The sequence below is a fragment of the Malania oleifera genome, chromosome 1, assembly GCF_029873635.1.
Source record: "Malania oleifera isolate guangnan ecotype guangnan chromosome 1, ASM2987363v1, whole genome shotgun sequence".
In the NCBI taxonomy this organism is placed as follows: domain Eukaryota; kingdom Viridiplantae; phylum Streptophyta; class Magnoliopsida; order Santalales; family Ximeniaceae; genus Malania; species Malania oleifera.
In genome coordinates, this window is record NC_080417.1 from 32,722,745 (window position 1) to 32,794,833 (window position 72,089).

At 37.3% G+C, this 72,089-nt stretch overlaps 1 protein-coding gene and 1 non-coding gene across 2 annotated transcripts in view; one reads left to right on the forward strand and one right to left on the reverse strand.

The window, feature by feature from the left end:
- Positions 1-49,990: 49,990 nt before the first annotated feature.
- LOC131147425 (small nucleolar RNA R71) lies at positions 49,991-50,098 on the forward strand. The gene has a single exon (XR_009134805.1). It is a non-coding gene; the product is annotated as a small nucleolar RNA R71 (small nucleolar RNA).
- Positions 50,099-69,220: 19,122 nt separating this feature from the next.
- The window catches only part of LOC131163947 (uncharacterized), a 17,164-nt gene continuing 14,295 nt past the window's right edge, over positions 69,221-72,089 (reverse strand). The window contains exon 8 of the mRNA XM_058120811.1: positions 69,221-70,237. Within this exon, the coding sequence (XP_057976794.1) occupies positions 69,727-70,237 (511 nt within the window). The 3' untranslated portion in view covers positions 69,221-69,726. The remainder of the gene's footprint in view (positions 70,238-72,089) is intronic.

The following is a 72,089-nucleotide window of genomic DNA, read 5'->3' on the forward strand; positions in this document are numbered from 1 at the left end:
AGTGGCAAAAACTCTTCTGGTGTAAATTCTTGTTGAAGTATCCAAGATTGGGCAAATGCAGGAAATTCAAACTCTCCTTGAGTAATTTGAAGAATGGAAGCCAATGATTGAGGAGTGAGAATTATTTTCCTACCCTTGACTTCAGTTGATAAGCTATCCTCTCCTTGAACTAAATTAGCATAAAATATTTTGACCAAATTTGGAAAAATTCCTTTAGCCTGGTAAACAATGAAGTTCTTCCATCCTATGGTTTGAAACAACGACAAAATATCCGAAAATTCTGAGTTGAAGAATTGAACATCAAGGACCTTACCAAATATAGGATCTATGGACTGAATACGGGTTCGATAAACATGCTCTGCATGAGAGGAAACCAGCCATCGATCGATATTAGGATCATCTCTACCAGAAGATGAGCCACGATTTTCCATTTGCTTAGTTCGAGGCATTGTGAGGTTTTCTTGGAGCAGTAGATACCTTCTTTCAAACCCTAGAACACGTATGATTGAGTTTAGAAGCTTGGAATCGAAAGATTTAGAGCCGGAGATTGAAGGGGGCTTGGTGTTTCGAACTTCGGGTGAGTGATAGGTCTTGGTTCAGGAGCTTAGAGTTTAGAAGAAATAGGGTTTCGCGTGTTTAAAATATGAGGACTCCACTACTTCAGACGCCTGAAGAATAAGTACAGGCACTTGAAGAATTTTCTGGGCAAAAATTCAACAGGCAGTAGCTATTGGGTCGCCTGAGGTCTGCGCCAGAGGTATATGTAGGAGCCTGAGGTTATCTATTCAATCAACCGAAGTGCTTCAACTTTTGAATTTTCCTTATTTCTTTGTTTTGAACCTTGCTAACTTATTTCCCTTACTGTATAATGGTTCAAGTTTCTCTTTTTATCGATATATTCCTATCTTTTAGTAGCACTTAGGTTATAAGCTTTTAGAGTTTCCTTTTTGTTTCACTTAATCATCCATCCTTTATTGGTCCTTCTACTCTCTGTTTTATTTTTGGTACCCATATCTTCTTGGTTCCTTTTGATTTGTCAAGGGATGTTTCTTTTATTTTCCACACCTATTTAGTCTTCACACCCTTTCTCTTAAATGGGCATTCAAACTTGATATGCCCCTTTTTCTTACATTTATAGCAAATTGTATTTTTGTAGGCTTTGCTAGATGTGGTAGCATAGTCTTTGGATTCTTTTGAGAAATTTCCCATATACAGATTCTTTTTCCTTTTATTTTCAACTCCATTGAGCCCAATGCCTTCTTTGTTTAATGACATTCTTTGTGAACCAATCATCTTATCAAGGTTTTCCTTCCCTTTTGCGAAGTTGTAAATAATTTTATCCTTATCTTTGATTTGATTCTTGAGATCTTTTAACTCTATGTCTTTCTTGTTATCAATCTTCTTTAATGATTTCTCTAATTCTAGAGATAATTTTCTGATTCTATCCTCTTATTCAAAAATATACATATCTTTCTCATATACTGTAGAGGATAAGGATCGAAGGACTTCTATCATTCTTTCATTCTTACTTTCTAATTCTTTGATTTTCAAGTCTTTTTCCTTTTCATCAAGATTTTTGTATTCTAATTCTTTTTTCATAGATTGATTCTTAATTTCTATTTTCTTGATTCTAGAATCCTTTTCTCTTTTTGCAGCCTTAAGGGTTTCTATCTCTTTCATTATGCCTTCATTCATATATTTTTAATGAAGTATTTTGTTTAGTTACTTTAATCAACATCTTATGAACTTTGAATAAATCATTTTGAAGTTCTTCATATGATGGCATGCTTTCATCATCATATTCATCACAACAAGAATTATTTGAAGAATTAGATGAGGAACTTTCCTCATTGTCCCAAGCCATAAAGTGTGTATAAGCAACCTCTTGGTCATTTGATTCATTTTCTAAACTACTTGTACTCATCGTGTCCCAAGTAGTGGCTTTCATGGCCTTTTTCTTTTTCTTCTTAGCCTCTTTCTTTAGTAGTTGTGGACATTCTAGTTTTATATGTCCAACTTTATTGCAATTGTAGCACATAGGAGTTTTATTCTTTGATTTCTTGCTAACTTTTTCTTCTGATTCAGATTTTTTATTTCTTCTTTTGAATTTGTTTCTTCTTCTTAGTATTCTTGCTAACTTTTTAGATATGAAGGCTACTTAATCTTCATCCATTTCTTCTTCTCTACTTTGAAGGCTATTGAATCTTGGCTTTTGGCTTTCCCATTCTTTTCATTCATAGCCATTTCATATGTAAGTAGAGAACCTATAAGTTCATCTAAGGAAGTGGTTTTCATATTTTTTTCCTTCCGTTATAGTAGTGGCTTTTGGTTCCCATTTAAGTGGCAGTCCTCTAAGAATTTTTCTTATCATCTCATAAGTAGTGTAGGTTTTTCCTAGTGCATTTAGGGAATTGATTATATGAGTGAACCTAGTAAACATATTAGTTATAGATTCATCCGGATTTATTTTAAAAGTTTCATATTTACTTGTAAGCATATCGATCCTATAATCCCTCACATCTATGGTGCCTTCGTAAGTGACTTCAAGCTTGTCCCTTATTTTCTAAGTTGATTTACAAGCCATTACTCTATTAAACTCATTAGCATCTAAAGCACAACATAGAGCACTCATAGCACTAGAATTTACTTGCAGCATCTTATAGTCTAAGTCTTTCATATCAATTTTCTCCTTAGGGATTTGTTTTCCATCAACTATCTTAGTGGTAATTTGGTCATCTTCCATAACAACTTCCCACGCTTTCCAATCCATAGTTTGGAGATATATTTGCATTCTCTTTTTCCGGAAAGTATAGTTATGCCCACAAAAGATTGGAGGCCTAGTTGAAGATTGTCCCTCTCCAAAGGGAGCTACACCTGAGTTAGCCATTACGATCTTTTTATAGCTACTAATTAAGATTTTCTATAACCCCGCTCTAATACCAATCGAAATTAGGAATAGCTTCCCAAGAGCCCGTGAATTGGCTTTTAAAAATTTCTTTTTAAAGTCCTTAACTTCTTTTAATATTTAACCAATTCTTTGACTTGTTTATCTATTTTTTTGATCAAACAAGAACTTGGTTTCTTTTAAACAATCAACAAGACAACTAATAAAACATTCAATCTTCAACCATACAAATAACTAAACCAGTCAAACCAATCAACCACAATGCTTAAACCAACAATCAATTTGTTTGCCAAATATACGTTTACTGCAACACTATAAGATTCAAGATTTAGATCTCTTGGAATATAAACGCTATCTGCTTAATCTCAAGTTTTATACCATTCAATCACAATCAATATAATATTTGTAACTTTCAGCTTTTAATGCTTTCAGCCCTGTGGTGAATATAAGTTTGAACAAATCCCTGTATATATGAAATTTCTTCTTCAATATGATGTTCAATATAAAATTCAATTACTCTTTCCAAACTTCAGAATTCAAATAAACTCTTAAATTAATTTATCTTTGGGATGTTTAATCAAGTAACGTACTCCCATATGGTTTCGGAAAAATATGATTTAAACAACGTACTCCCTTTCGGTTTCCGCAACCCCAAATCAAAATTAAACCTCAAGTTTGTTTGCTTTCCAAATATCAGTAGGTTGTATGATTTTCAGATTTAAACTATCCATGCAATTAAAATATGTACTAAAAATAAAGAGTAAGGGAAAGAGAGAGTGAGACAGAGATTTTTACGAGGTACGGCTTATACCCAGCCTACATCCTCGCCTTTGGCAAACCACCAAAGGATTCACTAAACCTATTCCTTTAATGGGAGGAACAAACCTTTACAACACTCATTGGTTAAGGATAGAGCCCGCCTTCTCCAAATAATATTCCCTTGTCCGGTCACTCCTTACATAGGCTAGAGCCCGCCTCTCTAAGCAATATCCCCTTGCTTAGTCAATGATCCAAACAACCCTTGAAATAGTCAATCTACAAGATAAAGATCAAATAGATGTGTACAAAGAACTTGCTCCTCAAAGAACTGGTTAGTACAACAATTACAGCACAACTAATATACTTCAAATTCAAAATATCAAAAGAATGAAGTAAGAAGCTCAATATAAATATCACCTACTTCTCTTTGATGATGATCAAGAACTTAAATCAAATACTTCAGAAAATTTGTAAAAGCTTAGAGATTTCTCAAAAATTTCGCAGCAATTCAGAGCTTTAAAACAAATAGCAAGAAGCTTTCAGTGAAAGAGATCTTGAAGGAATTTTCAATGTTTGGTTGATTTGTTTCTCATAGACCATATATATATAGGCTTCAAAAACACTTTCATTCGTGCTCCCCAAGTTTACTTGGAGTGCCCCCAAAGTTTCCAAAAATATTAGGGCGCAAGTGAATTTTATTTGAAAAAAAAAGTTTAAAAAATCTGCTTGTTGTCGTACTTCGATTGCCTGAAGTGCAACCTCAGTAGCCTGAGGTACGTTCAGAAGCCTGAAGACACAGGATCAGGCACCTGAAGGTACACTGCCTGTTTGATTTTCTTCAGTAAAAATCTTCGATTGCTTGAGGATTTAACCTCAGTCTCCTGGGTAGTACAAAACAACTTTCCTTCTTTCTTTTTCAAAGACATTTGGTTTCTTTACTTTCTTACTTTTGAAAAACATTTTCTGGAGTATTAAAATAAAGTCTTTTAAGTCTATATTTATCCCCTAATGAGCTTCAATTCATTCACAATGACATTTTTAACTTTGAAGTGCTTACATGAAGATTTCTTAACAATATGAACAGTTCTTGTTCTTTGAAACTTCATGATCATCTTGGAGCTTTAGATTCATTTCATCTTCAGATGTCTTCGTGCTTCCCGGTTTGATCACTTCTTGACACACCATACACCTTTAAGCTTGATAGTGATCTTTTGAAGCTTTGTTGAGTTTGGCTTTTTCAGATTCCTGAAAACATCATTACTTGAACATATAATGTGATTAACATTTTCTTCATTTGTTATCATCAAAACAAGAGGTGAAAGCCTTGTTAGGCTAACAGACCTATTTGTATACTAGCCTTCATTGATGAGCCATGCCACTTCGTCGATGAGGTCAAGTAGGAAGTTCGTGGACGAATGCTCACTCCTCATCAACGAAATTTAGAACTATGACATATCCTCTCCGTATCTTCTCTTCGACGAGACATGTCCCCATCGACGAGCCCCTTATGTGTGCTCGTCGACGAATTCCCTGTGTTCATCGACGAGACCCTATATAATTTCCTTCCTAAATTCCTTCTTTCATTATTTAAATACCATAAGTCACTACATTCTCCCCTCTTTATAAAATTTCGTCCTCGAAATTTGCTATTCATATGATTCATCATCCCTTAAAGGCAAAACGGTCTACTTATTTTATTACTTGCCCTCACTTATGGCGGAGGAATACCGTGGTTATATTCCAAGTCCTTAGAAATTACATATATAAAATAATATTCTCCCAAAACTAGAAGACTACTTATTAACTGAACCACTACATGTACGTGCAAAAGAAACATTACCTACTATTACACTTTCCTAAATAATTGTGGATATCTCTGCCTTATCTATTCCTCGAGTTTTCAAGAAACTTCTTCTATTGCATGATTTCTCCACAAGACTTTCATTAGAGGAATCTTCTTATTACAAAATTCTTGTTCCTTCCTATCAAGAATTTGTACTAGCACCTCCTCATAAACTAGTGAATTACTGAGCTCTAATTCACCATAACTGATCACGTGAGAAGGTTCTGGAACGTATTTCCTCAACATGGAAACATGGAATACATCGTGAATCCTGGACAACACAAGTGGCAAAGCTAGCCTGTAGGCAACCGACCCCACTCTCTCTAGAATCTCGAACGGTCCAATGAACCTAGGTCTAAGTTTACCTTTCTTCCCAAATCGCATAACCCCTTTTAACGGAGCTATTTTCAAAAATACATGATTACCAACATCAAACTCCAATTTTTTGCTATGGATATCAGTGTAACTCTTCTGTCGGCTCTGGGATGCACTGATACTATTTCTGATAAGCCGGACCTTATCATACGCTTATTGTACCAACTCTGGCCCTACTACTCTCCATTCACCCATCTTATCTTAGTATAAAGGAGAACGACATCTCCTACCATAAAGCGCCTTAAACGGTGCCATGCCAATGCTGGCTTGATAACAGTTATTATATACAAATTCTACTAGCGGCATAAACTGAGTCCAACTACCCCTAAAATCTAGCACGCACACTCAAAGCATATCTTCTAATATCTAAATTGTCTTCTCAGTCTACCCGCCTGACTAAGGATGGAATGTTGTACTAAAAGATAACTGAGACCCTAGAACCTCCTGCAAGCTCCTCCAAAATTGTGACGTGAAATGTGGGTCTCTGTCTGACACTATAGACACTGGCACATCGTGAGAACGGACTATCCCCTGAATATATATATATATATATATATATATATATATCTCTGTCAGTCTGTCCATGGAGTAGCTAATCTTGATGGGAAAGAAATGGGTGGTCTTGGTCAAACGATCCACAATCACCTAAATTGCATTCTAGCCACGCAACACCGACGGCAGCCTTGAAATAAAATTCATAGACATATGATCTCATTTTCACTCTAGGATAAAATGTGGCTGCAACTGGCCTGCTGGTCTTTAGTGCTCAGCTTTTATCTACTGACACGTCAGACACTGGGCTACATATTCATCAATTTCTTTCTTCATGCCACTCCACCAATAAGACTCTTGTATATCTCTATACATCTTCGTATTGTCGAAATGAACTGTGTACAAAGATATGTGAGCCTCCTCTAAAATGGTCTTCTTGATGTCAGTATCGGCAGGAACACATAATCTGGAACGGAATTGCAACACTCTGTCATCTGCAATATAGAATTCCTCCCTCTAACCATTTCGCACTCTAACTAATACCTCTGCTAATTATGGATCGTCTTTTTGAGAAACTTTAATCCTTTCCTGTAGAGTAGGCTGCATCACTAAACTAGAAATACAAGCCTGAGAGCCACTCTCAACCAACTCTATACCGAATCTTTCCATATCTATCATAGTCAGATGCTGAATAACCATAGCTGCCAACGCTGGTCCCATAGACTTCTTGCTCAAAGCATTATTTACCACGTTCACCTTCCCTAGGTGGTAACTGATAGTGCAGTCAAAATCTTTAATAAGCTCCAACCACCTTCTGCGCCACATATTCAGTTCCTTCTAAGTGAAAAAGTACTTTAAACTCTTATGGTCAGAGAAGATTTCGTACTGTTCACCGTACAGGTAATGCCTCTTAATTTTAAATGCATGTACTACTACAACCAATTCAAGATCATGGGTAGGGTACTTCTTTTCATACTCTTTCAATTTCATGGAAGCATACGCTACCACTTTGTCATGCTACATTAGTACACAACCAAGTCCCTTTAAGGACACATCACTAAAGATAACATAACTATTACCCCCTGACAAGATGATTAATACTAGTGTCATGACAAGCCTTTGCTTCAATTCTTGAAAACTCTGCTCACAACTGTCGTCCCACTCAAACCTGACATTCTTCCTAGTCAGTCATGTTAGAGGTCCTGATAGTGCTGAGAATCCCTCAACGAAACGACAGTAATACCCAACTAACCCTAAGAAACTCCTAATCTCCTGGACATTCTTTGGTCCAGCCTAATTCACTACTGCCTCAATTTTACTAGGATCCACAGAAATTTCATCCCCTGATATGACGTGCTCTAAAAACGCAACTTTCTCGAACCAAAATTCACACTTACTAAACTTAGCGTACAACTTCTTTTATCGAAGCATCTGTAGAACCTACCTCAAATGCATCTCATGCTCCTCATAGCTCCTCGAATAAACCAGTACATCATAAATAAATAAAAACAACAACAAACTGGTCTAAATATTGGTGAAAAATTCTATTCTTTAAATCCATAAATACCGCAGGAGCATTCGTCAGACCAAACGGCATAACGAGGAATTCATAATGCCCATATCTGGGCCTAAAGGCTATCTTCAATACATCCTCTGCTTTCACTTTCACCTGATGATAGCCTGATTTGAGGTTAATCTTAGAATACACTCGTGTACCCTGGAGCTAGTCAAACAAATCATCTATACGGGGTAGAGGATACTTGCTCTTAATTGTCATTTTATTAATCTCCCTATAATCTATACAAATCCTTGTAGTCTCGTCCTTCTTCTTCACAAATAGAACTGGAGCTCCCCATGGGGATACACTGGGTCGTATAAAACCCTAATCAAGAAAATATTGCAACTGATTCTTCAATTCTGCCAACTCTACTGGTGCCATTCGGTAAGGTACTTTAGAAATCGGCATTGTACCTTGAAGCAAATCAATTAGAAAATCTACCTCATGATCAAGTGGCAAGCTTGGTAACTCATCTGGAAAAACATCCGTAAACTCATTTACTACTGGCGTACTAGTGAGTTTCGATTCATTCCCTAACCTTTCCTTCATAAAGGCCACGAATCCCTGACAACCACTTAGCAGCAGTCTCCTCGCCTGAATAGCTGAAACTGAATAAGGCGGGGATGGATTGCACTTGTGATCCTACAAACCTGAATTCTACTCTTCATGGAGGTCTGAATATCACTTCTCGTGCATGGCAATCTATACTGGCAAAATTAACTACTAGCCAATCCATACCAAATATTACATCAAACCTATGCATGTCCAGCACTATTAAATCAGCAGATAAAATTTTTTCCTGAATATCAACTGAACAACCCTGGAGCACTCTACTAAACCTCGCTACTGACCTGGTCAGTGTAGATACTAACAGTTCAGTGTCTTGGAGCACTCTACTACACCTCGCTACTGACCTGGTCAGTGTAGATACTAACAATTCAGTGTCTAACAACTGTGTTTCTACCCTACATAGTCTAGTGCACTCTAGAGATACAAACGAGTGTGTGACTTTTGAATCAAATAATACAATAGCTTTAAAGGAAAGCATGCTAACCATACTTGTCACCACGTCGCCGGCTGTCTCAGCATCACCTGGTGGCAAAGCAAAAACTCTAGTTGGAGCCATATTTCTTTGTTGGCCTCCACATGGCGCCTAATAGCCTCCTCGATATGGTTTGTGAGCAGGAGCAATATTTGGTGGTAAAGGGCAGTCTCGCACCAAATGTCCCTATCTACCGCAGCGATATCAGACAGCTCGTCCCACTCAACACTCTCCCCAGCGTCTCCTCTCATAAGCCTAACAGATAGGAGGATTCTGCACCATCTGCACCACACGACCTCTAGTTTCCTACCTCTGTCCTCTGCCATAGTTTCCTCTCCTCCACTAACCCTACCTATGACCCTACTGGTAGCCTGAAGATGCAAATATCTTCTTCTGTCCCTGTTCCTCTGCATCCATATGCTTACCAACCTCTACCAAGGCTACTCTTTCAAATTGTCTCACCTTCTTTATCTCATTAGGAACAATATACGGAGTGAAACAAGAGAGCTATATAAACCGCGCCGCGTACTGCTAGACTGAAAGCTGTCACTGCTTCAGACTTAGGAACTCTTCCACTTTAGCCTCCGTGACAGTAGCTGGAAAATATCTGTCAAAGAATAATTCTTTAAATTGGTCCCATGCCATCACTATCGGCATCATCCTCTGCTACTGCAAAAGTCTCACAGTAGTCCACCACTCTTGGCCTCCCCTGTCAGTTTATAGGTGGCGAAGAGGACCCTCTTCCTCCGTACACTGTAGCACCGCCAATACTTTCTCAATCTCATGCATCCAATTCTCAGCAGCTGCTAGATCAACTCCTCTTGAAAAATGTCGGTGGATTCATCTTGGTAAACTTCTCTATAGTGCACCCATGGCCTGTAGACGAACCTCCCTGCTCTTTGGAGCTTTTAACGATCTCAGCCATAACTTGTTGAGCCACGGTGCATTGTACTGTATCAGAATTAGTCCCGTCTGCAATTGAGGGCTCTGCTCCATCTCTGCCACTCGCATAGGCACTACCTCCTCCTGGATCCATCTTGAAAAATAATAAACGTAACTTGGGAACCCTGTACTTATAACTTACATGCCTAACATAGTTCCTTATCCTAACTTCTTCAACTCATTCCTAACTCTAGTCCTACATTTTAGGAACACAACCCGACAATAGTTTACTATGGTTTTCCTGAAATCGTCACCCAAGGAAAATCACAGAAACCACTACGGAAGTCCTGCCTCTAGACTCTAGAACAAAACCTTAAATCATTTCCTATACTCTGGTATCGTTTCCGCTGCACTCTAAAGTCTATAGAACCTAGCAACCTAGGCTTTGACACCAAACTGTAATGACCTAATTATTTTACCTTTCGTGATAATAAAAACCGATATAAGAAATCTAGTAGATCATAATCAACCTGATTCGGTGGGTACCAGGGATATATCAGAAACACAACACGGAAGCCTAAGTAGTAGAAAACATAAAATAATATACATAAGATATCACCATTCAACACAATACCAGAGTTACTACATCCATCGCATACATCCTAAAACAATCAAAACCAGTACTACGGTCGTCACCCAAAAATCCATCTGACCCTAGCAAAAGACTTACCCTTTAGATAGGGTAGGACTAACGAACTCTAGCGCTGCGGAGCTTTATCCGCTCTGTTATCTAGGGCTCCTGAAATGTTTATATAACTTGGGGTGAGATATCTCTCAGTAATGGAAAATAAACTAACACCAGTGTGTGGCAACATGAGTATTTCCATGTTATACATAAGACCATACATAAACGTATTCAGTGAAACTGTCTGTAACATATATGGGAAAACATATATAATCATAGCATGGCAGAACATACTAGATTTCCATAAGCATAATTCATCTTATATAAAAATAATACAAAAAAAAAAACCTGTAAGGTTAGCTGGCTGGTGTCATGTCTTACCCTCATATGACTAGGTTGTGTGGCCCGAAGGCGAGACCTGACAATAGCTGGCCAATCACTACCAAGTCAAAAGCAAAGTATGTAAGTACGATGGGTCCGCCAAACCTAGTCCGTACATAGGGGGCGCAAACACTACCATAAACCAAATCGACTATCCATCCTCACGCTGCCCCGTACGACAACGATAACACTAATATCATAATTACTATGATCACATAGCTACGGTACTGTGCTCGTGTAAGCCTAAACCAAGCCAACTAGATTCTGATAACATATAACATGTTTCAAATTGTGATACATTGCTTTTCTATAATAATAAATGTCAAATCAATATCATCATATCACATTTCATAGCATAATATGAAAATCTTTGGCCCTTACACTGGCATTTTGTCTTTTTATTAATCACGGCCCGTACGCCGTATCACATATCAAATAAAAGGCTCAGCCCGCACGACGTATCATATAAAAAGCTCGGCCCATACGCCAGCATATCATGTAAAAGGCTCGGCCCATACGCCGGCAGATCATGTAAGAACATCCTCGACCCGTACACCGGTATATCATATAGAACTCTCGGCTCATATGCCGGTATACCTTATAAAACTCTCGGCTTGTACGCCGGTTTATCATAGTAAAACTTTGTATCATTTAACATTTTCCTAGAAAATAGTAATTTATATTAAATTCTACTCATGCCACACAAAAATGGGTATTACACATATTTAAAACATATCATCATTTATTGTAGTATTTCCCAAACATAATGCTAATATATATTTATTTTCCTAAAATTAAATGCTATATAACTATACATATATTTTCATAAAACAACTAGTTTAGTTTATCCCCTTACTTCAATTCCTGAATAGCCCCTAAATATACCAGTCCTGCACCCGCAGGGTTCCCTGTTCAACACCTTGAAATCAACATCTCCCAAAACAGAAATTCAGTATTTCTCAATGTACAACATTTCCTATAACTATGGAAAGACCAAATTTCAAATAAAAAGTCTTACCTTGAATTTGGGATGAATTTCAAGGTAGCCCCACTGATGATCCACTCCAATAGTTTTGTAAAGAACTTCCCTAAGAATGTTGTGCTGGCTTCAGATCGTCGAACCGGCGAAAATACGGCCTGAAATCTTAGAGAGAAGGGAGGAGGGACGAATTGAGGAGAGAGAGAGAGAGAGAGAGAGAAATTTTCGTAGGATTTTTGGCCAAAAAATGAAGGTTAGGCCTATTTATACACTAACCTTAGTCGACGAGCCACGTCACTTCGTCGACGAGGTCAAGTAGGAAGTTCATCGACGAATGCTCACTACTTGTCGACAAAATTCAGAACTATGGCATATCCTCTCTATACCTTCTCATTGATGAGACATGTCCCTGTTGACGAGCCCCTTATGTGTGCTCGTCGATGAATTCCATGTGTTCATCGACGAGACCCTGTAAAACTTCCTTCTTAAATTCCTTCTTTCATTATTTAAATACCATAATTTCTCTGAGTCACTACATTCATTGTAAGCATCAACACATAACCCATACACAAAACCGTCAATGGTTTTTACCTACCACAGAAAACTGTTGACGGTTTGGCCCAAAATCCCTCTCCTATATATATCCTTTAACCCACTAAATTTTGACCTATCCAACCCACTAACTACTCAAGTTCCAGTCTCTCTACACAAAAACAAAAACCGTCAATGGTTTGCTGAAATTTTTCTGAAACTGCCATCGCAGGAAAATCACAGAAGACTGTCAATGGATTCTTGCTTCTAGGCTTCGAAACCAAAACCCAAGATTCTATCTTAACTTCCACTAATGACTTGATAAACTCCAAATCTACTCATTTTCTACCCTCCTCAAGATCCATTCCTGTACTCTGGTATTGCAATCCGCTGAAGTCTGCAGAACCTAGCAACCTAGGCTCTAATACCACATTGTAACAACCTAAAAATTCTTCTATATACTATTTATTTATTTATTTACTTTTTCCAAACATTAAACTCTGATACCAATAGTAATATCTTGGACCCGAAGTGATACCAGGCTTACCTATTCATCACACATATCTAACCATACAACGAAATCATACACATAATAACCCAAATACAATACCAGAGTTCTAAGAGAACCATGATTACATACACATCTCCTCAAAATGTTATACAGCCCATAGTAGACCAAAACATAACTATATACATGCATCTCACCAATACTTACTTCAAAACCAAACACTATCTAGACTCGCCTCGAAACCTCCTAAGCTCGATTTCTGGTATTTCCTGAAATGTTTAAATATCATTAGGGTGAGACACCTCTCAGTAAGAAGGAATAAATTATTATTAGTGTGTGTAGCAAATGAGTTCTTAGCATGAGTAAGATATATAACCATTAATTTAGCTGTAAAGAGACTACACTTACACTGTAACACTCACCTATAATTGAAAATGTTGACTTTTTAGTCACATCCCTGTTTTGATTATGACAAACCACAGTATCTCGTCTATGTGCTTTGAGTATTTGAGCAGCTTTATGTTTCAGTTAGCACAAATGATGATGCAATTTGGAAGCCACAAAGAGAACCTAAATGAGCATACCCCAGCGTATTCCATGAAACTGCAAAAGAGTAGTGCATGAAGAATGATTTTTGTTTTGAGTTGTATTTTTATATTTATCTTTCGAGTCTATAATAGTAATGCAAGGTCTATAATAATTAATGCATCTGCATGCATGGTAGGACTGTAAGCTTTGTAATGTCGTAGACAGACTGTAGGATAACCAAAATACCCTAGACAAGACTTCGATCGACCTACGCCAAGTTTTTAGGCTTAATAAAAAAGCCTAGACCTTTGGTAGACCCTAAGTCCCTGCACTTAACTCTTACTAAAAAAAAAACAGGACCCATTTCTTAAGCAATGAAAGAGCCTCAGGCGACTAAATCTGTGCGTTGAAAATGCCTCGATCGACCGAACATGTGACAATTCAAAAGTGTTTGCCTGGTTTCAAGCGACCGAACCTAAAAGAAATCAACATTCTCGATCGACTGAACTTTTATTACTGACTTTTCCAACAACCCAAACGCCCAAACTTCACTGTCATTTTGACCTCGGGCGACCAAACTCTAAAGTTCGACATCTCAAACTATTGACCAGGCGACCGAATCTTGAGCAGTTTGGAAATCGCCTTGGTTCAGCCACCCGACCATGACCTCGAGCATCCGAACTTGAAAAACGTCTTTTTTATCTATGTTTGTTCAGGCAACCAAACCTGAGGTCCGGGAGACCGAAACTCTCGGGTTGATCTAATTTTACCGCGAATAATTAAAGGTAAAATAGGGTTATTTTTATTAAACTTATTTAAAATAATTTTAATAATTCCCCTTAGGTACCCAATGGTCAAAATATTTGGCATGTCTATATATATGGCCTTATTTGCAAGATTAAGCTAGTATTGGCAATTTGATTAGCTGAAAAATCCACTAAATTTTTGAGAGCCTATTTTACCCATCCAAGCCCAAAATACTCTTCCATTGAGCATTCCTTTGAAAAACAATCTTGCGTGAGAGTATCCTACATCTTCCTACATAGCTCACCATTGCTAAAACTATCATTTTTGTGATTAGGTGATTGATTTTTTTGATTGAGAGTTTAGCTAAGGTTTTTCCCCCGGTTTAATTAATAATCATTGTGTGGGGAAAACTTTGTAGCTTGTGAGTCTTGCCACTTGTGTTGCAAGACTTGTAAGCTTGTATTGTGATTGTGCGAAAATATTTTTCACAAGCTTATTTTTCAAATATCTTTTGTGCTAGAATTTTGAGAAAATCATTTTAGATATATTTTGATTACATTTGTTGGAAATCTTTGGAACTCCACTTTTAATTGATATATATTGATAAAGTGTTTCAAAGTTTTATTGAGAATACACTCTTGCTCTTGATTGAATATTGATATTAGATTGAGTGTTATTGCACGTGTATTGCACTGAGCTTATTGTTCCAATCTTCTTGAGGTGCATTGATTAATCCATGTGCGCATTGGTTAAAATCTTCTTGTGTTTAGAAGCATTAGAATTGTACACAAATATTTGATACTCACTGTTGTATTCCAGGCGTGGCCTGAGGGAGTGTTGATATAGCCCGTAAGGATCAGTTGGTAGGGTCTTCTTTGCCCCATAATGTAGAGACCTGAATAATTATTGCAATTTAATAATAGGAGGTGGAGAGGAAAGAAGGAGTTAAAGAAGAAAATTAAACAGGGTCTCATCGATAAACACAGGGGATTCGTCGACGAGAACACATAAGAGGCTTGTCAATGGAGACGTGCCTCATCGACGAGAAGATACCGAGAAGATGTTTCGCAGTTCTGAATTTCGTCGACGAGGAGTGAGCATTCGTTGACAAATTTCCTTCTTGACCTCATCGACAAAGACCAGTGTATAAATAGGCCTAAACTTCATATTTTGACCGAAACTCGCGCACAATTCCTCTCTCTCTCTCTCTCTCTCTCTCTCTCTCTCTCTCTCTCTCTCTCTCTCTCTCTCTCTCTCTCTCTCTCTCTCTCTCCTATTCAACCCATCTACCTTCTCTCCAAGTTTTCGAGCCGAATTCTTGCCTGCTCGATGATCCGAGGCCACCACGATACTCCTAGGAAAGTTATCTACAAATCTACTGGAGTGGATCGTCGGTGGGGCTACCTTAGAATTCATCCCAAATTCAAGGTAAGGTTTTTTACTCAATATTTGTCTTGCCTATAGTTATAGAAAATGTAGTACACAGGGAAATACTAAAGTTTAGTTCTGAGGGATGTTGATTTCAGGGTGTTGAACGGGGAACCCTACGGGTGTAAGACTAGAATTTTATAGGGGCTTTTTAGAAGTCAAGTAAGGGAATAAACTAAAGAAATAATTTTCCATGAAAATTATTATTAAAGTACTAGCCGATTTATGTTTAGAAAGCATGTATTATATATGATTATTTTTAAGAAAATACATATTTGGGAAAATACTGCTGTTACACTGGAATGTATGTTTTTAGTATAAAATGCCAAAAAATATGATTTCATAGTATAATGTATGGCTTTATTCAACATTGTGTGGCATGAATTTTATTTTACGCAAATTGTAATATGTTAAGGCAATTTTGCAAATAAAGTATGTTTCAGTGATTTTTAAAAATTACAGAATAATGCAGTACATTATGATTTTAGAATACATGATAAATAATATATTTATTCAGATCAATATGTATGAAATGTTCGGCGCAAGGCTGTGATTGATAGCCGGTGCAAGGTCGTGTATTTATGAATGATTTCGACACAAGTCCACAAATATGAAAGTAATCGGCGCAAGGCCAGATTTATTTATGTTATTACAGAAAATGCTATTAGTCTATTTACGTTAAATGGTATATTATCATGTATTATATGTTATCAGAACCCGGATGATAGTTCAGTTCAGTTTCAGGAGCATGGTACCGTAGCTATACAGTTCAGTTTATTACAGTTCAAACTTGTGCTAACCGCCCCTCCAAGTAGAGGGGATGGGAGATGGATAGTTGATGTGGCTTTTAGTGTAGAGTTGTAAACATCCACCTGGTAGTCCGAATCAGGGTGTGATGTGTCTTTCGTACTTACAGACATTTTTACTCGGTAGTGGTTGACCAGCCATTATCGGGTCTCGCCTTCGGGCTGCACAACCTTTCATGGGGGGGGGGTAATACATGACATCCGCCAACTATACATCCTGGGTAAATATAAGTATTATTAGTTATATCAGATAGTCCATGAACAATATGATTTATGATAATTATGGAATTATATGTTTACTCAGCTCTGTAATGATCAATGTTTGCTAGTATATGAAATGTATTGTATATCTACTATAAATATTTATGTTGTCACATAACTGTATTTAGTTTATTTTCCCTTACTGAGAGGTGTCACACCCCAACTTAAATAATTTTCAGGAAACTCAGAAAGACTAGCGAATCGAGACCACCGTTGAGTTAGTTGTGCTATCCCGCTAGGAGGGTAAGTTTTGAACTAGGATCAAGAGATTTTGTTATGGGATCCTCAATATATTTTTGGATGTTTTGAGGATTGTATATAAACATAGTATTATTGTGAATTGTAGTTAACTCTGGTATTATGCACTATATGGTTTGGTGAATGTAATTTATTTTACCGTTGCTTAGGTTTCCACTACGTATGACAACTATGTCCTCATTACCCACAGGTTCGGATTAACTATATTATATGTGATTTATTATGTAGAAGTTAAGCAGGTCATTACAGTTTGGTATCAAAGCCTAGGATGCTAGGTTCTGTAGACTCTAGAATGCAGCAGTAATAATACCAGAGTATAGGATAAGGGAATTTGAGATCTAGTTTTGTAGTCTAGATGCAGGACATTTGTGATGGTTTGTGTGATTTTCCTAGGGTGACGATTTCAGGAAAGCCATGGTAAACTATCGTCAGGTTAGGTATCTAGGTTGCAGGATTGAACCTTGAATCCAGATCAGGGGTGAAGGATTAGTTTAAGATGTAATATATTGACATGTTATGATGATAGGGTCCTAAGTCCTGGAGGTTGTAGCACCCATGCTAGTGGGAATGAGGGTGCTGGGCCCTCAAGCACTACAGGTGGTGATTCAGATGTAGTACTACGCAGTGTGGCACGACAAGTTATGGCCGAGATTGCCAGGAGCTCTAGAGAACAGGGTGGTCCATTGGCAGGCCACGACAGCTCGATTGAGAAGTTCATTAAGATGAATCCTCTGGCTTTCTCAGGAGGAACCGACCTGAAGTCGCTAAAAATTGGGTGCAGGAGGTGAGAAAGTGTTTGCAGTGGTACAGTGTACTGAGGAGCAGAGGGTTCTATTCGCTACATATAAACTAACTGGAGAGGCCGAGAGATGGTGGACGACAGTGAAACTCCTAGAGTAGTAGAGGACAGTACCTATGGAGATGACATGGGAGCGATTAAGGAGATATTAAATTTGACAGATATTTTCCAGCCTCATCTAGGGAAGTTAGGATTGAAGAGTTCCTGAATCTAAAACAGAGACAGATAACAGTGCAGCAGTACGCGGCGAGGTTTATTTAACTATCTTGTTTCGTCGCGTACATTATTTCGGATGAGATGAAAAAGGTACAACAGTTTAACAGAGGTATGAGAAGAGAAATATATAGGCAGGTGTTGATACTGAAGTTGCAGGATTTTACTGAGTTGGTAGATAAGGCCACTATAGTAGAAATTGGAGAGCAGTTGGAGGCTAAGGAGCAGAGACAGAGGAAGAGATCCACGTCGTCTGGTTCCCAATAGGGTTCTAGTCATGGTTCGTGGAAGGTAGGTGGCTACTATAGAGATCAGAGGTAGGATATAGGGAATCGTGGTTTTCAGGTTATGCAACCACTTCTAGCTTGCCCGACTTGTGGGAAAAGACACCTGGGTAAGTGTCACGTCAGGCAAGGTGTTTGCTACCAGTATGGGGAGCCAGGGCATGTGATGAGAGATTGTCAGGCTCATATTGGTGCTGCTCTCACCCCTAGACCTGCTCAAGGAGGCTATCATGCGCCACGTGGAGGCCAACAGAGGAATATGGTTCCAACTAGGGTTTTTGCTTTGGCGTCGGGTGATGCTAAGACAACCAAAGATGTGGTGATAGGTATGGTTAGTATGTTTTCATTTAAAGTCATTGCATTATTTGATTCAAGTGCCACACACTTGTTTGTGTGTATAGGGTGTATTAAATTATGTGGGGCAGACACACAATTATTAGACATTTAACTGATAGTGACTACACCGATCGGGTTAGCAGTGAGGTGTAGTAGGGTGCTTCATGGATATCCAGTTGATATTCAAGGGAGAATTTTATCTACTGATTTGATAGTGTTGGACATGCGTGGGTTTGATATCATATTCAGCATGGATTGGCTAGCAGCTAACTTTGCCAGTATAGATTTCCATTTGAGAGAAGTGATATTCAGACCCCCAGGAAGACCAGAATTCAAATTTATAGGATTACGAGTGCAATCTCTACCTCAAATGGTTTCATCTGTTCTGGCGATGAGACTGCTCCTAAGTGGTTGTTAGGGATTTGTGGCCTTTGTGAAGGAAAGATCAGGGAATGAATTGAAGCTCGTTAATACGTCAGTAGTGAAAGAATTTACATATGTGTTCCTAGATGAATTACTAGGTTTGCCACCTGATCGTGAGGTAGATTTTTCTATTGATCTACTTCTAGGTATAGCGTCAATCTCTAAAGCACCTTACCGAATGGCGCTAGCAAAGTTGGCAGAATTAAAGAATTTTGTAAGATTTGTTTAATAAGGGTTTTATACGACCTAATGTATCTCCGTGGGGAGCTCTAGTATTATTTGTGAAGAAGAAATACTGGTCCATGAGGATGTGTATAGATTATAGGGAGATTAACAAAGTGACAATCAAGAACAAGTATCCTCTACCCCGTATAGATGATCTATTTGACCAGCTCCAAGGTACACGAGTGTATTCTAAGATTGATCTCAGATCAGGCTACCATCAAGTAAAGGTAAGGGCAGAAGATATATTGAAGACGGCCTTTAGGACCAGGTATAGGCATTACGAGTTTCTTGTTATGCTTTTTGGTCTAACGAATGCTCCTAAAATATTTATGGATTTAATGAATAGGATCTTCCATCCATATTTGGACCAGTTTGTTGTTGTTTTTATTGATGATGTATTGATATACTTGAGGAGCTCTGAGGAGCATGAGATACATTTGAGGCAAGTTTTACAGACGCTAAAGGAAAAGAAGTTGTATGACAAGTTCAGTAAATGTGAGTTCTAGCTCAAGAAAGTTGTTTTTTTGAGGCGCGTTATCTCAGGGGACGAAATTTCTATGGATCCTAGTAAAATTGATGCGGTAGTGAATTAGGTTAGACGGAGGTACGTCCAGGAGATCAGGAGTTTCTTGAGGTTAGCTAGTTATTACCGTCATTTTGTCGAGGGACTCTTAGCGTTATCAGAGCCTCTAACACGGCTGACTAGGAAGAACGTCAAATTTGAATGGGACGACAACTGTGAGCAAAGTTTTCAAGAATTGAAGCAAAGGCTAGTTACAACATCAATACTGGTCATCCCGTCAAGGGGTGAAGGTTATGTTATCTATAGTGATGAGTCCTTGAAGGGACTTGGCTGTGTATTGATGCAGCATGACAAGGTAGTAGCGTATGCTTCTAGGCAGCTGAAAGAGTATGAGAATAACTACTCTACCCATGACCTTGATTTGGCTACAGTGGAACATGCATTGAAGATTTGGAGGCATTACCTATATAGCGAACGATGTGAAATTTTCTTTGACCATACGAGTTCAAAGTACTTCTTCACTTATAAGGAATTGAATATGAGATAGAAAAGTGGTTAGAGCTAATTAAAGATTTCGATTGCACTATCAGTTATCACCCAGGAAAAGCAAACTTGGTAGTTAATGCACTGAGTAGGAAGTCTGTGGGATCAGTGTTGGCAGCTATGGAGATTCAATACCCAATTTTAATGGATCTGGAGAGACTCGGCATAGAATTGATCAAGAGTGATCCTTAGGCATATATTTCCAATTTAGTGGTGCAGCCTACTCTACACGAAAGGATTAAAGCTGCATAGAAAGAAGATCCAGAATTAGCAGAGGTGATGGTTAGAGTACAGACTGGTCAGGGAGAGGAATTCTGCTTTACAAATGATGGAGCCTTGCGGTTCTGTTCCAGATTGTGTGTTCCTGCTGATGCTAATATCAGGAAGACCATCATAGAAGAGGCTCACAGATCTTTGTACACAATTCATCCCGATAGCACGAAAATGATATGCCCCGAACCCGCTAAATGGGGCCCAGGTGCCACGTGTTCCAATCACCTGTATCTGATACCATAATTAACATGCACACAGCGGAATATAAATAAATAACCTCAAATAAATACCAGAGTTCTATATAACAACCCAAAAACAAACACTACAACATCCAGATATCCGTATCCACAACCATCGTTTAAAACATAACCTAGTACAAATATATACCAGTACCTCACAATACCCCAAAAAGAAACCACCAAAAACAATCCCAACCTAGGCCTTCAAACCCGATCTCCAGAAGAATTTGAAAAATTGTTAATCCACTAGGGTGAGGCACTTCTTAGTAAGGGTGGAATAAATTATAGCAGTGTGTGACAAATGAGTTTTAATATTTATATATCAAAATAAATTGCTTCTCATATAACATCAATAACAACTGAGAAAAAGTGTCATTAATAAAATCACTGACATTTGATATCATACACACATCCAATATGCGCAAGTATATAATTTTTATGCAGGGAAGTCCCCGAGGATAGGGAAGATTACCCGCTAATACAAGTAGCTTCCCTCTGCTCTAGTACCTAAAAGATACCTACTAGAGCACTCACCTTACTCAGTAAGCCCTCAGGTGGAGAATTACCTCGCTTTCAGTATATACATCTTTATTATTTTAAAGGCAAAGGTTTCCGAGGATCGGGATGTCTACCCACCCATACAAGTAGCATCCATTTGCACTGATACCTAGAAACTATCTATCAGAGCACTCGCCTTTCTCAGCAAGCCCCTAACGGTATGTTTACCTCGTCGCATGCATACACATGCATTCACAATATGCTATATCATTATTATTATGCTATAATTAAATTCACATACGCACAACACATCCACATAGCAATCATGCAACTTAAACTTCATCTTCCAATGTCCTCAGTACGTGGCCCACACAGAGCAATTGCATACATGTCAGTACGTGGCCCACACAGGCACCTACATACTTCTTATCTACACATGACCCACACAGGCACCACTATCTACACAGGGTACATAACATGGCCCACACAGGCGCCACTATCCACACAAGATACATAACATGGCCCACACAAATGCCATTATCCACACAGGATATAACGTGGCCTATACAGGCACCACTCAAGCTTCTGCGACATGTGGCTTACACAGGAACCACTATTCACCAGTATATAATTCCCATGACCTACCTGTCGTACATCAATAGAACAAGTTCCTCGACCTACCAACGTCCTACCCTATATAAAAGACAATATGATGAGCTCCTCGACCTGCCAACATCATATCATGATTTATATCTAGGCAACATAACAACCTCCTCATGCCAACATTATATTGAGATGCATACGAATAACCACACTAGTTAGTTCACACAGACGCATCAACACATTACCACACAGGTATCCAACAGATCAATACATTCCCACACAGTAATCCAACAGATCAATACATTTCCACACATGAGTCAAACACAACAATTCATTCATCATGTCATAATCATTCCAAACTCCTCACATGCAAACCCAAATACCACAGTAATTCATATTCAATTTATTAGGAAAAATTGTTCTAATGTCATATGAATTTAATATCATATGCAATTATCCCAAATATAAACCTTAAACAAAATCATCATTTTCTAGTATCCACATGGTTCTAAAAATTATATAGATAAATAATAAATTTCACATGCTCGTAAATGACTCGTTCACCTTAATAAACTACTGATATAATTTTATTCCCTCTTACCTAATTTCCTGAACCACGCTTGCTGGGTTCCCAAAATTATACCCACGGTGCTCACCCGAACCCTGATTCAATCAAATCAACCCCAATAAAATATTATTTTAACCTTTCCTAATTTACAATAATTAAATAAAAATTATTTTCTAAATAACTCATTTATCCTAGTTTTGGGGCTATTTCTACAATGACCCCACTAGAAATCTGCTCCACTAGACTTGTAGAGAATCATCCCTAGAATCTCGTGGTGGTGTCTAATCGCCCATTTGGCTTAAAATTTAAGAAAAAATGAGGTAAGCAAAAAAATTTGTCTTACCCCAAGAGATATGCCTACATTACTCCTACGACAAATCCACTTCGGTAGATATGTCAGTGGCGAAGAATGGAGTCTAGTGGTGTTTTTGGATTTTCAATTAAGCGAGGATCCGCCGCGAGATTGTAGAGAGAGGAGGAGTGGAGAGCATGAGCTGAGAGAGTTTTTTTTTTTCTTTCCCTTTCCTTCCTGTTCTGTGTGAATCCCCCTTTTTTTCTGGTCTTTGTTTGCTCTAGAAAGCTTAGCCACTAAGTTTTTTTTTTCCCCCCTTTATCCTTTACTTACTACTTTTATATATACTTTTACATATACTTATATATATACCCACAATCCTCAAATTTCTTAATTTAATTAATTTTATTAATATAATAAATTTTTTTTTAATTTTTTTTTTGTCATTATAGAAAATGTATTGGGATCTGCCAGAGTTTTCTTGGTGGAGCGGTACGAAGAAAGAAATCATTGAATATGTAGCACAGTGTATGACATGCCAGCAGGTAAAAGCTGAGCACCAGAGGTCGGCAAATCAGCTGCAGCCGCTATTTATCTCAGAGTGGAAGTGGGATCATTTATCCATGGATTTTGTCTCAGGGCTGCCATCAGCATTGCATGGTTAGAATGCAATTTGGGTGATTGTAGATCGTTTGACTAACACCGCCCATTTCCTTCCTACCAAGATCAGCTATTCCCTTAACTGTTTGGTAGAGATTTATATTCAGGAAATAGTTCGTTCTCACGGAGTGCCAGTATCTATAGTGTCAGATCGAGACCTGCGTTTTACGTCATGTTTTTAGAGAAGTTTGTAGGAAGCTTTAGGGTCTCAATTATCTTTTAGCATGACATTTCATCCCCAGTCAGATGGACAGACTAAGAGGACGATATAGATATTAGAAGATATGCTTCGAGCATGTGTGCTAGACTTTGGGGGTAGTTGGACTCAGTTCATGTCGCTGGTAGAGTTTGCGTATAATAAAAGTTATAAGACTAGCATTGGCATGGCACCGTTTGAGGCGCTCTATGGTAGGAGATGTCATTCTCCTTTATTTTGGGATGAAATGGGTGAGCGGCGAGATGTGGGGCCAGAGTTAGTGTAGCAATCGTATGATAGGGTTCAGCTCATCAGATATTGAATCAGTACAATTCAGAGCCGACAGAAGAGTTATGTTGATAATCACTGCAAGAAATTGGAATTTGATATTGGTGACCATGTATTTTTGAAAATAGCTCCGTTAAAAGGGGTTATGAGATTTGGAAGGAAAGGTAAACTTAGTCCTAGGTTCATCGGTCCATTTGAGATTCTAAAGAAAGTAGAGTTGGTTGCCTACAGGTTAGCTTTACCACCTATGTTGTCTAGGATACACGATGTATTCCATGTTTCCATATTGAGGAAATACGTCCCAAAAAATTCCCATGTAATCAGTTATGGTGAACTAGAACTTGGTGAATCACTAGTTTGTGAGGAGGTACCAAGACAGATTCTGGATAGAAGAGAATAGGAATTGTGTAATAAGAAGATTCCTCTGGTAAAGGTTTTGTGGAGAAATCACGCAATAGAGGAGGCTTCTTGAGAGCTCGAGGAACAGATAAGACGGAAATACTCGCAATTATTCCAAGAAGTTTAATTATAACCGGGTAAAGTATAGATAGTTATGCAATGTTTCTTTTGCAAGTACTTGTAGTAACTTAGTTAGTAAGTAATATTTTAGTTTTGGGGGAAATTTTATTTTATATATGTAATCCTCGAAAACTTGGAATGTAACCACAGTATTCCTCTGTCATAAGTGAGGGTAAGTAATAAAATAAGTAAACCATTTATCTTTAAGAGATGATGAATAGTAAATTTTGAGGACAAAATTTTATAAGGAGGGGAGAATGTAGAAACCCAAATAATTATTATAAATTAATAATAGAAGGAGGAGAGGAAAGAAGGAATTAAAGAAGAAAATTAAACAGGGTCTCGTCGATGAACACAGAGGATTCATTAAAGAGAACACACAAGGGACTCGTTGACGGGGAGGTGTCTCATCAACGAGAAGATACCGAGAGGTTGTTTTGCAGTTCTGAATTTCATCGACGAATTTCCTTCTTGACCTCGTTGACGAAGTGACCTAGCTTGTTGATGAAAGCCAGTGTATAAATAAACCTAAACTTCATTTTTTGTCCAAAACTTGCGCACAATTCCTCTCTCTCCTCTCTCTATCTCTCTCTCTCTCTCTCTCTCTCTCTTCTCTCCCTCTCTCTCTCTCTCTCTCTCTCTTGTTTGACCTATCTACCTTCTCTCTAAGTTTTCAGGCTGGATTCTTGTCGGTTCGACCATCCGAGGCCACCATGACACTCCTAGGAAAGTTTTCTACAAATCTGCTGGAGTGGATTGTCGGTGGGGTTACCTTGGAATTCATCCCAAATTCAAGATAAGACTTTTTACTCAATATTTTTCTTTCCTGCAGTTATAGAAAATGTAGTACACGGAGAAATACTGAAGTTTAGTTCTGAGGGATATTGATTTCAGGGTGTTGAACGGGAAACCCTACGGGTGTAAAACCAAAATTTTATAGGAGCTTTTTAGAAGTCAGGTAAGGGAATAAACTAGAGCAGTAATTTTTCATGAAAATTATTATTAAAGTACTAGCCGATTTATGTTCAAAAAGCATATATTATATCTGAGTATTTTTAATAAAATGTATATTTGGGAAAATATTGTTGTTACACTAGAATGTATGTTTTTAGTATAAAATGCCAGAAAATATGAATTCAGAATAGAATGTATGGCTTTATTCAACATTATGTGGCATGAATATTATTTTACACAAATTGTAATATGTTAAGGCAATTTTGCAAATAAAGTATGTTTCAGTGATTTTTAGAAATTACACAATAATGCAGTACATTATGATTTTAGAATACATGATAAATAATATATTTATTCAGAACAACATGTATGAAATGTTTGGCACAAGATCATGATTGATAGCCGGTGCAAGCCGTGATTGATGGCCGGTGCAAAGCCGTGTATTTATGAATGATTTCGGTACAAGGCAATATATATGAAAGTAATCGGCACAAGACCGCATTTATTTATGTTATTACAGAAAATGCTATCAATCTATTTATGTTAAATGGTATATTATCATGTATTATATGTTATCAGAACTCGGATGATAGTTCAGTTCGGTTTCAAGAGCACAGTACCATAGCTATACAGTTCAGATTATTACAGTTCAGACTTGTGCTAACCGCCCCTGCAAGTAGAGGGGGTGGGAGATGGATAGTTGATGTGGCTTTTAGTGTAGAGTTGTAGATGTCCACCTGGAAGTCCAGACCAGGGTGTGGTGGGCCTATCGTATTTTACAGACATTTTTGACTCGGTAGTGGTCGGCCAGCCATTGTCGAGTCTCGCCTTCAAGCTGCACAACCCGTCATGGGGGGTAATACATGACATCCGCTAGCTATACATCCTGGGTAAATATTAGTATTATTCGTTATATCCGACATTCCATGAACAGTATGATTTATGAGAATTATGGAATTATATGTTTACTTAGCTATGTAATGATCAATGTTTTCTAGTATGTGAAATGTATTGTATATCTACCATAGCATTAAATATCTATGTTACCACAACATAGTATTTAGTTTATTTTCCCTTACTGAGAGGTGTCTCACCCCAGTGTAAATAATTTTTAGAAAACACAAAAAGACCGGCGAATCAAGGCCGCTGATGAGTTAGTTGTGCAACCCCGCTAGGAGGGTAAGTTTTGAACTAAGATCACGAGACTTTGTTGTGGGATCCTAGATATATTTTTGGATGTTTAAGGGATTGTATATAAACATAGTATTATTGTGGATTGTAGTTAACTCTGGTATTATGCACTATATTGTTTGGTGAATGTAATTTATTTTACTGCTGCTTAGGTTTCCATTATGTATGACAGGTGTGTCCCTATTATCCACAGGTTTGGGTTGACCATATTATATATGATTTATTATATAGAAGTTAAGCAGGTCGTTACATGAAAGGAGAGTGTGTAAAGGTTGAGGTCAGCCCTAGTAATTTGACCTAGTTGTAACTGGTGCCGCTTTACCTGTTAAGTGAGCATTAATGGAATCCTTGGGTTTGTGAGTTGAGGTGGTGACGTAGGCAGTATTGGCTGAACCCCGATAACATTTTTTGTGCCTGCTTTTAATTTTCACAATTTAAATTTCCGCACTTGAATATTTGTGATTTATTATTGTGAATGATTGGATTTATAATTGCATAAATAGACCCTAGGTTGCGTAATACTGCTGATTTGGATAAACTTAGGAGGAGAAATTTTTAAATACCCAATTCACCCTCCTCCCCCCCCCCCCACCCCTTCTCTTGATAATACACCAATTCCGACAGAAAATATATTTATCTTCTACGCAAATATACTTTAACTTAATAAATAAATGTATTTTCATAAATCTATATAAATATATTCATAGTATAATTTCTTTTCTTTCTTTCCGTGATGGTATTGACGTACTATCATGAATTAACCTCACATGATTAGGTTGTGCAGCCCGAGGGCTGGAATTAACCATGGTTAACCTACCACATTAAGTCAAACATAACATATCTATGCACGATTGCCCACCCAAACTGGTCTGCCCATCCTACTCGCCGCAACACTTCTTTGGTTGGTACACAGTGGGTATCCTATTCACCGCAACACTTCGGGGCTAATCAGCCTCTGACCCAACACTTTCTGAATAGTGTGGTTGCATTTTTGGCTAAAAACCAACCTGATCCGCCCATCTTACTCGCCGCAACACTTCTTGGGTTAGCACACACGGGGTTACACTGTCTGATCTGGATAGCTAGCTACGGTACCGTGTTCTGAATTTGAATCATACTAGTCAATCGGGTTCTGATAACATATAGTACTATTCATAACTAATAAATCTATGTCTTGATCACATTTTTATAATTATGTATAAAATCTGCCTTATCATATTTCTGTACTCGGCATAAAGCCGACTGAACTACTATATCATACTGATCTCAGCATATAGTCGGCTAAATTGTTATAATATATATATATATATATATATATATATATATGCCTGAAACGATTATATCATATATCTGTCTGAAACTGTTATATCATATATCTATCTAAAACTGTTATTTCATATATCTGTCTCAAACTGTTATATCATATATCTGTCTAAAACTATTATTTTCTAGATCCGTCTGAACATATCTTATAGTAATTCTGTATAAAATCATACTTGTTCTGTATCATCATAAAATATTTTACATGTTGATTTATACTGTAAAATAACCCTACTCATCCCACACAAATTTTGAATAGTAATTCATAATATAATAACTACGTGGGAAAATTTTCCTGATTCTCCAAAATATGCATATAATAATTCATATTTACTATTTCCATATACCTGAATATTTAGTAAAATCATATTCATCATTTCAATAATCATATCCTTCAATTTAATCAGGTAAATTTCCTCAAAATAGCTGACATAATTTATTCCCCTTACTTGATTCCTAAAAAAAAATCCTGCAGGGATCCTAAACCATGCTTGCGACATATGCACAAAACCCTGTATCCATAATTTCTAATTTAATCAACTCATTCCCCAGGATAAAAATCATTTTAACATTCCCTAGGCCCACACATTCCAAATAACTGATTAAACTTTTGAAAACATCATCCTTACCCTAGTGTTGGAGTGATGTCTGGAATCCTCAACCAACTAATACGGCCCGATTAAACTGCAGAGAACCTCACCAAGTTCCCAAAACGATGTTGCTCGTTCAATTCGAGTTGAAATCGACCCAAAAATTGAGGAGAGAGAAAAAGAAGGTCGTAGCCCGAGAGAGAGAGAGAGAGAGAGAGAGAAAGATAGGATCTAAGTTTTACCATTAAAATGAGTTTAAGGGCTATTTATAGGTGGTTGTACCCAGACAAAAACATCGACGATTTCCCTAAAACCGTGGACGTATTGGTTTTTAACCAAACCCCCTTTTCACCGTTTTACCCTTACCTAGCCACAATAACTCAAAATTGTCATCGATTTTCTGAGCTCCATCGAAACCGTCGATGGTTTGGCCTGTGCCAAACTAAATTTCTTATTTTATTTATTATTTTTATTATTACTATTTTCGAGTTCTCTACAATTAGACACAGATTTGCAATCTGGTCGTTGCTAGATTCAGAGTCTGAACTGCTGGTGTTGTGAGTGTCCCAACTAACCTTTAATGCCTTCTTCTTCTTTTTGACCATTTTCTTTAGCTGAGGACAATCTGGTTTGATGTGTCCAACTTCTTTGCAGTTATAGCACATAGGAGGATCATCCTTTTGCTTCCTTCTGCTTGACTCTCCCTTTGTTGTTTTTGAGTTCTCGAATTTTTTAGTATATTTCCTGTTCTTTTTCAGGAACTTTCCGAACGTCTTAGTTAGAAAAGCCATATTATCTTCTAATTCTGAGTAGCTTTCTTCACTAGAATTGCTGGATGATGCTTTAAGAGTTGTTACTTTCTTAGTTTTATTATGCTCACTTAGTCTTTCATTTATTGTCAACTCGTATGTGATGAGTAACTTGATTAACTCGTCTACAGTAATTGCTTTCAGGTTCCGTCCTTTTGCTATGGCTGTAGCCTTTGCCTCCCAGACTAGTGGTAATCCCCTAAGAATTTTCCTAATCCTTTCATAAGTGGGGTAAGTTTTATTAAGAGCATGCAATGAATTCGTGATGTGAGTGAACTTGGTGTACATGGATTGGATTATTTCACTAGAAGAGATTTTAAAGGCTTCATATTCACTAGTTACCATGTATTTTCTACTATCTTTTACATCTTTAGTCCCTTCATATGTGACTTCTAATTTATCCCATATTTCTTTAGCAGCTGTACATGCCATGACCCTATTAAATTCATTTACATCTAAAGCACAATATAACAGATTCATTACAATAGCATTTATTTGAAGAGCTTTCATGTTCTCATCTATGTATTCATCCATAGTCTTAGGTATATTTTTTTTTCTCCACAATTTTCATAGGAATATGATTTCTGTAGAAACAACTTTTCATACTTTCCAATCAGCATTTTAAAGAAAGATTCTCATTCTTTGTTTTCAGTATGTGTAGTTAACACCACAAAACATGGGTGGTCATGTGGATGAGTATCCCTCACCGAATGGGGTTACATAGATGTGTGTCATTGTGATCTTTTACAAAAAAAAAAATGTTTAAGTCTAGTATAACCTTGCTCTGATACCATATGTTAATTTAGGTGTAATCCCAAGAAGGGGGTGAATTGGGTATTTTGAAATATAGGCCACTCAAGTTCTAATTTTGAAAACTTACAACCATACACGTACAACCTAGATGACAAGAAATTCAATATTTCTCAACTTATCAATTTAATGTGTGACTTAATTAAGCAAACTGAATTACCCTATTACTTAACATACACAACAAATAGATGAATAAGTGTAGGCAGAAATTAAAAGAGTTAAGAGAAAGAGAAATGCAAACACCGTATTTTTATGAGGTTCAGCCTACCTCGGCCTACGTCCTTGCCTTGAGCATTATTCCACTAAACCCGCTCCTTTAACTGGGATAAAGCTTCTCGTTAAAGTTTGCTACTTACAAGAGGCGTAGCTTCCTCCTTTCCCCGGTTCACAACCCAAACAGTCAATATAATAAAATGATTACAATTCTCTGCAAACCCAAACGCGCCTCAATAAGCTAATGAGTACAATAAATTTCTAAAACACACTCAAAAAATATAATATGAAGCTTAATGAGTGTATAAGATGTTTTCAATAATGTTTTTGCAATAATAAATATATGACCTTCATGTGAAATGAATATATGATAGGCTTGCTCCAAATATATGATTTTTGTATATTAAAATATATATGATAACCTTGCTCCAAAGATCAAAACTTTATTAAAAAAATTCTCCACAACAATATATCAAAATTATGTATTTTGGAGATTTTAGGATTTTGCTCTCAAATAATTTTTGCAATGAAAAAATACGATGAAATTTATGAGTAAATTATAAACGTGAATGCTTTCAAAGATTTGAGCTTTAGCAACAACTTTTTTCCAAATAAACTTTTCAAGTAATAGATAGATAAAGAACAAGAGTTTTTCTTCTCAATGAAATATTAGATATAAAAATATGAGAGATGAAAAACTTTTGATAAAAAGATTGAATATGCAAAAGAAAACTATTTTTGTATCAAACCTCAATACCCAAGGATTGCTTGCAAGATGTGTATATGAATGCCCTTTCAAAATTGATGTGAGTGCATTGGAATCTAGGCAAAAGTTTTAACAATCAATTCAAAGCTCTCAAGAAGTATGCAAAAAGTGATGACCTTGGGTTTAGAGTTTGTATTTATAAGTGTTCTCGCCATCTGGAGGATTTCTGGCCATTGGATCGTTCAAAATAAAGAATTTACGTCTATGTCCGTGCAGGAGCGTTGTTCTGCATGACGTACTTGTTGACGAGTGGATACATTCATCGAAGAGTGTCCAACACTCGTTTGTTGACCAGAACATGGGTTCGTCGCTGAGTGGACTATCTAAGATTTTTGAGCTCTCGATATTTTCTCGTTGACAAGAGCAAAGCATTCGTCGTTGAGTGGCCTTCGGTCATTCATCGACGAGACCAGGAGAATCATCAATGAGCTGCCTGTTGTTCGGCCTGATCCAACCTAGGTTAATGCATGTGAATATGTCATGAAAAACATGCATCCTAAAGTCAATCTATATGTCACTTTGAGCTTCCAACTATATCATATGAGTTATGTAACTACAAGCAATACTAAATACCCATTACAATTGAAAACTTGAAGCTTCTTCATCCTTTTACTCTTCTTACTCCATGGAGTGTACCAGGTTGTATACGCTTAAGTTCCTTATGGCTTCCATGACATCCTTACCTTCCGTGCATACTAGGTAATGATCCTATTCACAATCTCAAAGCACATGTAAGATATCAAGTGATTTGTCACTATCAAAACATGATTGAACTCATAGAGTCAACAAATTGAGTCATTTTTAAAAAAAATTTACTCCTTTTTCCTAAAATTAAGATCACCCCTTCCCACAAGGCAATTATTGAAAAATAAATTCCTCGTATTTATTGCATCAATATACACAAATACAGATACAGGGAAATACATTGTATAGGGGAATAAAATACAAAAGGGAATATTCCAAAATATCCAAATTGCATTGAATAATTTATTTCCAAAATTGAAAAAACCTGCATCAATTGGAAGATTAGGGAATTAATTGGAATAAAGCCCTAAATCTATAAATGAGGGACATACACACACAAGAAAGGAAGAAGGACGATTGCCTAAGAGAGGAGGCATGACCACACAAAGGGAGAGGCATGGCCTCCCAAGGAGAGAAAGAGAGAGGAGTGGAGGTGCCTGCGCAATCAACTTGATGCGGATGATTGAATGGTGATTTCTTTTCAATGAAGCTTAAATTTTAACAGGTTGTTCATAACTCATTCTTTTAAATTCTGATTGGTTGGATTATTATTAGGAGCTTTGCAACTTTAATTTCATGCCTTGGACAATAGCCTCATTGCGATAGCGGCTTTAGGATGGGAGGTGCATGCGTAATCAACTTGATGCGGATGATCGGATGGTAATTTCTTGTCTGATGGAGCTAAATTTTAACAGTAGCCTCATTGCAGCAGCGGCTTCAGGTTGGGAGGTGCATGCGCAATCAACTCAATGCGGACGATCAAATGGTGATTTCTCATCCAATGGAGATGAAATTTTGACAGATTGTTTATGACTCATTCTTATTCATTCTTACCTGTTGAATTACTATTTAGAGATTCGCAACTTTGTTTTTGTGGCTTGGACAGCTCTTCCACTCCCTCTCCTTCTTCAAAGGTAGAATTTTGTTGGTATATCTTAAGGTGTTGTGTTTTTGTAGTATGTTTGTGTATCATTATGTGTATTATCATTATGTTTATGTTTATATTATGTTTTTATTTGTTATGTTTGTTTTGATATTATTATTATGTTTATGTTTACTGTTATGTTATCATGTTTATATTATAATTGTATTATTAGGTGGATATTATTATTATGTTTTGTGTATTATTATATTATTATTATGTGTATATTATTGTTATGCTTATATTTAGCATTTTAGTTCATATTATATGGTATTTTTAGTATTATAGTTTATATTATTATGGGCATTGTGGCATTTTTAGTGTTTTAGCTAGTATATATGGTATTATTTATTAGAGTATTTTTAGTATTTTAGTATATATGGTATTATGGCATTTTATTATGTTTAAATTTAGTATTACTTATTATGATATTTTTAGTATCTTAGTTCATATTATTATTATTATTATTATTATTATTATTATTATTATTATTATTATTATTATTATTATGGTATTTATAGTATTTTAGTATATATTTATTATTATTATGTTTATATTTAGTATTACTCATTATGGTATTTTTAGTATTTCAGTTCATATTATATATTTATATTTATTATTATTATTATTATTATTATTATTATTATTATTATTATTATTATTATTATTATTATTATTATTATGAGTATTATGGTATTTTTAGTATTTTAGTGAATATGGTATTTTTATGATGTTTATATTTAGTATTAGTTATTATAGTATTTTTAGTATTTTAGTATATATGATATTACTTATAATGATTATTGTGGAATATATTTATTATTATTATTATTATTATTATTATTATTATTATGTTTATATTTAGTTTTACTTATTATGCTATTTTTAGTATTTTAGTATATATGGTATTACTTATTGTTGTATTTTTAGCATTTTAGCACATATGGTACAACTTGTTATGGTATTTTTAGTATTTTAGTATATATGGTATTACTTATTATGGTATATATTTATTATTATTATTATTATTATTATTATTATGAGTATTGTGGTATTTTTAGTATTTTTGTTCATATCATATGTTTATTAGTATTATAAGTTTTGTGGTTTTTTATATTTTAGTTTATATTATATGTTTAATATTATGTATTGTGATATTTTAATATTTTAGTCTATTATTATGTTTATCTTTAAAATAAAATATAAAAAAAAACATTTGAAAAGTCCCAAAAGTTTGTTTAAAAAATGTTAACGATGGCTTGAAAAACTCTACTAAGATTTTGAAAAACCCAGGAATAAAAAAAAAAAAAAAAAAAAACATTGCTGATTTTCTTTATTTTTGTGTGGGTGTCTCCCTATGATTGTAAAAAGGACAATGAGTATTTGAGACCTCACCTATATTAGCTCTGAGGGGGGTTTTTTAACGAGATCCCCTCTTTTTGGGGTCTTATTAGATATTCCTTAATCACATTCGGTTTTTTTTTATTACATACTTTTAATTTTGTACATTTATTCCTTTATTTGTTTTTCTATTTTAAAAGGGGTAAATTAAAAGACTATTAAAATTCAATTTTGGGATAATTATTAGTTAATTAGGTACTGTTTGTAGAATAGTTGCATAGGGGGCTCAAATACCTTCCCCTAGTATAACCGAACTCCCGATCCCGACCCTGGTATACGCAGACCGATACTATTCTTAATTGAGTAGTAATCAGGTGTTCTAATCGTAATATGTTAGTGGCGACTCTAAACTTCAATCTTTCCAAAAAAAAAACTCACTTATTTTTATTTCTCATCGCTTCTCCGGGGCACCCTCGCTCCCAAGACATCGTGGTAGGTTTTGTGATGTTCAATAAAGATATAGGTTTTATTTGGGCTAAAATTTTCTTTTAAATAGTTGTTAGTTGTATTTGCTTGTATTTTTTGTTTAATCATTTACTTTTGATATTGTTGAGTTTTAATCTAATGAGCTATGGAGAGATCAATGTAACAACATTGTAAGATTAGCTATATAAACTTTTTTGATAATAAATTAATAAACAGTTGATTTGATACATGTTTCTCTTATCCAAATCAAATTTATTTATTCTGCTTCATATTCGAGTGATGGATTGGGCACCAATGGAATTTGTGGGGGATCCATTTTAGGAAAATTAGAGACGATGAACTAAAAAAAGTGGGGCAAGGCATAGATAGCTAATAATGCAATAGCCTGTGTTGAGCAAACAACATGATTGAGCATGCATGTCCCCTCAAGTGATGCCCAATTGAGTACTTTTAGCATATGTGTTGACCTTATGGTTCATATCTCGTTTTGATCATGACAAATACATTGGTATTTAATATTTGTCGAGTTTGTGTGCAGGATCAATTAGCAAAATCATATGGTGGCACATGATGACTCAAAGGAAAAATGAAGACACAAAGTGTTTTTATTGTTGCAATTTATATTCAATTCATTGGGTTTGTAATAATTATTTATCGGTCTGTAATAATTGATGCATGTCATGAATAGTAGGAACTACAAGCTCAAGACCATAGATGGACTTTAGGGATCACACTTCGGTTGACCGACGCTGAATTTTTAGGTCTAGGTAAAAAGACTTTTGAAAGACCCTAGGACCTTACACAGACACTTAAGAAAATCCCCACTATCAACTATGCAATCAGGGGTAACTTATGATTTAAAATATGACTTAGGTCTAAATTGTGTAAGGGGTTCGGCCGACTGAACCTTGGCGTTGAAAACGCCTCGGTCAACCAAACGTTTGACTAGTCAAATAGTTGACCTAACTTTGGGCAACAGAACTCAAATAACTTGAGTGTCCACGGTCGACCAAACTCATACCCTTACATTTTTCAACAACTCGGGTGCCTGAACTTCATGTTCAAAATACCCACAAGTGAATGTGCAAGTTAGGCAGACCAAACTTGAGACTAGGCGACCGAACCTCAGATAGATTGCAAAATCGCTTTGGTCAGTAGACCGAACCCTTTATTAGGTACCCGAACTTCAAAAATCATTTTTTTCTCATATGTCTATTTAGGTGAACGAACCTATGGCTCGATCAACCAAAACTCTTGGGTTGGCCAAAATTTTATCGCGGTTAATTGGGGTTGAATAGGGTTGATTTTCTTAAACTCATTTAAAACAAATTTAATAATTCCCTATGTATCCCCAATGGTTATAAAATTGGCCAAGTCTATAAATACAAGTTCATTTGGTCATATTAGGAAGTGATTAACTTTTATTAGTTGAAAAATCCTCTAAAATTTTCCAAAGCCTATTTTTCATACAAAGTCTATACTCACTCATACAATCATTCCTTTGCTAAATCAATCTTTGAGAGAGCTCCTTGAGTGACTATACATTCTTCTATCTTGCTAGAAACTCTCATTGTATTTGTTATTGTTTTATTTTCACATTGAGAATTAAGCAAAGATTTTTCCCCCGATTTTATTTAATAAATTTGTGTGGTAAAAATCTTATAGCTAGTGAGTCTTGGCATTTTTATTGCAAGACTCATTGAGCTTGTATTTTTGAGTGTGCAAAAATCTTTTTCACAAACTCATTTTTGAATATCTCTTTGTGCTTGAATATTAAGAAAATATTTTTAGAGATATTTAGAATAATCTTGGTAGAAATCTTTAAAACCCTAAACTGTGATTGAGATTTACATCTATACATAGTTTCAAAGATTACCTTGTTGATACACTCTTGTGTTTGATTGGATATAGTTGTTACTTTGAATGTTGATTGCACACATATAGCACTGAGCTTTTTGTTCTTACATTATTGGTGTGCATTGATTATAATGTGCTGAATTTTTGTACAAATCTGCTTGTGTTAGAAGCACTTTTCATTGTACAAAAAAGTTAATCTGATTGTATTCCAACCCATAAGGATTGATAGGGCCTTCTCTGTCCCGTAAGGTGAGGTTGTAAAGGTTGACGTCAGCCATGGAAATTTGACTTGGTCGTAACCAATGCCGCTCTACCCGTTAAGTGAGCAATAGTGGTAATCCTCGAGCTTGCGAGCTGAGGCAGGGGTGTAGGCAGTATTGGCCTAACCCCGATAACATATCATGTGACGACCTGCTTAATTTTCACTTTTTTTTATAATATAAATACCATATTACAAAACTCAGTAGATCATAATCCACCTGGACCCTTGGGTCTGAGGGATATATCATAAACACATCACGGAAGCCTATGCAACAGGAAACATAAAATAACATACATACATACATAATCCTCCATCACAATACCATAAATACCAGAGTCACTATATCCACTGGATTTCAATATACACATCCCAAAAACAAGATCCAGGGACATTTTTCACAAAATCCAATCGTCCCTACTAAAACTTACCCTTCAAAGAGGGCAAATCGACAGCACTAGATCAGCAAGGCTTTCCCGCTCTCCTATCAGGGGCTCCTAAAAAGTTTATAAAATTCGAAATGAGACACCTCTCAGTAAGGGAAATAAACTAATACCAGTGCGTGGCAACATAAGTATTCCGTGTTATACATATACCATACAGAACATATTTAGTAAACTGTTATGTCAAATCTGGGAAAACATATATATCATCAAAACATGGCAGAATATATTGCATTTTCATAAACATATATCATCTCATATAATAATAATACAAAATCATTCCTGGTAGGTTAGCTGGTTGTTGTCATATATTACCCCCACATGACTGGGTTGTGTGGCCCGAAGGCGGGACCTGACAATGGTTGGCCGACCACTGCCAAGTCAAAAGTACAGTCTATAAGTCTGATGGGTCTACCAAACCTGGTCTATACACTAGGGGGGCTCACACACTTCTTAAAAACCACATCAACCATCCAATCTCACACCACTCTGTATAGCGGCGTTAACATAAATATCATGATCCTGATGACTATGGACACATAGCAACGGTACCGTGCAAGTCCTAGCCTAGACCAAGCCAACTAGATTCTAATATCATATAACATATACTGAAACTGTGATACATGGATATTTCATATCATTATTTATCAAGCCAATCATATCATTTTGCATTTATACGTATATCATGAAAATCATCGGCCCGTACGCCGGCAAATCATATCATAGCACAGCCCATACACTGGCAAATCACATCCATAGTTCAGCCCATATGCCGGCAAATCATATACATAACTTAGCCCGTATGTTGGCAAATCACATCCATAGCTCAGTCCGTACACCAGAAAATCATATACATAACTCGACCCATACGCTGGCAAATCAAACACATAGCTCGGCCCGTACGCCGACAAATATATCAAAATCTCAGCCCGTACCCCGGTTTTCCATTATAAAAATCTGTATCATTAACACATTCTCAAAAAATAATATTTTATAACAATTTCTACTCATGCCACACTAAACAGGTTTTTCGCATATTTAACATACCATCATTTTTAACATTATTTTCCCAAATAGAAATCCTGTATAAATATATTTATTTTTCTGAAATCAAATGCTATAATATTATAAAAACTTTTCATAAAATACTAGCTTAGTTTATCCCCTTACCTGATTCTTGAAAAGTCCCTAAATCAAACACTCCTGCACCCGTAGGGTTCCCCGTTCAATACCCTGAAAACAACACTCCCTAGAACTAAAGTTCAGTATTTTTATGCGTACTACGCTTTCTACAATTGTCAAAAAGCCAAATATTGAGTAGAAATCCTTACCCTGGATTTGGGATGGTTTCCACCTCAGCCCCACCAACGACCTGCTCCGGCAGATTTGTAGAGAACTTTCCCAGGAGCGTCGTGGCGGCTTCAGATCCTCGAACCGGCAGAAATTCAGCCCAAAATTTTAGAGAGAAGGAGGAGGAACCAATGGGTAAGAGAGAAAGAGAAGTTATGCATAGGAAAATGATTGAAAAATCACGTTTAACCCTATTTATCCTGTGGGATTCGTCGATGAGCCACGTCACCTCTTTGACGACTCCTGTAGAAAGTTTGTCGACGAACCTCAACCCTCATCAACAAATTTCAGGCTTCCAAAAATTCTCTCTTGGTATCTTCTCGTCAATGAATCCTATCCTCGTCGACGAGCTCCTTTTATACCCTCGTCGACGAGTCCCTTATGTTAGTCGATGAGGAGCTGAAAAATTTCTCGAGATTATCCCATCCAAAATGCAATGTCGTTGACGAACGCGAAGCGTTTGTCAACGAAGTCGACTGCTTCCTTCTGTTCCTGTTTCCATTTCCCTTTCTTCTTATTATTTAAATACCATTATTTTTCGGGTCGTTACATTCTCCCCTCCTTATAAAATTTCGTCCTTGAAATTTACTATTCACGCAACTTATCATCCCTTAACAAGAAAAGGGTCTACTTATTTTATTACTTACCCTCACTTATGGCGGAGGAATACCATAGTTACATTCCGAGTCCTGGTAGATTACATATACAAAATAAAAATTCTCCTAAAACTAAAATGCTACACTAATTAAACCATTACATATACCTGCAAAAGAAATATTACCTAACTACTTAAGCTTCTTGAAATAGTTGTGGGTACGTCTATTTCATCTGCTCCTCAGACTCCCAAGAAGCCTCTTCTATCGCATGATTCCTCCACAAAACTTTTACCTGAAAAATTTCCTTGTTACGTAACTCCTATACTTTCCTATCCAGAATATGTATTGGTACCTCCTCATACACCAATGAATCAGTGAGTTGTAATTCACCATAACTGATGATATGAGAAGGATCTAGGACGTATTTCCTCAACATAATAACATGGAATACGTCGTGGATCCTGGACAACACAGGTGGAAAAGCTAGCCTGTAGGCTACCAGTCCCAATTTATCTAAAATCTCAAATGGACCGATAAACCTAGGACTAAGTTTACCCTTACTTCTAAACCTCATAACCCCTTTCAACGGAGCTATCTTCAAAAATACATGATCACCCAAATCAAATTCCACATTCATGCGGCGATTATCAGCATAACTTTTCTGTCGGCTCTAAGCTGCATTGATCCTATCTCTGATAGACCGAACGTTATCACACCCTTGCTACACAGGCTCTGGTCCCACTACTCACCACTCACCCACTTCATCCCAAAATAAAAGAGAAAGACATCTCCTACCGTATAGAGCCTCAAATTATGTTATGCCAATGCTGGTATGATAACTATTATTATACGCAAATTCTATTAATGGCATGAACTAAGTCCAACTACCCCAAAATCCAATACACACGCTAGGAGTATATCCTCTAATGTCTGTATCATCCTCTTAGTCTGCCTATCTGATTGAGGATGGAATGTCGTGCTAAACGATAACTGAGGAGTTTCCTGTAAGCTCTTCCAAAAACATGACGTGAAACGCAAATCTCAATCTGACATAATAGATACTGGCACCCCATGAGGACGAACTATCTCCTAAATGTAGATCTCCGCTAAACGGTTAAGGGAGTTGCTAATCTTGATAGGTAAAAAGTGGGCGGTCTTAGTCAAATGGTCCACTATCACCCAAATCGCATATTGGCCATACGATGTTGACGGATGCCCTGAAACGAAGTCCATGGAAATATGATCCCACTTCCACTCTAGGACAAATAATGGCTGCAACTGACCCACTGGCCTCTGATGTTCAGCTTTTACTTGTTGGCACATCAAACACTGGGCTACATACTCGGCGATTTCTCTCTTCATACCACTCCACCAGTATGACTCTCGCAGATCCCTATACATCTTCGTACTACTGGGATGAACTGTATACAAAAATTTGTGAGCCTCTTCTAAAATAGTCTTCCTGATCTCAATATCGGCAAGAACGCATAATCTAGAACGGAACCGCAAAGCTCCGTCGTCTGCAATACTGAATTCCTCCCCCTGACCATTCTGCACTTTATCCATCACCTTTGCTAATTATGGGTCTTCCTTCTGAGTGGCTTTAATTCGTTCTTGCAGAGTAGGTTGTACTACTAGGCTAGAAATACACACTGGAGGATCACTCTCCACCAACTCTATGCCGAATCTCTTTAGATCCATCATGATCGGATACTGGATCTCCATAGTCGCCATTACTGATTCCCTGGATTTCCTGCTCAATGCATCATCTACCACGTTTGCATTCCCTGGGTGATAACTAATGGTACGATCAAAATCTTTAATTAGCTCCAACCACCTTCTTTGCTTCATATTCAGATCCTTTGAGTGAAAAAGTACTTCAAACTTTTATGGTCAGAGAAAATCTCACACCGCTCGCTGTATAGATAATGCCTCCAAATCTTCAAGGCAACCAATTCAAGATCATGTGTAGGGTAGTTCTTTTTATATTCTTTCAACTTCCTGGACACATACGCCACCACCCTACCATGCTGCATCAATACACAGTCAAGTCCTTTCAAAGATGCATCACTGTAATTGACATAACTCTCACCCCCTGACGGGATGACCAATACTAGTGATGTGACTAATCTTTGCTTCAATTCTTGAAAACTCTGCTCGCAGCTGTCATCCCTTTCAAATCTGACATTCTTCCTCGTTAGTCGTGTCAAAGGCCCTGAAAAAACTTAAGAATCCCTCAACGAAACGGCGGTAATACCCAGCTAGCCCCAAAAAACTCCTGATCTCCTAGACATTCCTCGGTCTAGCCCAATTCACTATGGCCTCAACCTTACTAGGATCCACAGAAATACCATCTCTAGACATAGCATGCCCCAAGAACACGACCCTCTCAAACCAGAATTCACATTTACTGAACTTGGCATACAACTTCTTTTCCCGAAGAGTCTGCAGAACCTACCTCAAGTGCATCTCATGCTCCTCATAGCTCCTCGAATAGACTAGTGCATCATCAATAAAAACAACAACAAACTGGTCTAAGAATTGGTGGAAGACTCTGTTCATCAAGTCCATAAATACCGCAAGAGCATTCCTCAAACCAAACGGCATAACAAGAAATTCGTAATGCCCGTACCTGGTCCTGATGGCCGTCTTCGAGACATCTTCTACACTCACTTTCACTTGATGATAGCAGGATCTGAGTTCAATCTTCGAATACACCCGTGTACCCTGAAGCTGGTCAAACAAATCATTGATGCGGGGTAGAGGATACTTGTTCTTGATTGTCACTTTATTAAACTCCTTATAGTCTATACACATCCTCATAGACTCGTCTTTCTTCTTTACAAATAAAACTGGAGCTCCCCACGAAGATACGCTAGGTCATTTGAAGCCCTTATCAAGTAGATCTTGCAACTGATTCTTCAATTTTGCCAACTCCGCTGGCACCATTCGGTAAGGTACTTTAGAAATCAGTGTCGTACCTAGAAGTAGATCAATAGGGAAATCTACCTCATGATCGGGTGGCAAGCCTGGTAACTCATCTGGGAAAATATCTGTAAACTCCTTTACTATAGGCGTGCTAGCAAGTTTCAATTCATTCTCTGACATCTCCTTCACAACTGCCACAAACTCCTGACAACCACTCATCATTAGTCTCCTGACCTGAATAGCTGAAACTAGATGAGGTGGGGATTGTACCCACGACCCTATGAACTTGAATTTCGCTTTCCTCAGAGGTCTCAATATCACTTATCATGCTCAGCAATCTATGCTGGCAAAATTTGCTGCTAGCCAATCCATGCCGAAGATCACATCGAATCCAAGCATATCTAACACTATCAGATCAGCAGATAGAATTTTCCCTTGAATATCAACTAAACAACCTCGGAGTACTTTACTACATCTCACTATATATCCAGTCGGTGTAAACACTAACAATTCAACGTCTAATGGTTGTGTTTCAACCCCACATAATTTAACACACTCCGAAGACATGAACGATTGCGTAGCTCTTGAATCAAATAATGCAATAACTTTAAAAGAAAGCATAATAACCATACTTGTCACCATGTCACCTGTCATCTCAGCCTCACTCGATGTCAAAGTAAACACCCTGGCTGGAGCCGTATTTCTTTGCTGGCCCCCACGTGGTGCCTGATAACCTCCTTGGTATGGTCTAGGAGCTGGAACTACATCTGGTGGGGTAGAAGAGTCTCACACCACATGCCCCTATCTACCGCACCGATAGCACACTACACCACCAACTCGACACTCTCCCCAATGCCTCCTACCACAAGTCTAACAAACTGGAGGACCCTGCCCTTCCTGCACCTCGCGTCCTCCCGTCTCCTACCTCCGCCCTCTGCCATGATTACCTCTCCTCCACTGGTTCTATCTAGGACCCTACTAATAACCCGTAGATGTAGATCTCTTCCTCTGACTCTGCTCCTTTGAGTCCAAACGCTCACCAATCTCTGACAAGGCTGCCCTGTCGACTAACTCAGCAAAGTCCTGGATCCGCAGCACCACCACTGACTCATTCTGAGTTGTGCTTCCAAGTGCAGAAGTGTCAAGTTGTATCAAGGATGAGTCCATGATCGTATTCCACAGGGACCACTGAGTATCAAAGTATTTATGCAAGTTTAGTGAAATCCTGTTGCTAAAAAATGGGATTTGAAAATCTTTTTGGTCTTTTACGATTTTGAAAACAGTAAACAAAGTGAGAGAATCTTGAGTAAACTATCAAAATGAAACTAAAATTTTATCAATTTTCCAAAAATGTAAATCTAATAATGCAACCGAAACTAAACAATTTTACCAAACACTCGGGTTACGGGTTCAACATCTGTTTGCTTCCACCGTTTACTAATTTCCTAGGCCTTACTCCTCTTCTTGTTAATCCAATCAAGGCATTAATAAGATGAAATTTTATCACTAAATATTGACTAAATTGGCCACATCCAAACGGAAGAAAATAAAAACTCTCATTAAGCATCAACCGAATTTTATGTAAAAATTAGTTTATTAAAATCTTAGATTAAATCAAGGTTTTGATGTGCCTATCGTCAACAACAAAACAAGAAATAAGAGCTAGCGATTTATCAACGATACCTTAAATTTTTGGATTCAACCAAATAAAAGTTTATCAATAATTTCTTAGGAGAACTAAAAAACCATGGAAAACAAATGACATTGACCCACAACGCGAGTTATCGAACTTAGCCACTCATGCTATATGAGGAGGAGTGTTGCGATCAAACATCCCACATAATAAAAGGAACAACGGTAAATGTACAGAGTGGACTAGTCTGGAAAGGATCTAGCCTATCTATGAGGTGTCGGGTCCTTCACCCTAGCATCTTCACACCTACTCGCCACATCCAACTGAGACCACCCTAGATCAACTTATTCACAAACTTGTTGTGAACACATCTGAGGCATTAACTGGTTGAAGAATCTTCGTACGTAGAGAACATGTGTTGTGTCCTTGACTTTTTGTGATATTTCTGTGGAGCAGACATTAGCATTTCATTTCACTCGCATTTTTATTTCTTATCGTTTCTTCTGCTCATTCTTTATTTTTCTGCCTTTTCTTGAACAATTAAGACAATCATTACACTTCGTTTGTTATCTTCATACCATCAACGGGAATTGAGTTCGAATAGTGGTCCATGAACTAAGTCTGTCTCTAGGGGTGGCTCAGCCTTCACATCTTGAGTAGGCTACAAGACCTAGGTTTCTATCTCCCCACTAGAAGTCACCTCTAGGTTAGCAAATCAAAAACAAAGACTAGTGTACAAGGAATCATCCAGAAAAAAGAGAATTGAGTTCTATGAACTCTGATTTGATATTAACGCTCAAAAGGACGATACATAGCTCAAGGATATCTCACAAGGTGTCATAGTCGCCACGGGTGTTCTCTCAATGCTCACAGGAAACCCTAAGTGCAATGAATCACGTGAGTTTGTATTCAACCTCGTGAGATGTTATGTAAATACAGAAAATTATATAACCAAATTAACACGAATGTACTACCAATCAATTATTCATGGAGTCATAAAATCATATAAAGAGAAACTACGCATAAATGAGTCAAGTGTGTAGTTCTTAGGTTATATGCAGGTATGTGAAGGGTACGAGTCAATGTTAAAAATGGGATAATGCAGTGTAAATCTTCAGTGCTCCTCTTTCTTTCTCTCTTTCTTTTTGATTTTTGATTTTTTTTTTGTTTTTGTTTTTTTTGTTTTAATATAACACTATTTTCCCAAGGCAAACCACATATGTTTAAAGCACGCAAACCACAAGGTAAATTCTCTTCCACCCCCCAACTAGAATGTAGCATTGTCCCCAATGATGCAGGAGAATTGAAAGAATTTACCCGAGAGAGTATTTAAACGTAAAGCAAAACAACTCTAAAAATATAAATGAGAAAAAGAAGAAGTACCTGAACCGCTTTGAAAAGAATATAATGTTAGAGAATAAGAAATAAAAACTACAGAACAAAGGAAAACGATGAGAAAAATAAAAATATAAATGAGAAAAAAAAAAACACAAAAAGGGAAAAGAAAAGAAAAGAAAATGAACTATACTAAGTGGGATCAAGCAAATGAAGAGTAGATTCCTCAAGTACAAAGTTAGAAATAAAATTCTTGAGCCTTTGACCATTAACCTTAAAAACATTACCATTTTGAGGATTCAGAATCTCTATAGCACCATGAGGAAAAACAGTCTTCACCACAAAAGGTCCACTCCACCCGAGACCTTAACTTACCAGGAAACAAGTGTAGGCAAAAGTTGTACAATAGCACCTGTTGGCCGGGCTCAAAAGTCTTACGCTGAATGTGTTTATCATGAAAGTTCTTCATTCTCTCCTTGGACAATTTAGAATTATTGTACGCATCCATCCTCAGCTCGTCCAATTTAGATAACTGCAATTTTCTCACGCAACCAGCATCATCAATGTTAAAATTGCATTGTTTAATTGCCCAATACGCCTTATGTTCCAACTCTACAGGCAAATGGCAAGCCTTAGCATACACTAATCTATATGGAGACATGCCTAAAATGGTTTTAAAAGCTATTCTATAGGCCCACAAGCTATCAGACAATCTCAAAGACCAATCCTTCTTATTTGGGTTAATAGTTTTCTCCAGGATGTGTTTAATTTCCCTATTTGCTAATTCAGCTTGCCCGTTGGTTTGAGGATGGTAGGTAGTAGAGATTTTGTGATGGATACCATACTTCTTCAATAAGGCTGAAACATGTTTGTTGCAAAAGTGCGTGCCTTGATCACTGATTATGGCTTTAGGCATGCCAAACCTTGCAAAAATGTTTTCTTTCAAAAATTTTATAACCACTTGATGGTCATTAGTTCTGCAAGGGACTTCCTCAACCCACTTGGAAACATAATCAATGGCAAGCAAAATGTATAAATAGCCAAAAGAAGAAGGAAATGGTCCCATGAAATCTATACCCCAACAATCAAAAATTTCAATCACTAGTATAGGTTGCAAAGGCATCATGTTTCTCCTAGTTATTCCCCCTAATTTTTGACAAGGCTCACAAGCTTTACAGAAACTCAAAGCATCCTTAAACATAATTGGCCAATAAAACCCACTTTGAAGAACTTTAGCCACTGTTTTTTGGGCGGAAATATGCCTACCACAAGCTTCCGTGTGGCAAAAATTTAAAACACTAGAAATTTCATTGTTAGGCACACACTTCCTAATAATCTGATCTGAACAATATTTAAAGAGATAAGGATCATCGTAAAAGAAATTCCTAACTTCAGCCTTCAACCTTCTTATGTCTCGAGCATTCCAACAACGTGGAGTTTTCCCTGTAACCAAGAAATTTACAATATCAGCATACCATGGTAAATATTCAACGACAAATAATTGTTCATCAGGAAATTTTTTAGAAATTAAAGAAAACTTCTCATAAACTTCTGGTTGAAGCCGAGAAAGGTGATCTGCCACCACGTTCTCCTCACCTTTTTTATCTTTTATTGTGAGATCAAATTCCTGAAGCAGAAGTATCCACCTTACCAGTCTTGGCTTAGTGTCTTTTTTTGACAGTAGAAATTTCAGAGCTGCATGGTCAGTGAATATTATGACAGGAGAACCAAGAAGATAAGATCTAAACTTATCCAATGCAAATACTATAGCTAGTAGTTCTTTTTCTGTGGTGGAATAGTTCTTTTGTGCCACATTTAAAGTTTTACTAGCATAATATATAACATATGGCAGTTTATCTCTTCGTTGTCCAAGAACAGCCCCCACAGCGAAGTCACTTGCATCACACATTAATTCAAAAGGAAGTGACCAGTCAGGAGATCGAATGATAGGTGCAGTGGTGAGACATGTTTTCAATTCATCGAAACCATTTTGACACTCTTGGGTCCATTCAAATTTAACATTATGCATCAAAAGTTTGCAAAGAGGTTTAGAAATAAAGCTAAAATTCCTTATGAATCTTCTATAAAAACCAGCATGCCCTAAAAATGATCTAACATCTTTCACATTTTTAGGTGCAGGCAAATTTGAAATCAAGTCTATTTTAGCTTTATCCACCTCTATGCCTCGAGAGGATACAATGTGCCCCAAAACTATTCCTTGTTGGACCATAAAGTGACATTTTTCCCAATTTAACAACAATTGCTTTTCTTCACATATTTTCAAAACAACCTGCAAATTAGACAAACATGCATCAAATGTTTTTTCCAAAAACTGAAAAGTCATCCATGAATACCTCTACACTATCCTCAATCAAGTTGCTAAAAATACTTAACATGCATCTTTGAAAAGTAGCCGGGGCATTGCATAGTCCAAATGGCATTCTCCTAAAGGCAAAAGTTCCAAAGGGACAAGTGAAGGTAGTCTTCTCTTGGTCCTCTGGAGCTATTTCTATTTGATAATAACCGGAGAATCCATCTAAAAAATAGTAATATTCATGCCCTGCCACTTTTTCTAAAACCTGGTCAAGGAAAGGCAAAGGAAAATGATCCTTCCTAGAGGCAGTATTCAATTTCCTATAATCTACACACATCCTCCAACCTGTGGTCTCTCTAGTAGGCACCAATTCTCCCTTATCATTTTCTACAACGGTTATACCAGATTTTTTTGGGACAACTTGTATTGGACTAACCCATTTACTGTCAGCAAATGGATATATGATGTCTATGTCTAACAATTTCAAAACTTCCTTTTTTACCACTTCTTTCATTGTGGGGTTTAGTCTCCTTTGCATCTCTCTAGAGGGTTTTGAATCCTCTTCCAAATATATCCCATGTGTACAAATGAGAGGACTTATACCTTTAATGTCGGCAATGGACCAACCAATGGCTGATTTGTGTTGTGTCAAAATTCTCAACAACTTACTTTCTTGGTTAGGAGTCAACAATGCAAAAATCACCACTGGGAATGAGTTCTCTGGTCCAAGGTAGGCATATTTTAGTTCCGGCGGCAGTGGCTTCAATTCTAACACTAGTGCCTTCTCATCGGATGGTTGTGCTGGGGTTTGTATTGCCGGTAATGGTTCAAATTTGAGCTTCCATTGCATCTCAGTTGAGTCACCTGCAACACAAAGCGAAGAAAAATGATCAGTGGACTCAGTTAAATCGAGGGAATCTTCACTGCTCATCACAATCATAGTTTAACCAAGGAGTGTCTACAATTAAAGATTCCAGTGAATTGACTTCTTGGATTTCTTTATGTTCTTGAGGTTGCTTGCACAAATTGAAGATATTCAGTTCTAAAGTCATATTTCCAAAACTCAATTTTAAAACACCACTCCTACAATTGATTATGGCATTAGAAGTTGCTAAAAATGGTCTTCCCAAAATCACAGGTGGTGAAGAATTTGCGCGGGATGACACTTTCATATCCAAGACCACAAAATCCACAGGGTAGTAAAATTTATCCACTTGGACCAAGACGTCCTCAATGATACCCTTAGGAATTTGTATGGATCTATCAGCAAGCTGCAAGATAATGGATGTGGTTTTCAATTCCCCTAGCCCCAATTGTTCATACACACTATAAGGTAGCAAATTAACCCCCGCACCTAAGTCTAGCAAGGCCTACCCTATCTTAGAGTTTCCAATGACACATGAAATAGTAGGTGACCCAAGATCCTTGTACTTAGGTGGTGTGTGATTTTGAATAATAGCACTAACTTGCTCAGTGAGGAAGGCCTTTTTCTGCACATTCAGTTTGCGTTTTACAGTGCATAAATCCTTTAGAAATTTAGAATAAGCAGGAATTTGTTTTATAGCATCTAGAAGTGGAATGTTAATCCTAACTTGCTTAAAAATTTCCAAGATTTCAACATGTTGTTTATCCTTGTGCAAAGAAACCAAACATTGTGGAAACGGTGCAGGTATGGAACATGCATCATTATGTGAATTTAAAGTGTTCGACTCACCACTATCAAGAGGAGGATTAGCATTTTTACCTGAACTTCCTGCACTATAGGCAGGGTCACCCAAAACCTTACCATTCCTCAAAATTGTAATAGCTTTCATTGATTTCACATTGCTCCCTTCACCTGAATGCTGAGATGATCGACTGTGCCCTTGTGGATTGGGTTGGGGTTAAGCTGGAAACTTTCCTTTCTCCTGGTTACTCAAAGTGGTGGTTACTTTAGTGAGAGTCCCTCTGATGTCATTGATGGCTTGGGAGTTTTGGTTGTTGATCGTGCTCTGACTCTGCATAAACTATTGCAAGCTAACAGTTAGTTGTTGTATGGAGTCTTCCACTCCTCTTCTTTGCATTTGGGGGGGCTGATTTGGAAAATGAGGTGGCCCCAAGCCTTGGCTAGCGGTTGCATAAGGATTATACTGACTTGGTCCCTGCGTAGATGGCCCCACTTGGTCATTTTTCCAACTGAGATTTGGATGATTTCTCCAACCTGCATTATATGTATTAGAATAAGGTCCAAAAGAATTCTTAGAAACCATATGCACTGGGTTAGATTGATCAAGCAAAACTTCCTTAAAAGCAGGAATAGTTGGACATGCATCAGTCACATGCCCTGGATTCTCACATATGCTGCATTTTTCAGAAGATGATGGTAAAATGTGCATTTCATTTACCTTCTTAAGTTCAATGGACTCTAACCTTTTAGACATCAATGCAAGCCTAACATTCAAATCATCAACTTCTTTCAATTGATACTTACCACCCCCACCAATACATTTTTGCTTTTTAGATCTATCATACACATCAGAGACATCCCAAGATTGGGCATTTTCAGCCAAGTAATCAAAATAATCAAAAGCTTCTTCAGGCCCTTTATTGAAAAACTCACCATTGCACATTGTTTCTACAAATTGTCTCATCTTTGGTTGCAATCCCTCATTGTAAAAACTGATGACCCTCCAATTTTCATACCCATGGTGAGGACATGCATTTAAGAGATCTTTGAAACGTTCCCAACACTGATAAAATGTCTCCACATCCTTTTGGCAAAAATTCATGATTTGTCTTTTCAAAGCATTAGTTCTTTGCATGGGAAAAAATTTCTTTAAAAACTCCATTTGCATTTCTTGCCAAGTCCCAATGGATCTTGGTCTTAAGGAATTCAACCAGGTTTTTGCTTTGTCTTTTAAAGAAAATGGGAACAATTTCAATCTTATTACCTCCTCAGTGCATGTTCTATCCATGAATGTGGAACAAACTTCTTCAAACTCTTTAATATGCAAATATGGGTTTTCAAATTCAATGCCATGAAAATGAGGTAACAATGGAATCATCCTAGGTTTAAAATTAAAAGCATTTGCATTCAAAGGTAGAATAATGCAAGATGGGGTGCTGGTCCTAACAGGTTGCAAATATTCTCTAAGTGTCCTATTAGGGTTCTCCATATCATGAGGTTCATTTTCAGCCATGATGCTACGCGTGTTAGATGGTGATTCAAGTGATTCAAGTGAAATAGGTTCACTCGATGATGAGATGATTGAGTCTGTCCTGACTAGTCTAAATGTGTTATCTCTAGCCCAACCAGTCATACAACTCGGTATAAACGCAATAAAAACAAACAGGTCAAAGGAGAGGAAGTAGATATCACCCAGGCTGTGAAGACGTTCACAGCTCTAAAACACCTCTCTGAAATCTGAGAAACACTTTGATGACACCAATTAATCCCCGGCAACGGCGCCAAAAACTTGACTCGTTCTGAATTGTGCTTCCAAGTGCAGAGTGTCAAGTTGTATCAAGGATGAGTCCAGAATCGTATTTCACAGGGACCACTGAGTATCAAAGTATTTATGCAAGTTTAGTGAAATCTTGTTGCTGAAAAATGGGATTTAAAAATCTTTTTGGTCTTTTACGATTTTAAAAATAGTAAACAAAGTGAGAGAAGCTTGAGTAAACTATCAAAATGAAACTGAAATTTTATCAATTTTCCAAAAATGTAAATCTAATAACGCAACCGAAACTAAACAATTTTACCAAACACTCGGGTTACGGGTTCAACATCTGTTTGCTTCCATTGTTTACTAATTTCCTAGGCCTTACTCCTCTTCTTGTTAATCCAATCAAGGCATTAATAAGATGAAATTTTATCACTAAAGATCAAGTAAATTGGCCACATCCAAACGGAAGAAAATAAAAACTCTCATTAAGCATCAACCGAATTTTATGTAAAAATTAGTTGATTAAAATCCTAAATTAAATCAAGGTTTTGATGTGCCTATCGTCAACAATAAAACAAGAAATAAGAGCTAGCGATTTATCAACGATACCTTAAATTTTCGGGTTCAACCAAATAAAAGTTTATCAATAATTTCTTAGGAGAACTAATAAACCATGGAAAACAAACGACATTGACCCACAACCCGAGTTACCGAACTTGGCCACTCATGCTAACAATACACACTTTTTGGGTTAAATTAATTCCATGGTGGCTCATTGCATCAATAAAACGAAAGACATCAAAATAAAACAAACCTAACACTTAAAGATACCGAAACATGAGAAAAAAATGAACTTTAATTGAACCAATCCTAATCTAAATTGAATTTCAAAAGAAAGAAAAAAAATTAAAACTTGGAAAACTTCAAAACTAAACAATATTTTTTTTCTGTCTTTTTTTTTTTTTTTTTTCAAACCGAACTTAATTTAAAGGACTAATTAAAACCACCAATAACTAGTTTAATGGAAAAAAAAATTCAACAAGAGTTAAATGCTTAACAATATTCAATCTTAAAAGAAATTTCAAATAAACTAAAAAAAAATTTGAACTTTATGCAATATTTAAAGTCTTAACAAAAATAAATAAATAATTAAAAGAAAGAAGGGAAAAGAGAGAACAGGGAAGGACGGCCATGGCAGGCCGTGAGAAACAGAGGAGAGGGCTGTTGTTGCTGCTGTGCTCTGCTGGTTGAGAGGGCTGTTGATGCTGGGCTGGCCTAGGATCAGAGAGGAGCAGCTCTCAAGTTGCTGTTGCTGCTGTGCTCTGCTGGCTGTGCAAAGGGCTGCCTGAATTCTGCTGTGGTGTGCTTGGTGGTCTGTCCAGAACAGCTGCAACGGAGGAACTTAGCTGGCAGGATGGTGGAGTGGAGTTGCTGTGGTCGGCTATGGTTCACAGTGGCTGCAGGTGGTGTCTCACGGGAGAGAAGACATAGGGAGAGGGAGAGGTTTTAGGGAAGCTGAGAGAGTAAAAGAGAACGAGAAGGGGAAAAACAGAGAGACGACAAAAATTGAAGGAGCAAAGGAGAAGAGGGAGCATAGATCGGTGTGCTGGAGACACCCTCAAAAAAAAAAAAGGGAAGAGGAGAATTTAAAGGGGAAAAAGAATACCTAGACCCGGCTAACCCAACCCGACCCGGCCATGCATGGTCGGGTCACATAAAAACAAATATATATATATATATATATATATATTTATATATTTTCAGTTTTTGTTTTTCATGAACACGGTCTATTTTGACCTTCCTGGAGCCCATTTCTCATAAAACTCAAAAGATGAAAGTTGTAGATAATCCTTTTCTCTTTCTCTAGAAATTTGAATTGTCTCGATCAAAGCTTGGATGGAAAAGTTATGTACAAAATACGAAAAGGTATTGGTATTGGCTCCCGGGACTTTTCCTGCGACAAAAAATTACCAAAAATTCATAAATTGTGCAATGAAACTCAAGAATACTAAATTTGACACTTTGTTAAAATATTAGACATAATTGGACATTTAATTAAAAATATAAGCCGTAAAGCCCGGGTTAAAGTGCCCAATTACGCAGTTTTGACGCGCAATCAACCACCTGCTTGAATATACTCCGCCTCAAGCCTCTCTCAAACTACCTCGCCTTCTTCACTTCATCAGGGACAATGTACGGGGTGAAATGAGAGAGCTCGATGAAATGCATCGCATACTGCTAAACTGATAACCGTCCCTACTTCAAACCCAGGAACTCTTCCACTTTAGCCTCCCTGACAATAGTTGGAAAATATCTATCAAAGAACAACTCCTTAAACTGGTCCCATGTCATGGCTATCGAAGTCAACCTCTGCTGCTCTAGTAGTCTCACCAAAGTTCACCACCTCTCAGCCTCTCCTGTCAATCTATAGGTGGCAAAGAGGACCCTCTGTTCCTCAATACATTGCAATATAGCCAAGACTTTCTCAATCTCCTGCATCCAGTTCTCAGCGGCTGCAAAATCGACTCCACCTAAGAACGCTGGAGGATTCATCTTCATAAACTTCTCTATGGTGCATCCATGGCCTGTAGATGGACCACCCTACTCCCTCGAGCTCCTAGCAATCTCCGCCATAACTTGCTGAGCCACACTACATAATACTGCGTCAGAGTCAGTCCCAGCTGCACCTGATGGCCCTGCCCTATCACTGCCACTCACATGAGCACTACTTCCTCCTGGATCCATCCTGAAAACAACAATTTCAACTCAGTAATCCTATCCTTATAATTTACCCGCTTAACCTAGCCTCTTATCTCAATACTCTCAACTTATTTCTATTACCTAGTCCTACATTCTAGGAACACAACCCGACAATAGCTTATTATGGTTTTCCTGAAATCGTCACCCTAGGAAAAACACAGAAACTACCATGAAAATCCTGCCTCTAGACTATAGAACAAAATCTCAAATCATTTCCTATACTCTGGTATTGTTTCCACTGCATTCTAATATCTACAGAACCTAACAACCTAGGCTCTGATACCAAACTGTGACGACCTGCTTAATTTCCTCTTTTTTTATAATATAAATACCATATCAAAAAACTCAGCAGATCATAATCCACCTAGACCCGTGGGTCCCAGAGATACATCAGAAACACATCACAGAAGCCTATGCAGTAGGAAACATAAAATCACATACAAACATACAAAATCCTCCATCATAATATAATGAATATTAGAGTCACTATATCCACTGCATTTCAATATACACATCCCAAAAACAAGATCTAGGGACATTTTCTATAAAATCCAACCGTCCCTACTAAAACTTACCCTTCAAAGAGGGCAAATCGACAACACTAGATCAGCGAGGCTTTTCCCGCTCTCCTATCAGGAGCTCCTGAAAAGTTTATAAAATTTGGGGTGAGATAGCTCTCAATAAGAAAAATAAACTAGTACTAGTGTGTGGCAACATGAGTATTCCGTGTTATACATATACCATACTGAATATATTCAGTAAACTGTTATGTCAAATCTAGGAAAACATATATATCATCAAAACATGGCAGAATATACTGCATTTTCATAAACATATATCTTCTCATGTAATAATAATACAAAAGCATTCCTAGTAGGTTAGCTAGCTGTTGTCATGTATTACCCCCACATAACTAGGTTGTGTGGTCCAAAGGCGGGACCTGACAATGGTTGGCCGACCACTGCCAAGTCAAAAATACAGTCTGTAAGTCTGATGGGTCTGACAAACCAGGTCTGTACACCAGGGGCGCTCACACACTTCTTAAAAACCACATCGACTATCCAATTTCACACGACTCCGTACAGCGGCGTTAACACAGATATCATGATCATGATGATCATGGACACATAGCAACGGTATCGTGCAAGTGCTAGCCTAGACCAAGCCAACCAGGTTCTGATATTATATAACATATACTGAAACTGTGATACATGGATATTTCATATCATTATTTATCAAGTCAATCATATCATTTTGCATATATACGTATATCATGAAAATCATCGGCCTGTACGCCGGTATTTCACATTTTACCATAGCTCGGCCTGTACGCCGGCAAATTATATCATAGCACAGCCTGCACAATGGCAAATCACATCTATAGCTCATCCCATATGCCAGAAAATCACATCCATAGCTCAGCCCACATGCCGGTAAATCATATACATAGCTCAGCCCGTACGCTGGCAAATCAGATCCATAGCTCGGCCCGTACGCCAGAAAATCATATACATAGCTCAGCCTGTATGCTAGCAAATCAAACACATAGCTCGGCCCGTACACCGGAAAATATATCAAAATCTCAGCTCGTACGCCGATTTTCCATAATAAAAATCTGTATCATTAAAACATTCCCAAAAAACAGTATTTCATAACAATTTCTACTCATGTCATACTAAACAGGTTTTTCACATATTTAACATGCCATCATTTTTAACATTATTTTCCCAAATAGAAATCATGTATAAATATATATTTATTTTTCTGAAATCAAATGCTATAATATTATAAAAACTTTTCATAAAATACTAGCTTAGTTTATCCTCTTACCTGATTCTTGAAAAGCCCCTAAATCAACACTCCTGCACCCGCAGGGTTCCCCATTCAACACCCTGAAAACAACATTCCCCAAAACTAAAGTTCAGTATTTCTACGCGTACTACTCTTTCTACAACTGCCAAAAAGCCAAATATTAAGTAGAAAGTCTTATCCTGGATTTGGGATGGTTTCCATCTCAGCCCCACCAACAATTCGCTCCAGCAGATTTGCAAAGAACTTTCCTAGGAGCGTCGTGGTGGCTTCAGATCCTCGAACCTGCGAAAATCTGGCCCAAAATCTTAGAAAGAAGGAGGAGGAACCGAAGGGTAAGAGAGAAAGAGAAGTTTTGCACAGGAAAATGACTGAAAAATCACGTTTAACCCTATTTATCCTGCGAGATTCGTCAACAAACCACGTCACCTCGTCGATGAGTCCTGTAGAAAGTTCATCGACGAACCTCAAACCTAGTCGACGAATGTCAGGCTTCCAAAAATTCTCTCTTGGTATCTTCTTGTCGACGAAACTTGTCCTCGTCGACGAGCTCCTATTATACCCTCATCGATGAGTCCCCTATGTTCGTCAACGAGGAGCAGAAAAATTCCTCGGGATTATCCCATCGAAAATGCGCGTTCGTCAATGAAGTCGACTGCCTCCTTCTGTTCCTGTTTCCATTTCTCTTTCTTCTTATTATTTAAATATCATTATTCTTCGGGTCATTACATAACATGTGTGCACTTTATAATTTCGCACTTTATATTCCTGCATATGTATGTTTTATTTAATATATGGCGAATGTTGTGCTTGATTAAATTTCCACATTTCATTATCTGCGCAATTGGTATATGATTAGAAAGACCTTAGGTTGTGTATTACTGATATTTGGTTAAACTTAGGAAGAAGTTTTTAATACCCAATTCACCCCCTTTCTTGGGAATACACCAAAGTCAACAATGGGTATCAGAGTCTCATTGCATAGACTTAAACATTTTTATAAAAGAGTGCAATGGCCCAAATTAGTGTATCCCCATTCGGTGAGGGTGTAGTAACCCGGATAATTATGGGAATTAAATAATAAAGAAATAAGAGGAAAAGGAAATTTTTAAAGGGGACGCAGCGTTCATCGACAAGCAGTCTTCTTGGGCTCATCAACGTGGACACGTCTCTCATCAATGACAACTTATTGAGAGGGGTGATTTTAGGGCCTGAAACTCATCGACGAGGGTTAGGTGTTCGTCGACGAACTCCCTTCTTGGACTCATCGACGAGGTGTCATGGCTCATCGACGAGGCCACGTGGCAAGAGGTATATAAATAGCTGAAAACAACATTTTAGCGAGAAATTTTATTTTCTCTCAGTTTTTCTCTCTCTCCTGCTTGGTTTCTTTCCTCTTCTCTCTATATTTCTCACCCTGTTACTCCCCAGTTCGATGATCAGAAGTTGCCACTATAGTGACCCGAATAAAAATAGTATTTTAATAATAATGAGGGAGAGAAAATGGAAACAGAAACAGAAGGAGGCCGTAGACATCGCACTTTGGAGATAATAATAAATAAATAAAATTTCAGGAAATTGCCAGACTTTGTTGATGAATATAGGGTTTTGTCGACCCTAGGTCTTTAGGATCTCATTGATGAGTTCCCATTTCATTGACAAGAAAATACCGAGAGACAGGTTTGGGCTACTCTAAATTTCGTCGATGAATACAGGGGTTCGTCGATGAATTTACTGAAGGACATGTTGATGAAGTGACGTGTCTCGTCGACGAATCTGGCCCTATAAATAGGGAAAACTTGGATTTTTATCAGAATTTCAGTGCTCTCCCTCCTTCCTCTCTCCCTCTCTCTCTCTCTCTCTCCTACAAACCCTCTCCCTTCTCTCTTCAATTTCAGCCCCGCCAGTCACTGAATCGACAATCCGAAGCCACCACGACATTCCTGGCAAAGTTCTCTGCAAGTCCGTCGGAGCAGACAGTTGGTAAAACGAAGTTAGATTTCATCCCAAATTTAGGGTAAGGCCTTTTAGTCCATTTTTAGGCCAGTATACCATAGGGGCTTTTTAATAGTCAAGTAAGGGAATTATGCTATGCTAGGTAATTTTAAGATATTATACAGTTTATTTAAATTATGAATATTATGTATTAAAGTATGGTGTGTCTTGAGAATATGAATATAGTATGGAATATATTTTACGAATTTCAGTACCATGATTTTACGAATTTCAGTATCATGATTTTACGAATTTTAGTACCATGATTATACGAATCTCAGTACCATGATTATATGAATTCCAGTACTATGATTATGCAGTTATCAGTATTACGATTATACAGTTCTCAATATTATGACGTATGAATTACAGTTATAGTTTATTCAGTATCATGGTTATTACAGTTATTTCAGAATCATGGTAAATCAGATAGTGGTATATAGAGATATATGATATAGTATCAGACCCTATTGGACTATGCAGTTATAGAGCACGGTACCGTTGCTACAGATATTATGTTATGTTACAAGTGCAACCATTTATTAAGATAATACGTGGTAGTAGGTCGATCACCTAGGCCCTTGACGTGGACAGACTCCCCATCAGATATGGGTTAAGGTGGGCAAATCAGACCGATGGAGTATAGTGATTTATTCCTAGTTGGCTAGCTAGGGTAAATCCCGCCTACGGGCCGCACAACCCTGTCATGAGGGGTTAAATCATGACACATAGTTATTTATAGGGAAAGTTTTCAGTTACTATTACGTATGTACAGATTTACAAAAACTAGGAACATACCTATGTATGATAGAAGTATTTTGAATAGTAATCTACAATACTATTATGTTAAGCAACATGGAAAGGGGGTGAATTTTATTACTTGTACTGTATTTACATATTTAGTTATACATGATTATTTAGAAATGAATTTTCATAATATTGTAACTCATTTGCCACACACTAGTAATAGCATATTTCGTCTTACTCAACGTTGGTTCATCCCAGTGTTGAATCATTTTTCAAGTGATCCAGGTAGGCAGGCAAACCAGGCTCACAGATAGAGGGGCTTAAGTACTGCCCTGTTAGCAGATAGTGAGTATGTTGTGGACGATTTTTGTATATCCCAGTATAGTTGGGGATATTTTGGAGAATAGTGATATGTGTATATTTTGGAAAACATGATAGCACTCTGGTATTGTCTTGTATATAATTATGTATGGATATGTTTATTTGATTTCTACTTCTCGCTGCTTAGGCTAATGATTGGGTTTACCCTAGTATGGTATCAGAGCTTGTAGATTATCATAGTATGTATTAAAAAAAAGAAAAAAAAAAACCCCCAGTTTATTAAGGAGGTCGTTACAGTTTGGTATTAGAGCCTAGGTTGCTAGGTTTTGTAGACTTTAGAATGCAGCAGAAACAATACCAGAGTATAGGAAAAGAATTTGAGGTTTGTTCTGTTTTTGGGTACAGGATTTTCGTGGTGGTTTCTTTGTTTTTCCTAGGGTGACGATTTTAGAAATACTATAGTAAACTATTTTCAGGTCGTGTGTCTAGGTGACAGAACTAGATATTGAGTTAAGGTCAGGGAAGGTAATTAAGTTTGAGTTGGTACAGGATAGGTCTGTATAGGAGATAAAGTGCTTAAGTGTGCTTCTTGTTTTCAGGATGGACCCAGGAAGCAGTGGCACAAATGCTGAGGAGGATAGGCCAGGACCTTCCAGCATAGGTGGAGGAGATACAGATGTTGTACTACGTAACGCCACTCAGCAGGTGATGGCTGAGATGGCCAGGAGCTCTAGGGAGCATGGTTGTTTGATTGAGCAGTTTACGCAGATGAAGCCCCCATCCTTTGTTGGAGGAGATGACCTAACTATAGCTGAGAATTGGGTTCAGGATACTGAAGAAACATTGGCGGTGCTTCCATGTACGGATGAGCAGAAGGTAGCATTTGCAACATTCAAGTTAACAGGTTTTGCAAAGCGCTGGTGGAAAGCAGCTCGTCTGATAGAGAAGTAGAGGCTGGTTCCAGTTCCAGTGACGTGGGACCGATTCAAGGAGCTATTCTTCGAGTGGTATTTCCCTACTATCGTTTGAAGTGCGAAGACAGCAGAGTTTCTACATTTGGTACAGGGGCAAATGACTGTATCCCAGTACGCAGCTCGGTTTGTCGAGTTGTCACGTTTTGCTCCACATTTGGCACCTGATGAAGAGAAAAAGGCAAGGAAGTTTGAAGAGGGACTGAGGCAGAATCTGTTTAAGCAGGTAATTGGTTTCAGGGCTTAGACATTCACAGAGGTTGTAGACAGAGCTGTGATTATTGAGAGTGGCATTCAAAGGGGTGTAGCAGCTCAGAGTTAGAGGAAGAGGCCTGCACCTCAAGGTTTTCAGGCTAGCACCAGTAGGGGTCCATGGAGAGGAGGTCGTGATAAGGGAGACCAGAGGCAGATGGCCGGATAGGCAGAGGTGTATGTTATCATTGTGGGAGACCTGATCACATGGTACATGAATGCCCAGGTCAGCAGGACCAGGTCTCAGCTCCCAAGCCCTATCAGGGAGGACATCAGGCAGCTCGGGGAGGATACCAGGCACCTCGTGGTGGCCAGCAGAGGAATATGGCCCCAACACGAGTATACGCTCTGACGTCGGGTGATGCAGAGGCTGCTATGGATGTGGTGATAGGCACATTTACTATTTTATCACATCCAGTCATTGTTCTTTTTGACTCGGGTGCTACTCATTCTTTCATTTCTGCATCTTATGTTAAATTATTTGAGAGTGAGACCCAGTTATTAGATATAGCGTTGTCAATAGCTACACCATCAGGATCAGTGATCAAATGTCAAAAGATAGTTAGAGCCTATCCAATAGAAATTCAGGGGAAAGTACTACCAGCGGACCTGATTGTGTTTGATATGTGTGGTTTCGATATAATACTGGGTATGGATTGGTTGGCTGTCAATCATGCCAACATCGATTGTTTCCAAAAAGAAGTAATTTTCAAACCTCCTGGAGAGCAGGAATTCAGATTCGTTGGTTCATGGGTACGTGCTCCAACGCAGTTGGTATCTGCCATGTAAGTGAGCAGATTACTCTTGGACGAAGGTCAGGGATTTATAGCATTTGTGAAAGAAGTATCTGAAAATGAATTGAAGATTGATAGCACTCCAGTAGTACGAGAATTTCTAGATGTTTTTCTAGAGGAGTTACCAAGGTTACCTCCTGTGCACGAGGTAGATTTTCGTATAGATTTACCTCCAGGGACTACACCGATTTCTAAGGTTCCCTACTGTATGGCTCTATCTGAATTGGGAGAATTAAAGGAACAGTTGCAAGATTTGCAGAAAAAGGGGGTTTATACGACCCATTGTATCGCCATGGGGAGCTCTAGTGTTGTTCGTAAAGAAGAAAGACGAGTCCATGAGGATGTGTATTGATTACAGGGAGATAAACAAGGTTACTATTAAGAATTAATATCCTCAACCCCATATAGACGATTTTTTTTATTAGCTCCAAGGTACACAGGTGTATTCCAAGATTGACCTCAGATTAGGGTATCATCCAGTGAGAGTAAAAGCAGAGGATGTCGCAAAGACAGCCCTCAGGACCAGGTATGGGCACTACGAGTTCCTCGTTATGCCGTTTGGTCTAGCGAATGCCCCGGCCGTGTTCATGGACTTGATGAACAGAGTTTTTCACTAGTATCTAAATTAGTTTGCAGTAGTTTTCATTGATGATATACTAGTGTACTCGAGGAGTTTTGAGGAGCATGAGGTGCATTTAAGGCAGGTGTTGCAGATTCTCATGGAAGAGAAGCTTTATGCTAAGTTTAGTAAGTGTGAGTTCTGGCTTGAGAAGGTAGCATTTTTAGGCCATGTGATCTCAGGGGACGGTATTTCAGTGGATCCCAGTAAGATTAACGCGGTGGTAAATTGGTCTAGGCCAAGAAATGTGCAGGAAGTCAGGAGTTTCTTAGGACTGGCAAGTTATTACCATCGTTTTGTTGAGGGGTTTTCAGCTTTATCGGGACCTCTCACACGATTGACTAGGAAAAATGTCATATTTATGTGGGATCAAGAATGTGAGTAGAACTTCTAAGAATTAAAGCAGCGGTTCGTCACTGCACCAGTTCTGACGATTCCATTAGGAGGTGATGGTTATGTTATTTACAGTGACGCGTCTTTGAAAGGGCTCGGTTGTGTGCTGATGTAGCATGGTAGGGTGGTAGTGTATGCATCTAGACAGTTGAAAGAATATGAAAAGAACTACCTTACTCATGATCTAGAATTGGCTGCAGTTGTACATGCACTAAAGATTTGGAGACATTATTTATATGGTGAGAGGTGTGAGATATTCTCAGATCACAAAAGCCTAAAGTACTTCTTACATAGAAAGAGTTGAACATGCGGTAAAGGAGGTGGTTAGAACTCATCAAAGATTACGACTGTACCATCAATTACCAACCAGGTAAAGCAAATATGGTAGCTGATGCACTGAACCGTAAATCAAGAGACACAGCACAACTAGCAGCGGTAGTTCAGCATCCGATTCAAATGAACTTAGAAAGACTCGGTGTGGAATTAGTGGAGTATGATCCTCATGCGCTTATTTCCAGTTTGGTTGTACAACCCACATTGTATAAAAAGATTAAAACTGCTCAGAGAGATGACCCAGAGTTAGTGGAGGTGATAGCTAGAGTACAGGATGGTCAGGGGGAAGAATTCAGTATTTCTGATGATGGGGCTTTGAGATTTCGCACCAGATTGTGTGTGCCTGCAGATGACAGCATCAGGAGGATGATTTTAGAAGAGGCACATAGATTTCTATACACTGTTCATCCTAGAAGTATAAAAATGTATAGGGATCTACGAGATTATTTCTAGTGGAGTGGCATGAAGAGGGAGATGGCAGAATTTGTGCAGCAGTGTTTGACGTGCCAACAGGTTAAGGCTAAGCACCAAAGGCCGGCTAGTCAGTTGCAACCACTTTTCATTCCTGAGTGGAAGTGGGACCACGTGTCCATGGATTTTGTTACCGGGCTTCCGCCAGCGTTGCATGGTTAGAATACCATCTGGGTAGTAGTTAATAGATTGATGAAGACAACACACTTTCTGCCCATTAAGATTAGCTATCCTGAACCGGTTAGCAGAGATATATATACAGGAGATTTTTCAATCCCATGGAGTGCCGGTATCCATAGTCTCAGACCGTGATCCACATTTTACATCACAGTTCTGGAGGAGTTTACAGGAGGCACTAGGGACTCAGCTAGCATTCAGTACAGCTTTCCACCCTCAGACCGATGGTTGGACTGAGAGAACAATCAAGATATTAGAAGATATACTTCGTGCATGTGTGCTAGACTTTGGAGGTAGCTGGATCCAGTTTTTGCCACTAGTTGAATTTTCTTATAATAACAGTTATCATACTAGCATCGGCATGATACCTTACGATGCATTATATGGTAGGAGATGTCAATCTTCTCTTTTCTAGGATGAAGTAGGTGAAATGCGAGTTTTGAGTCCAGAGATAATTCAGCAGGCATGTGATAAAGTCCAACTTATTCGAGATAGGATCAGTACAGCACAGAGTCGGCAGAAAAGTTATGCAGATACTCGCCACCGGGAACTGGAATTTGGAGTAAGTGATCATGTATTTCTAAGAATAACTCCACTGAAGAGAATTTTGAAATTTGGGAAGAAGGGTAAGTTGAGCACTAGGTTTATTGACCCATTTGAGATACTTGAGAAGATTAGATCAGTGGCCTATCGACTAGCTTTACCGCCATCTCTATTTCGAGTTCATGACGTATTTCATGTTTCTAGGTTAAGGAAATACGTCTCAGATCCTTCCCATATCATCAACCATGTAGAACTGGAAGTCAGTGAGGCTTTAGCATATGAAGAAGTTCTAGTACAGATTTTAGATAGAAAAGATCAAGAATTACGCAGCAAAAGGATACCACTAGTGAAAGTTCTATGGAGAAACCATGCGATTGAAGAAGCCTCATGGGAGCTTGAAGATGAAATTAGATGGAAATATCCCCATTTATTTGATGAATTATAGTATTGATGTATATGCTAAGATAGTAATTTTATTTTGTTAAGTTCAGTGTAATTGTAATGTAAAGTATAGGTTAGGTAGTATTTTGGTTTTAGGGGTAATTTTCTTTTATATTTGTAATCTCCGAGAACTACCCATGTAATCATGGTATTCCTCCGCCATAAGTGAGGGCAGGTAATAAAATAAGTAGACCGTTTTCTTTTAAGGGAAGAGGAATTATATGAACAGTAAATTTTGAGGACGAAATTTTTATAAGGGGGGGAGAATGTAGTGACCCGAATAATAATAGTATTTTAATAATAATGAGGGAGAGAAAATTGAAACAAAAATAGAAGGAGGCCGTAGACATCGCACTTTGGAGATAATAATAAATAAAAAAAATTTCAGGAAATTGCCAGACTTCGTCAATGAATACAGGGTTTCGTCGACGAAGGTCTTCAAGATCTCGTCGACGAGTTCCCATTTCGTCGATGAGAAAATACCGAGAGACGGGTTTAGGCTACTCTGAATTTCATCGACGAACACAGGGGTTCATCGACGAATTTACTAAAGGACTCGTCGACGAGGTGACGTGTCTCGTCGACGAATCTGGCCCTATAAATAGGGAAAACTCATATTATTATCATAATTTTAGTGCTCTCTCTCTCTCTCTCCTGCGGACACTCTCCCTTCTCTCTTCGATTTCGGCCCCTCCAGTCACCGGATCGATGATCCGAAGCCACCACAATGCTCCTGACGAAGTTCTCTGCAAGTCTGCCAGAGTGGATCGTTGGTAAAACGAAGTTAGATTTCATCCCAAATTCAGGGTAAGGCCTTTTAGTCCATTTTTTGCCTATGACAGTCATAGGAAATGATATAGGCGAAGAAATACTAATATTCTATTCTGAAAAATGTTGTTTTCAGGGTGTTGTGTAAGAGGCCATGCGAGTATTAGGCCAGTATACCATAGGGGCTTTTTAATAGTCAAGTAAGGGAAATATACTATGCTAGGTAATTTTAAGATATTATACAGTTTATTTAAATTATGAATATTATGTATTAAAGTATGGTGTGTCTTGAGAATATGAATATAGTATGGAACATATTTTACGAATTTCACTACCATGATTTTACGAATTTCAGTATCATGATTTTACGAATTTTAGTACCATGATTATACGAATCTCAGTACCATGATTATACGAATTCCAGTACTATGATTATGCAGTTATCAGTATTACGATTATACAGTTCTCAATATTATAACGTATGAATTACAGTTACAGTTTATTCAGTATCATGGTTATTACAGTTATTTCAAAATCATGGTAAATTAGATAGTGGTATATAGAGATATATTATATGGTATTAGACCCTATTGGACTATGCAGTTACAGAGCACGGTACCGTTGCTACAGATATTTTGTTATGTTACAAGTGCAACCACCTATTAAGATAATACGTGGTAATAGGTCGATCACCTAGGCCCTTGACGTGGACAGACTCCCCATCAGATATGGGTTAAGGTGGGCAGATCAAATCGATGGAGTATAGTGATTTATTCCTGGTTGGCTAGTCAGGGTAAATCCCGCCTACAGGCCGCACAACCCTGTCATGAGGGGTTAAATCATGACACACAGTTATCCACAAGGAAAGTTTTCAGTTACTATTACGTATATACAGATTTACAGAAACTAGGAACATACTTATGTATGATAGAAGTATTTTGAATAGTAATCTACAATACTGTTATGTTAAGCGACATGGAAAGAGGGTGAATTTTATTACTTGTACTGTATTTACATATTTAGTTATACATGATTATTTAGAAACGGATTTTCATAATATTGTAACTCATTTGCCACACACTAGTAATAGCATATTTCGTCTGACTGAGCGTTGGCTCATCCCAGTGTTGAATCATTTTTCAAGTGATCCAGGTAGGCAAGCAAACCAGGCTCGCAGATAGAAGGGCTTTAGTACTGCCCTGTTAGCAGATAGTGAGTATGTTGTGGAGGATTTTTGTATATCCCAGTATAGTTGGGGATATTTTGGAGAATAGTGATATGTGTATATTTTGGAAAACATGATAGCACTCTGGTATTATCTTGTATATAATTATGTATGGATATGTTTATTTGATTTCTGCTTCTCACTGCTTAGGCTAATGATTGGGTTTACCCCAGTATGGTATCAGAGCTTGTAGATTATCATAGTATGTATTAAAAAAAAAAAACCTCAGTTTATTAAGCAGGTCGTTACAGTTTGGTGTCTATGAACTAAGTTCATCCTAAGACGCAAACTACATGTGTACATGTCTTCAAAATATACAACAGTTTGGATTTTACATGTACTAACCTATTTAGCTTTCTAGCATCCTAGGAAATAAACACAAAGATTGTGCATGTTCTTCAGTTTAGCATATAGCATATGAAACATTCAACATGCACCAATGGACAGTTCAGCATGCACCTATAACTAAGGATGAAAAATAAAATTCTTTTATGATTCACTCATCCTTTCAAAAATATTTTAGCATACATTGAATTATCTATCCTAATACATGGTTTCATTTTTGGGAAAAATTCTACCAAAATTTCGACAGCATTTCGTCTGTAAATTGAACATTTTTCCATGTACCTAAAACCTAATAGATTCACACACATGCAAAATTTCTCGCAGAAAGGAAGTTCTTGGTTACTTATACCCCTAGTTTCGTCGACGAGGCCAAGAAGCAAGTTCGTCGATGAACACATTACCCTCATTGATGAAATTTAGGGCCTAAAAAACAGCTCTCAGCAATTTCTTGTTGACGAGACACGTGTCCACATCGGCGAGCCCAACAAGACAATTCGTCGACGAACGCTCTGTGTTTGTCGACGAGACCTTGTTGATAAACCCTATCTTATTTTCCTCTATTATTTAATTGCTATAATTCTTCTAGTCTCTACATTATGAGTCTGTTTCTGCGACGGTTTGCTCTTAGTATTAAACCGTCGATGGTTTGGCTCGGTAATCCAGTGCAGAATTTAAATTTTGAATTGGGACATTAAGTTGGTTGGGTTTTGGAGGGAGAACCTCCGATGTAGTAACCCGACCCCCGAAAAAAAAAAAAAAAAAAGATATTTTGGAGAAGATATTTTGAAAAGAGATATTTTGAGATATTTATATATAAATATCTTGGAGGAGATATTTATTCAGATTACTTAAGGACTAAGTTAGGATTTATTCTATAAATTCTCTTATTCTCTCTCATTCTCTCATTCTCTCTCTCTCTCTAAGATCCTTCGCCGTTCGTCGTCCGCTTCCAAAAACGGCGGGTACTGCATGGATTAGAAGAGGAAACTCTACACTTTTAGTGGATCGGATCATCGTTTCGTAGATTTTTGGGTTTTCCCAAGAATCAAGGTAGGAATCTAATCCTAATTTTGATTGGATATTTGGATAGCAGTAGAAAACATAATAAGGTTATGTTTTGTGGTTTTAGGTTTTCGGCATCTCGGGTTGTCGTTTTGGACTGTTTTCGTACGAAATTTCATTTCGAATATAAGGTTAGGGGAATTTGATTACAATAGTTATTTTGGAAAACTAAACCGCTAAAAAGCTAGTTTACGTTATTATGTATGATTTAACTGCTTATTTGTGAAATTCTACAGAGTAGAAATGTCGGTTTGACGATTTTACGATTTTTGGTAAAAACGAGGATTTCAACGTATGATCTCCAAATTTTACAAACATCTTTATTTGTGTTTATACTATAGTAGGAGAGGCTCAATTCCTTTATTTATTTAGTTAAACTATGTATATTGAATTTCTATCATTTAGCGGGTTTTTGTATTAAACTTGGGTGATATATGTTGAAATAGAAATGAATGTATTTTCTATACTACTGATATAGAATATGAGAATGAAATTCCAATTTGTTATACTGACAATGTGGTAAACAGAGGCTGGTGATGCACTGAGCCGCATCAGTAAACAAAGAGGGGTAAACTGAGTGGAAAGACGCCGGTTTGAACCCGATGGAATTATTTCTATACTATTGATATAGATTATGGGAGATAAAATCATATTTGTATAAATTGAATTTATGATACATGGAACCACAGCTTGAGAGTCCCGGGAGGGTTGAAAAATACTTTCTTTGCAGGGTGAAATGAAACTACTGTTATATAATACGGCATGATATCGTAGCTAGATGTACACGTGCAACCACACGTACTAAACGATGTGGGTACCAAGATGGTCGGCTAGCAGGGTGAAACCATTGGCTGATATTGGGCCAATGGAGGCAGTCGGATCGTATGTAGGTACTCGACAGTGCCTGCACTAACAGGGCATTGGACGAGTATCAGTGCACAACCCGAGCCACGGGGTAAAACTGGTTATAGGGATATTTTGCTGTTGGTCATCTGATAAATCATTAAATGGTCGAAAGACAGATGTGAGAATTTTGTAATATGAATAATGATATAACTGATGCATTACTGTATTGAAAATATTTGATTTATATTCCAGATGTTGAATGAAAATATGCATGTATGCAGTCACACACTGTTGTAACTCCTTCTTCCTTACTGAGAGGTGTCTCACCCTATCTTACAACCTTTGTTTTCAGGTCCGTCCGTGCATCGGTCCTTGTAGATAAAGGGACTAGGGAGGTTATTTTGGTTAGCTTACGTAAGCATCTAAATTTTGTACTAAACTTGATGAAAGTCCTTTTTGGAGGGTTGTAATATGATGATTACTCTAAGTCCGAATGTATGTAAATTATGGATGTATTAGTGAACTCTGGTATAAGGCTAGTAGTAATCCAAATGGATGTTTATGTTTTTCCGCGACATTTACATCATGATTATGTATGTTTTATACCCGTATGTCCCTATTTAGAGTGGGTTGTTTCCATATCTTGAACAGGTATAGGTATTTGATGTATGTGAGTGACACCTGAGTCCGTGTAAAGGGTCGGGTCGTTACATCCAAGAACTTTATAAAAACATTGTACATGTTGTATCTGAAAATGTGGTTCATGTCTTTAGACACAAGATAATAAGAAAAACACTGTCGATTGCTCCCGTGAATGTAGGCATTGTCAAACCACATAATTTTTTGTGTCTTTATTATTACTTTTATTATAATCTGCGTAATTGTTGTTTCCGTATATTTCACCGTTAAGTGCTGCATTGTAAAATCGAATTATTCCGTCGTGCATTCGTTTTTCAAAATAGTTTTTATTCTTCTATCTCTTTAGTTTTCTATACTATTCATCATAATTATCGTACATTTCACAACATGATCCCTTAATATGAAAACTTGCCAAGAGCAATTCTTAGGTGCATGTGTTTTTAGAATGAATGCAAGAAAATGTTGACTTTTTCTTTATTCATTTTTTTAACAGTACTCCAATGTATGTCTAAAGTAATAATGTAATTTTGTTGTTCAGTTCAAGAAATAGCTGTTCACTGAAAAAGATTAAATATAATAAAAAATTTGAGAATAGAAAGAATAGTTATTCATTATATATTTCTTATTATTTTATCCAAATATAATAAAAGAGAAATAAACATTCTCATTATAAAATTTAAAAATAATCATTTCTTGTTTATCATTTGTTATGGATTCGTAAAAGATTTTGCTTTATCATCCACACTATAATAACATATTTATAACTAACCAATTATAACCAATATATTGTTAGAAATAAGTATTCCACAAACAAAACAAAACCTAATAGCTTATAATTATGAAAAAAAATATATTAAAATTTTAACTCTATAAAATAAATAATTTTTTTAAAATTATCTTCTCCATAGCATAAATGAACTACAACCCCGCCGGCTTTAGGTCTTGAATCCACCACTGACGACATGGTATGCGTAGAAGGATGTGCTTGGTTACACAATGTGTGGTACCACCAAAAACTTTCTGCGTCTTAACATAACGTTTGCTTTTGAGAAGAAACGGCTCTGAAGAAAAAAGAAAACAGAAAGAAATAAACAATGATGGCCAGACACTCGGCTGTTTTATAACGGACTTATCCCCTAAAAAAGCAACAAAAGCTCAGCTATTTCTCACTTTTACATGGTCAGTTTTGGGTCATTCCCTCCTAAGCACAATTGCCAGCATCCTTTCAGCAGCTAGTCTTCATAGGCTCCCAAGTCCTTAATCATATTCTCCAGGAGAACTCAATTGAAACACACACACACCCCCCCCCCCCCCCCCCCCCCCCCCCCCCCCCCCCCCCCACCCCCACCCCAACATAAAAAAACACACAAATGGAGGCGGGGAAAATATATCACAATGTAAGAAAATTCAAAATTCATGGTTTCCAACCAAAAGAAGAAAATTGCCTTCTCTATCTTGCAACCAAAACCGATCCCAGGCTCAAGCAGGCTGACCACTTTCAGCTGCCAATTTTATCCTTTGATTATGCTCTGCAACCTTGTAATCTACAATTTCCCTCAGCAGCTGGGAATCCAAAACACAATCAGGACGCCCATAGACGGCTGCTTGAACACCTGCCATGAGTTTTGCTATCTCACGGCCGGAGAACCCGTGAGTCTTCTGGGCAGCTTCCCGGATGACTTCATCTGATACATCCCTAATGGTTATATTCTGTGTTTTCCTGTTGAGAAGAGAAGCCGTCCCAGAAGCACTCTCATCTTCATTGCAAAGATACTTCTTCAAGTAAAGCTTTAGCAGTTTATAACGTTCCTCTTGTTCGGGAAGTGGAAACTCAATAACTTCATCCATGCGATCAGCAACTGCACTGTCGAGATCCCCCGGTCTGTTTGTGGCAAGCACAAGGACTATGTCTCTCGACTGGTCCCCAGTTCGAAAAAGCAATGCATTTAGAGCACTTCTCTGGGCTTCACTCATGTGAGTGCTATTACGCCTGCATTTGGTTTGCAATGAAAACATTTGCTGCTGGTGAAAAACAGAACCATGTGACTTTAACTGGTGCTTTAAAAAAGGAACTTAAAAGCTAGATATTCAAATTGGAGGCATATATATTAGGCAAAATTGTTTTGATGTTGGGTTCAACCAAAGATGGTAAAATAAAGTTTGGTGTTCAAATGGGCAAGGCAAACCTATTTGAAACCTTCACTAATTTTCAAGGCAAAATGTATTAGTTCAAAGTTCAAACTGTTATATCAGAACAACAAAAGCTACCCAGAAGAAATATTGGACAATATTCACAATATTCTCTATGTAAAAGTGAGCATCACAATTTAAGAAAAGCAGTCTACCATTCTACTGAAGAACAGCAATATGTGACCCCATTCTTTTACAGATGACCGAAACAAAATATTAAATCAATAATTCAGGATTGGACTAGTCTACTGCAAGTGAACAACAACTGTTTTACAAGTAAATTCAGATGTTTATCTCACTTTATTTTTTGATCTTGTAAACCTCCAGGGAAAAAAAAAAAAAAAATTGGTTGTGCAAATCAAAAGGAATGATGATCTTGGCCTGTGCCAAGTCCGAAACCAAGTGGATATATTTTTTGTTCCATACGCCTTTATTATTAGACTTGCCATAGTTGTCAAATTGAAATTTGAATCGTGAATCAAAATTCATTTTTGGGAATCAAGCAAGAATCAAATCAAATCATAAGATTCGGTACAAATTTTCAAAATCGATTCCATATGACATGCATTTATTGATATACAAACAATAAGAAAAATAGTAAAATACATTTAAATTTTGACAATAAAAATCACATTTCATGTGTATGCTTTCCCTAAGCAAATGGGAAGTAAGAAAATAAGTTGGGAAATATTAATAAAAATTTAACTTTATGTTGTTTGAAGGATGGAATCAAGAAAAATTAATAAAAAGTTGAACCTTTGGTGTTTATCAACAATTAAAAAAATTAAAATATTACATGCATATTCTTTCTCGGATTAAAAAGAAAAAAAAAAAAACCTAAAAATGATAATAATTAAACAAACGACAAAAAAAATCAATTTTTGAACCTTAAAAACACAACAAAACAAGAGTACCAGCATAGCCGGTGAGTATTTCTTTGCTTCATCAATGGCAGGACACTATGCCCCTCCTAGAGTGAAGAAGATCTTGTGAAGACAACATCAGATCTAAAGTTCTATTTTCTCCTTGGAAGGTAATTGTGTAAAAATAAAAGCAATAAAAAAAAGAAAGAAATGTTGTCTTTCAATTTCAAACTTGTCAGGTTTGTTAGGATATGATAGGTCAAAAATCATGTGAATCAATAGATTCGGATCAAATCATTAGATTCATAATGATGAAACAATAAATTTGCAATGATTCAAGTATTTTTAGATTTGTTAGTAAGATCCAAATCGATTGTGTAGAAATTATACAAATCATACGAATTGAATCGCGAATCATAAGATTCTAACAACTACGATACATACTATGACACGTAGATATATCATGCCTATGAGCGCATCACGTCTCTGAATTTTTATTTTTTCTGTCCTAATGGAGAAACCACTAATGGAGAATTTTAAATGGTCATATTGTATCTAGGTTTTATATTTTAGTTTGAGAAAAATCTTGTTATTTTAGAAGTTTGGTGAATTTAGGTTTATTTTCTGTATATAAATACTTTGGGTTATTCTACGATTCTTGTTTTATTAGGGCTTTTATGTAATTATGTGTTTAGTTAGTAATGGGTATAAGTACTGGACATATAAGTTATTATACAATTAAATTAGTGCTGTGCATGTAAGTTATTATAAAGTTACTGGTTTGAATAA